Below are 72,089 nucleotides of genomic sequence, written 5' to 3' on the forward strand. Positions count from 1 at the left end.
TGTGTCAATGTATTATCTACGCACATTGTGCTCCATACTTGGCCACTTTGCAGCTAACCAAACTACCTGCCCATTCTTCTTCACATGGGTTTTTTACATTTGAGGCCAGTCAGGATGGACACAAATACAAGAATAATTATGTTTACATTAATGTTTCTGAGACTGGTTGTACTCTGAATTTACAGCTTTAAATAGGTAAAGTCGACGTGATATAATTTGGTCAAGTTTGATGCAGAGATAGACACTGAAAACAGGTTTTAAAATATTTCCAGAAATGTAATCTAGCCCTTTCTTCTGAAGCTAAACAGTATTAACCACTAAAACTGTCTATAGATAAATGCCTTTGTATAATTCACATTTCTTGTGCTGGATTTAAATAAAAAATAGGATAGGGGAAAGAGTCTGATTAGTGATATTCAATGAAAGTAAATCCATCAGTAAACCTCAAATTCTTGACAAAACAAAAATATATACAACATGTTGTTGATGCATTCAGGTAGCTTTATTTTCATTTTCTATCATCTGCTGGAGTGCTCTAAATTGCACTGTGTGTGTGCCACATCCCACCCATGAATTCAGAGATATTTAAACCAAGTGGATCAACTTTAATACGCATGTAATAAAGAACTTCACTGTCGGTCACTTTAGAAAAACTCCAGAGCTAATTCTTAAACTTCCATCAGCCTAACTTTTTTCTCATGTTTTGCCCATGTCCCCCTGCTCTCTCTGCGCCGTGGTAACGCTGATCTGAGAGCTAGATTGGTGACCACATGGCTTTTATCCAAGTCGAGGCGCTTGAGAGTAGACCGCTTGGAGAGCGAGTGGGAGCGCAGTCGCAGGTTATCCATCGCCTGGTGCAAGATCCACCGCCACTCTGCAACGCCCGGGATCTTCCTTTATATAGACGAGAGACGTAACAAAACCACTTCATCTAACGCGGATCCAGATTGTTCTCTTTTGCCCCCTCTCTCCTGTGTTTTTTCACCCCCCTGATCAGGCTAAACCATCCTGCGCTTTGTAAAGGCGATTGTTAGTGCGCATCATCGCGGGAGCCAAGAGGAGGTTTGCCACTGTTCCATAGGAGACTGGTGAGTAGAGTCCATGCTACATGTCTCTGATTTCTGTTTGCGCGCTCATGTCTGTGTCATAGCCTGCTGACAAGAGGTATAGCTGACATCTTATTTCTCTCCTTTTCGATGAACTACTTTTTTGCTGCTTGGTTTTAATTAAGTTCTTATTAGGTCTCTAACTTACAGCAAGTACATGAGGATGATTGGGTTGGAAGATGTCAACAAGTTATTTTTATGTTAAAAGCTGTGTTACAGTAATATTATAGTCAAGCAAGAGTACCACAGTTTTCTCTGAGGTTGATTTAATTGCAGGTTACTTAAAGCATTTTTTTTTATTTGCACTAACAAGCATCTTATTCTGGTTGGACATCAATGCACAGTGTCTTTTCTACTCTGTTTGATGCTATGTTTTTATCTTCCCCCTAAATGAATAGTTAATGAGTTCTCACATTTGTTTCCACACTGCTCCTGTTTTATTTAGACTTATGGCTGTTTGTGGGGCCATGCAGTTACATAATAAGTGAAAATTAACTGGACTGCTTTTGCTTGATTTGAACCTTCACAATTCAATGGGCGTGGTTTTTAATGGCACAGTCCCATTCAGATTCAGACGTCCCTGGAAAAATACAAATTCCAGAAGAAGTCCATTTGAAGTTTTGGTCATGAGGTCACCTTTGTAAAATCTTCTGTCCATCTGTTTTCCGTCTCCAGCGGGCTGCTGGAGCGTCATGACAGCTGAGAAGAGCGGGCCCGTTATAAACGGTAAACCGGAGGATGGCAGGGACCCGGAAGGGTCCAGCTCCAGCTTAGACAACGGGGAGTACAATGAGAGGGGCCACTGGAACAACAAGATCGAGTTTGTCCTGTCTGTGGCTGGAGAGATCATCGGGCTGGGCAACGTCTGGAGGTTTCCGTATCTCTGCTACAAGAACGGAGGAGGTAAAGAAGTTTCTCTTATCTGTGCTAAAAGTATGGACATATAGCAAAGAATCCAGGTGGTGGGAGAGGGGTTTGTGTTAGGAATCTGGTGGACATTAAGATAAGCTCCCTTGCATCATCTCTGATTAGATACATAAAGAGCATATGATTATTAAAATGTAAAAGACACATTCCTGAGCAAAAGAGGAGAGACAAGTTCTTGCAGCGGAGTAGAATTTTGTAGTATTTTAGAATCAAAATATGCTGTCCTTTATTATATCATCCATTATGCACAATCATGTCAATAGAAGAGGTGGGTTCCCTCATTAGACACCATCAGACAGCACAGTATGAAAAGATCATCTAGCAGTATGAGTGCGGCTGCATAGGGAGCGCTTTCATTTGAATAGTGTGAATTGCTCCTTACATTTGAACTCGTTTAAAGCAGGAATTAAGAAGAGTTAGAAGTTTTGTTTTTGGGGGCAAATTTTATCTATTATGCTGTCAAACTTTTTATTCTAGTGTTGCACAAGTGGTACTGATGTTCTGCATGTATTTTCTTCTGTGTGCATAAAGGTGCGTTCTTCGTCCCATATGTCATCTTCTTCGTGTGCTGCGGTATCCCTGTGTTTTTCCTGGAGACCGCCCTGGGTCAGTTCACCAGTGAGGGAGGCATCACCTGCTGGAGGAAAGTCTGCCCGCTTTTTGAGGGTGAGAAAACACTCACTTCATACCTTTTATCAGGGTGCACTTTCAATTTTAATAATTGAATAGAAAATGGGAAACAATGCAGAGACAAAGTAGACTGGCTGATGAAACTTGATTCTTGCACATGCAGAATAAATACTGCTATTTAAATGTTTTCCCCCCATGATGATCTTGAGTCATTTATTGTTTTTTACAGATTTTATCTGCTGTAACACCTACACAATTTGCTGACTTTGCAGTCATCTTACTGACATTGGTCCCTGCAGCTGTGGACTCCTGCAGCAAGATCCAGCCGGCAGTTTTTTCATTTACTTTATCTGTAACATTTCCAGGTATTGGCTATGCAACACAGGTGATTGAAGCTCATCTAAACGTGTATTATGTAGTGATCCTTGCCTGGGCCATCTTCTACCTCTTCAACTGCTTCACTACCGAGCTGCCGTGGGCTGGCTGTGGGCACTACTGGAATACAGGTAGGAGGGCAGAACAGTGGACGAGAAGAAAATCTTCTTGCATGCAAAAATAATCATGCGCATCATTTTTCTGAAGAAAAGAAAACATGTCTTAGCATTTAATGTGCAATGTTATATCTGAAAAATAACATGTCCCTGTGTGTCCACAGAGTACTGTGTTGACTACTACGGAGAAAATGCCACCAACATTACAAACCCCAACGCAACCTCTCCAGTGATTGAGTTCTGGGAGTGAGTAAATGTTTTATTTCTACTTTTTTCCCCTGTTCTGTCATGTTCATCAGACTTCATATAGGACATTACGGTCTGTTTGTGTGTGCAAAGTCCCGTTGGAGAGCATACTTTGATGATGACATTCATCTCTGTGCGTATAAAGTATTAATGCATCACAGTTCGTCTTGTAACACCACGAGGAGGTGCTTTGTCAGTTCAGGCAGTTCATCATTATCTAATGTAATGTTGAAAATCTGAGCTTCTGACAGCTCCAGACTGTTTCAGTGACCCCCCCTAACCTTTCCCCCAATAATTAGTCAGCCTTTTTCATATTTGTGTGTCAACAGGCCCTGGTAGGCCAGCTGTCTCCCAGCTAGAGCCGTGTGTGGCAGCGGATCAGACCTTGTCAGTGTGTAATGCTGACCACACTTCCTGTCTCGCTGCCAGTGGCTATGTTTACACTACTGGGTCACATCTCATTTTTTATAATCATATATTGCAGTTGAATGGTTAAATTACAATTGCTATCTATGTTTTTGTTTCTAAATTAAAATTGAGTGACCTGATTTGTCTAACAGTGATGAAACCATCAGATTTGAGCCAGCAGCATAAACCTAACCAAAAAGAGAGAGACATGGCCAAAGGAAATGGCCAAAGAGCCAACCGCCATGCTGTTGGCAAATATAGCAACTGACCAGGCTTCGTTTAATCTATGCCAAAACACACTGTCATGTTTTGTACTGTACATACAGCATAAACACACATCGGAGCAGTAAGTTAAACAAGCTGTACTTAGCCATCTGTGGATCTTTACGTTAGTGCTCCAGAATAATGTTGCATGGTTTCATCGCTCCGCCTTTGTAATTTCAAATACAAACATTATGTCATTTAAAGAGAGTTTGATGAAAAGTTTTGTACATTTGTGCAACAGCGGGATATTAATGTAGACATAATGCTGGATGCAGGAATTTTAGGACGTTATGGAGTCCTCATCCTCTAGGGGTCACTACCTCGAGGATGCAATAACATTTTTTTAAAAAAGACAAAAGAGTAACAAAAACCTAGACTTGATTCTTTGGTAAAACTGATTTACCCAAATACTCTTAGAAACACTGTATTTATGTGACCAGGTAGAGGATACTTGGCTTCTGGTTCGCTGCTAAAAACTACAAGGTATTATCATTTACTTCAGAAACCGACACATCTACACTATCATACTCACATCTGCTCAAGTCACACTGTATAACTATGCAGCATCCATATACTTGAAAACTAATTTGCATACATTTGAGAACACACACAAGTATATTTACACACATTAGTGTTCACATCTTGCCCTTTCGGCTGACCAGGGAGGGACAGGGGGGCTGTGTTGGACCTAGCCTGTGGCCGGCCACCAAGAACATGTCACCATGATCAATGGCTGGTCAGGAGCTCCGGGGGTGAACTCGGTGGCAAAGATTTGGCAGCACCATGTAGCTCTGTGGCCCTGAATCTCGCTTCTCATCCTCCATCAATGCTGTTGCCTGGCTATGCCTCAACAAACAGGAAACGCACTGTTGATTCACCAGCACTGCCGACAAGCCATGACGTCATAATCATGCCCTGTATCTTGCACCTACGCTCTTACACCTGTAGGCGGATCACAGGAAAGAATGTTGTAGTTGTAGACCTGTAGGAGACCTACAGACCACGAGCCCTCCATTTCCATTGTCTTGGGCTGATAATACTCTACTGCTGTGTGGCACAATAACATTTCGAGATCAAGCTCAACATTGCGATCAAGATGCACTTTATTTGTCCACTTTGGGACTTTTTGGACACTTGTTTTTGGACATAAGAACCCCCAGAACATCTGACACAAGCCTCTCTTTACTGCCGTACCCAGCTGTATGGCTGCCATATGCTTGCTGACATTGGCTTCTCCGATGTTTGAATTTAGTAGATTGGAAGAGGTAATGCCACCGTCTAGTTCACGCCTGTCCTGGCATCTTCTTGACAAAGGCTATCACCGAACAAGGAGGTGAGCTGCAGTAAAAAAAAGGTCTCCATAGATTAATTTTCATTTTAATTCCAGGAGAACCACAGTGGTCACTGGGTATTCTGCTGAACTAAGCTTTGGCTCAAGGTGTTGTGGTTAATTTGTAGCAGTGCTGATCTGACCCTGGACAGTATTTGGCACAAATGCCATGATGGCCTCTCAGATGTGACCACATGTCACCTTTCACATCTCCATAATGTGACATTGTTCTATCAGAGCCTCAATGCCGCTGACTGCCTTCATTATGGTGGTTCATCCCTGTCCCATTAGTCAAATGCTTGGTGTCTTCCTGAAGCCAATCTCAGCATGTTGACCACACTGGTCTAAAGATAGAGTTGAGGTATCAGGAGGATGGTGTGTTCCTCTATGGGAAGTGGAGTCACGGGCCAAGCAGGAGAATCTCAGCTGAAGAGAGGAGGTGTCATAGTTGGATGAACACTATCAGGTGACAAGTGGTGGCATTGGGGCCACAAGATTATTACCATGCCATCATCACACTGTTCAAGGCTGCATTGTGCCACACAGAAGTCATTGTTGCTGCATGCAAATGTAGTCTTACCTCACGTTTTTGAGTGACGGTTTCCAAGTTAGCAGCAGGATGAGGATCAGACATCCCAGAGGATGGATGAAGTTGTTCTATTCTGTTGGTTAGTCCCCTCACTGCCATGTTGCTCTTCGAGTCGCTGACAGGAAGTGGATGTATGGTTTGGTCAGGATGCTACTGTGTGGTAGGAGGCACTCATCCTGAGTGGTAGAGCAGGTACATGTGAATTTGAGTGCACTGCACTGAAGTGGAGAACCAATAAGACGATAAAGACCTTAAATGAACAAAGCCAATGTCAATCAGAGTATAGGTTTGTCTGCACATTACATTTGTACGCTGTAAGGAGTGTGCCAACTAGCGTGACAATGTTTTGAAGTTGAGAGTACAAGTACTATGTGGAATTTGGGAGTGCATTAATGGTTGTTCCTAGGGACTACGGTTAACGAGCGAAAAAGACATGACTATTCATAATGAGCAACCTCAAGCAAATATTCATTTTTCATCTACCCCCCCACATTTTGCACTTTATCACTGAGTAAGACCGACAACTAAATGCCTGAAGAAATCTGCAAAGCCTCTACATTTTGCATTCAACGCTGCTTCACACTTTCCAGAAACTGCCTGCAAAGGGTTCTACATATGTCACACACGAGTATTGAACTAAATCAAATCACAAGTCAATAATCGTCTGTGTTCTCTGTGCCAAATCAGACGCAGGGTACTGAAGATATCAGATGGTATTGAGCACATGGGGGGAATGCGCTGGGAGCTGGCCATGTGTCTGGCCCTGGCCTGGTTCATCTGCTACTTCTGCATCTGGAAGGGACCCAAGTCAACTGGCAAGGTGAGACAGTGTAATGCACGTTTACTATTGTGAGTGCATATGTGTGTGTGTGTGTGTGTGTGTGTGTGTGTGTGTGTGTGTGTGTGAGTGTGTGTGGGCCTGTATTACTTACACTGCGGGGACATAAATCTGTTTACACAGTTATGTTTTAGAAGAAGAAGAAGAAGAATCAGAGGGACAGTCCCCTTTATTTGTCACACATACATACATGCGAACACGCCATGCACTGGTGAAATTTGTCCTCCGCGTTTAACCCATCCTGGTCGTGGCAGTGGCAGACCAGGAGCGGTGGGCTGCCATCTGACCAGCACCCAGGGACCCAGATTCCTTTGTCACCATTGGTCAGGTGGTGATCTTCTTGCATGTTGTGGGGACTCGCTTTCCTTAGGGGGACAAAAATTGTCCCTGTGATTTTAGGGTGCAGACTTGGGTTAAGGTTAGGTTTAGGCAAGTAGCAGTTATGGTTTGGATAGGGTAAGTCTCCAGGCAATAAATGTAAGTCTATGTGTGTGTGTGTGTGTGTGTGTGTGTGTGTGTGTGTGTGTGTGTGTGTGTGTGTGTGTGTGTGTGTGTGTGTGTGTGTGTGTGTGTGTGTGCGTGTGTGTAACTCATGATGGAGCAATCTGTATATGAATTTGGATAAGCAGGAATATGTGTGCATGCTACTTTGCTATCACTGGAAGAGTTATAGTTTCTATCTTACACACTGGCGAGATAAAGCAGCCAACCCATCTTATCCTCAGTACAACTCCCTCACAGGAACCTGCGTCCCCCCTGCAAATAAAGGACAAAGGGGGTTTCTGCAGCACCCACCTCTACCTTTCCTCCCATCACTGTTTCCATTTTAATGTCCTCCTCAAGACTCTTCTAGGAACCTCAAGGGGGGACAGTGAGGACTGTGCACCTTACTTTGGGTGCTCAGCAGTCTTTAAGAAGCTTCTCTCAGATTCAATGAGCCAGAATGAGTGGAGAAATAGAGTGAGAGTGAGAAAAGAAGGAGAGGTGTGTGTGGAAAAATTAATGGGCTCACATTCTACATGACGGGGAAAAAAAACAACTCGGCGGCAATGCCTATATCTCCCCGAAGTGTCTTTTGTCTGGCTGTGAAGTAAGAGGGGAGAAGGCTTCTTCATGGCCGGGCTTTAGCAGCCGGTCCAAGATTGATTCCTGTATTCACTGGAGGAAAGGAGAGCGTTCATGAGGAGCATGCAGAGTATATCCTCAGCCTCCGCCTCTGCTGCCCCTCTCCCTCTCCTGCTATGAGAAATTAACCACAGCTCGCTTGTTGCAAGAGAGAGGTGCTTTCTTCTCCACAGACCCTACAGGCCATTCAGTTCCGACTTTGCTAAGCTGTTTGCTTTTGTTGGCCGTGTTTGCCAGCCATTCTTACATTTAAGCCCTCCCGTTAGATTTACGGCGAGGCAGGGGCAAGTTTGACCAGTAAATTTGTGGTGGCTTAAATGTTTACCCGTGGTGAGCTGGAAAGAGCATGTGGAGCATCAGAAGTTCATGGAGAGATTGAATATTGTCCTTTTCATCTCCGGAGAGATGGAGAGAAAGAGGGAGAGAAGGTTTAGGATGTGTGATCGTTTTATTTGACAAATTAAAGGAGGGATCTGCTGGGCAGGAGACAACTTTTCCCACACTTTCCCTGTCGGCCACGCTGGGATTAGCAGAGCTTGGAGTGGACGGTCTCATTAAATCTCATGGATCCTCACTGTTCAAACATGACCTTAGTTTGGATTTCATTTATTTTTAAAACTTTTGATTCAGGGTTATAAGGTGAAGGATGGTCAGGATATTCAGTAGAGTGGATCTTTATTTTCTGAATGGGTGAGGGTAAAATCAAGCTTTAACTGGCATTTTAAATGTGTCCCACTTGTCCCCACACAGTAACAGTGAACTCAGCTTCTCCTTCCTTGAAAAAGGAGTTTCCATTCATGAAACTGCTGCTTGCAGTTGTACAGTAATGTGACTAGGTGTGTGCGGGTCAGTGGAGTGTGCATGTGTTTATGAGTGTGTACTTAGGCCAGTATGTGTGAATGGTCCACTCTGTCTGCATCTGTAGTACGTGCACACCCATTTGAATGTTGTGAATGAAGTTGTGTGTGTGTGTGTGTGTGTGTGTGTGTGTGTGTGTGTGTGTGTGTGTGTGTGTGTGCGCGTGTGCGCGCGCTCATGCAATGCTCTTCGTGCTTCAAAGAAAAGCACATTTTCCCACACTGCCAGCATCACTCCTCTGGGCTTCTCCTGTTTAAGAGACGGGGCCAGAGGAGCCTTCTTTTCTTTTCAGTCTCCTGGCCTGGCTCTGTTCTGTCCTGTTCTGTCCTCAATTGGACTTTGACTGGATGCCAGCAAGCCAGGGGATGTATGTTGCCCGCCTCTGCCTTCCAAGAGGCCAGGGGCTTTGTTCAGGGGGTTTCTAAGAGTCTTGAGATGTCGAGCACAATTCTGCAAATCCTGAATAGTTCAATAAAAAATGGAGTGTTGGTTTGATGGTTAGCAAGTGCTCGTTACTGTACTGAAGGTATGTCAGATGTTTGCTATTGTGCAGCTGAATCCAGTGCTGTGCATGATACCCTCCGTATGTATGTATGCATGTGTGTGTGTGTGTGTGTGTGTGTGTGTGTGTGTGTGTGTGTGTGTGTGTGTGTGTGTGTGTAACCATGCCCATATATTGATACTGTATATCTATAGCCATCAGCCAATAGATATTAAACTGTGTCATCAGTTGATTCTCAACAGGTGCCTCTGCTCAAATGATTAACAACAGACTTATTATTGTTGTTATCGTTGCTTTATTATTATAAAGCACACTTAAAAGCAACCCATGTTGACCATAAGCCAAAGTTTAGAAGCCTCAAGTCAGCCAACCTGAAGGACTTGGAGGTAGAATGAGGGGTCTGTGATATAGAAGGGGCCAGCCAAATTAAAGCAAACAGGAGAACCTTAAAATCAATTCTGAACCGTACTAGCAGCCAGCGGAGAGAAGCCAGAATAGGGATAATATGATTCTCTCTTCCTTACCTGTCAGGAGCCTGGCTGGTGTTCTGGATCAGTTGCAGGTGGGACAGGGATGATTGACTAATCCCAGGCTATAGAGAGTTGCAGTTGTCTAATCAGGAGAATATAAAGGCGTGCATGATTTTCTCAAGATCTTTGGCGGGGACAAACAATTTGATTTTGGCAAAAGTACGAAGCTGGAAAAAAAGGCTTTTAAAACTGCATTAACTTCTTTGTCAAATGTAACATGGAATACATTATAACACTTTATTTGGGGTTTGACAAGTGTGGACAGGTTGCCAGATTCCAATCACTCTGATGGAGTCACAGGGGTCCAATAGGACAACTTCAGACTTTCCTTCATAAAGCTGTAGGAAGTTTTGTGCCATTGATGAATCAGTTAATACACAAACTGGATTGGACTGTTTGTTTGGCTACAAGAGGAGATAGAGCTGTGTGTCATCGGCATAACAGTGCAAGGAAATGTTGTATGTTTGAGTGATTTAGTGAAATTTGAATGATGATAGAGAAAAGAATGGGGCCAAGGATGGAACCTTGTGGGACCCCACAGGAGACACAAGCTGGGGGAGAGAAAAAATAGTCTATGTTGATGGAGAAGCTTCTTTTTTTGAACCAGTTGAAGTCAGTTTCAATCAACATCAGCTCTGTACTGGAGACTGTTGAGCTGGATGTCAAGATACTCAGATATCTACTGTTGTTGTTGATGATTGTGTTTTGCCAAAGAGCAATTTTTCATTTAGAGAAAGAATTTAAAGAATTTAAGGGGAGATAAAGAGAGGAAACTATGCAGAATTTTACAAAAATGCAAAATTTGGAGGAAAGTCAGAAAAAGATAAAGAACTAAAATAAAATAATAAATCAATATAAATTTGTGTAACATATTAAAGTTAAGACCGACCAAAATCTGTGACTTTAGCCCTTTAGTGGTTCACTAAACTTAAAATGGTTCTGCGGATCTCAACAGCTCTGTTTGTTAAGACTATTAGGTGTTATAGCTGATTTGGTCTTGACACACGTTTTTGTGTGTGTTTGTGCAACAACACAAATTGTCCGTTTTATCCTTTGTCTTCATCTTTCTCACTCATCTTCCCAATCCTCTTTCTCCTCCTGTCTCGACATGTGTAGTGAGATTACTGTCATGACCTTTCACCTTCAGGTCTGGAAAGTGGTTTGTTGTTATTGATCTTTAAGGATGACACAAAACAACCACCTTTGTTCTCTTTGGGATTCTTTCAGTCCAGTTTATCCAATGCCAGTCCTGTAGTTGTGAAGCTTTTTTGAAGTGGGAGCGGATGAGGAGGTGGCCATGTTGGTTAGAGCCCAACATTGTGACTGTTGTTGGCAGAGTTTTTGCTTGGCACAGCTTCACTTTGACTTTGTTTTGTACGCATCATATCAGGTTATGTAAGTAGCTCTGCAAGTTCTGACAGTGACTCACTGTCAGCTGTATTTTTTCTGTAATCTGTGCATAGATTAATATCTCAAATCTGTCCATGTTTATACCTGCAGGTTGTGTATGTGACAGCTACATTTCCTTACGTCATGTTGTTGATCCTGCTGATCAGAGGAGTGACGCTGCCAGGAGCATACGACGGCATCAAGTTCTACCTCTATCCGGACATTTCACGTCTCTCTGACCCTCAGGTAGGCTTGGACCCACTGTATCCCTCTTTTGCAGCAGAGGTAAAAAGACAGTAGAAGTGTCACTGAAATGTTGCCACCTACAGGAAAGAAGAGCAATAGGTCTTTCTGTTTTATCGCCTGCAGGCAATACCTGTTAACAGCAGCAGTTTTATACTGGGCCTGCTGTTGTCTTTATTTGTGTGTTGGGAGTTCACCTCATCACCTTTTCAAAGTAACCAGGACAGTCAACGAGGTCAGAGGACACACACTGGGTCACTCATAGCAGTGTACATTTTCCTTTCTCTCAGTGTTCAGCAGAAAATATGCACATGTTAACAATCCCTGTTTATTCTAAGTTAAAACTGTAAAACCCAAAACATTCACACACACTACAGCTATGAAAAAGAAAATAGAGTTGCAACACTTACTGCCTGCAGGTGGCACGTGTCAGGGATGAAGAAGCCATTAGTTTCGTTGCCTGTAGATGGCATACCTCCACAATATTTCCTCCCTTGTTTATATTGTTCTTGTGTCCTCATATTATGATTCTGGTATTTCTTAAAGGCAGCATAATGTTCATTTGATCAGTTGAATTAGTGTGATTGCATTGTGTATCAATGTCAATAACAATGTGAAGCAAGAAGTGTTTAAGAGACTCGTCTCATGAACTCATGAGATTGAATTTATACCCCTGCCTCATACCCACCTGTCTGGAGCTGACTATCTGCCAGGGGGACAGGTGGTGTTGTTATTACTGTAATGCGATGGGGGATCAGTCCTTTTTTTTTTTTTTTTAACTATTTATGCACACCACAAACACATTCATGTACCGTATACACAAAACAACTGCTTACCATTTTATGCAGAAAGAAGCTGCATACCAAACAGTGAATTGTACCTCTCTTTTTCATATAGTTCTAAACATTTATGTGCATTTATGTGTCCTGCTCTAGTGGCAGTGATGCTACTGTGGTTTATTATAGCAGAGCTGACACTTCATGCTGGTGATGCAACGTCCAGGGTCAGGTAGTGAGCTTTCAGAGGGGTTGAAAGATCAGGATTTGAGGCTAATGGAGGTGGTGAATTAACATAGGACTCATATAGCTGGACAGATGCATACTCACACCGAGCGGACTCCTTGACCTCGTCTGGAAAAGGCGGACAGCTCAGGTCGCTAAGCAACAGTGCACAAGGAAATGACAGTGGATGGGGTGTCATGACAACATGAATTGAGACAGAGGAACAGTTGAGTGAAGATCATAGATAGATAGATAGATGCTGTACATACTTTTACTTATCACTTACAAATGTCTGCTTTCTAAAATCCTCTGTGGACAAAATTGTGTGAAAATGATGTTTCTGTATCAATATTACATATTCATTTCAGCCATCAGGTAAAAAAGGTTCACCAGCTGATAAGGCTTGTATGGCTTAGGTTCAGGATGTCATGGTTGATTAAAAGAACAAATGTGAAATTAGATGGTCATTTACGTTGTAAAACTTTCAGAATCAACCGTTTATTAAACCCTTTCCCCCAAAAAACGATTGTCCATTCACATCTTCGCAACTGTAACGTGGCACGGCAGAACTGTCAAGCTTTGGATTTCTCTGCGTGTTGAAGTGGTGTGCATGGGACTGTAGTAAGAGTCTTTTTCTTAGCCTTGCCAGGGTCAAAATCACAAGTGCAACATTGTAACAGTGTTTATTTGCTCTAACGTAAGCTGCAATCACTAGCATGCCTGGCTAATGACTGCAGGTATTAAGTTAGCCTCAGTCTTCTAGGGAAAATATCATGCAGACTAGACTCTGGAGCTTTCAAGTGCACATTTAAGACACTTTTAAGAAGACTTTTGCCTTGAAAAGAGTTAACAGGAAACATTTAAAAGTCATTGTGAACTTGTGTTTTATAACTAGACCATGGTGCTAATACTGTATAAATAGCTAGCTAACTAGCCACAGCTGATAAAATCTACTGGTGACAGCTGTCATTTCAGCAGGCAGAAGTGATGGTTAGAGGCCAGAAATGACAGCCTGCTGTCCCATTTCAGAACTGACTGAGAACATCCACCAACCACTTCTTAAGTGTGATGATCATAGTGCTTGTTTTCTAACCATGTCTCCTTTGTGTGACCTTTTCATGCTTACAAAAGGGCAGCTCTCTTTCATCTCTTGCATTTGACAACATATCACAGCATTTCAGGAAACGTCATTCTCGAAGTGGATCACCTCCTCCTGCTCAGACTCACAACAAGTCTAAACATCCACACTTGGGATGAAATGTCATGGATGACCAGGAAATGTTATTTTCTCTGGATAAATTTGGTCAGTCTGCAAATGTACAAACAAGCCGGTCTGTTTCACACAACTTGTTGTTGTGGTGAGAAAAGGTGTTAAGAACATACAGATATCTTGCCATAATCCTCTCTTGGATGATATAATGCAGTTATATAAAGACATTATAAAGCCCATAACATTAACTCTTGATAAACTGTTATCAATACAAGAGTTTGATTGAACATTTGTTGATTTAATAGGCCCTCCAGCTGTTGTCCAGTGAGGCGATTGTTGCATCTGTGACTTTAGTAAAGTGAGACAAGAGAAACAGCGATACAGATAGACAATGCGTGAGTGAGAAAAAATAGATGGACAAACAAAGACACAAACAGAAAGGGTGAAGGAGCGTGATAAAGAAGCGCTGCTGTTTGGCAGAGGAAGACATTACTTCTGACACCAATGTTAAATTAGCTTCCTCGGGGACAATCAGGCTTCTGTTCAGTTCACAAGGCGGCGTGGAGTGTGTGTGTGGCTGTCACCCGCTCTTTTCACACCCATGAACTTCATCATGCCTCCCCCATTCTCTTCTTTCCTATACCTTTCTCCCACTGACTGTCTCCCTCCTTCTCACCCTCCACCCTGCATTGTGCATCACCCCTCCTCTCCACACTTCTCACACTCTCATACTCCCTCTCCTTTCTTGTCATGCACTTCTGGTGAAAATACAGGCTATTTGTGTCTTTTCCCCAGCCTCTCCAGTGCCACAGCTATCGTCAAACTAACTTTCATTTCCTTCCAAAGACTTGCAAAAACTGATGTTTTTTTTTTTTACTTGGGAGGAGCTAAAACAGCACCGACTCACTATCTCATAAAGTTGATGATGAACGTGTGAACAAGTTGTTTCCTATGTACACACCCAGCATATATACTGCACAGTAACCTTTATTTAATCATGTAATCTCATTAAGATCAAGTTCATAGCAACAGCAGCATTAGCACATCATTGTGCTTGTGTCAACCTGGTGAAGATAAGTTCAATATTCGCTCTTCTTTTAGCTCTGTTCTTGTTCTTTGTGCTAAATGTTCAGTGGGTTTTTGGAGCATTTTGGAGTCAAATCAAAGTTGTTAGCTGAAAAGCTACATTAAAGCTCTGTTGAGTTCAGGGGAAAAACAGAGCGTTAATCCTCTGTGGATTCATCACTACGAGCAACTCTTTTCACATACAAGTGGTCATGAGATGCACTGTTGCCATTTCATTAAAAGTTTAATCTGCCTGCAGGTTTTCCATTTCTACGTAGGTTTGGTGTAAAAATGCTGAAGTTACTGTCTTTCAATTTGCAGAAAAAATATAACACTTCAATTCAAAACCAAGATGATGCTCAAAAGAATCAGATTATATTAGTTCATACTGGAATAAGAAGGTCGTATCAACGTCAGCTCAGGTAAAGGATTTTCCATAAACAACCAGTGTAATGATTACTCATAGATAAAAAACCTCTATACAGTGAAATCAGAATTCTTAGTAGTTAGGAGGAGTAGTTTAGCTTTTCTAATGAAATATTAAAAATACCAAATTTGAAATTGTAGAATGTTAAAAAAGCAATTCCCTCCAATGTACTGCTGTTGCATTTTCTCTCCATGTTCAAGGCCTTTCCTCCTTAGACATAAAAATCTCTAAGGCACTGTCTTTTTAAACAATTAAAGTTTATTGTCATGACAGGTCACGTTAAACTTAAAACAAACTGTGTTTGAAGGTTTGATGCTGAAATGCTGTTTAAAGAGAAAGTGCCTTGTAATTCTCTTGTGATTTTTATGCATGTTTTTAAATTGAGGCAGCCAGCTGAATTCATCGAATCTGTGCCTGGATGTCATATCTTATCCTGTATAAAATCCTGTACTGGGTAGAAAAAAGATTCAAACACCAGATGGCTGTTTCCTCATCAATTTGCTGAAGGTGTAAGGTTTCCCTGTGCTCACTTTAAATCAGAGTTTAAGTGTACATATGAGTATGATGGACTGTTCTGTGCAGTAGGATGACATCTTGTGTCCACAAATGAAACTTGTGAAATCAGAAAATATTTGCATATTCATAGCTTCTGGATATTTCAGTCAGAGAGAAGTAGATGGAATGTTATTGGGTATTTCTTGTGAAAAAAACAAAAAACAAATAAAAAACATCATCAACATCAAATTCAAATTACTATCGAGAAGAAAGCATCGTCTGAAAACATTCCTGGGAGGGATCTCTAAAATAAACAAAATGACTGTTAAATAACATCCTTCACTGAGTAGTAAAGATAAAAATTAATGGCCCCAAAGTGGGTGAATGAAAGCTAGTTGATTCAGCTAAATGTCCCAATGCACTTCACATATAAATATCTTAAACTTATGAATCTCATTTACAGAAATGATGGGATGTGAGAAGCGCGAAGAGAGAAACATTTACCTTACAAGAACACTATTTTTCAACCAATGGCATCCAGCTTTGACTCAGTGGAAACGTTTCCTGGAGCCACAGTCTCAACATAACCAAACACAAGCCGGCCAAATTAGGCACAACATCAACAAGTGATTCTCTCTGAGCCTGGGCCTTTAAGGTTTCCCTGCGCTGTGCGGCCATCAGCCGAGGGTGAACTAAAGGGAACATTAATGAACATTAGGAGAGAAAGGCCTGTTCTTCCACAGGAACAGTCCTGTGTTTGTGAGGTCACAGAAGTTACCGTGGTTACTCTCAGGAGGGAGCGAAGACCGTGCGTTTGTTAATTGTTTCTCGGTGGGGAAATGAGATTAGTGGCTGAATGGTGATGTGAGAGAGTTTTCAAAGAGCCATGCTGCATTAAGTTTGAATTTGCTAGCACTCCATGTTATCCTGCGGGTTCTACGGTTCTGTGCTGCACTACAAACGAGTTTCATGATGCACATTTTCTGCCTCCTAAATCCTCATGAATCAGAACACTGCGCCTCATTTCCACATGAGATAAAGAAGGTGATACAGCTCCGGCATTGTACTTCACTTGTACTTATCACCAAACATTTACCAACAATGTGACACCTAATTGTTGTGCACTGAAACTGGGACTTATCCAGCATGTTTCCCCTCTGCCCAGTGTATACTGGGATAAGCCGCGACCCTAAAGAGGATTAACCTGTTGAAACTGAGAGAGTTGAGAATGAATGATTTTTAATGGTGTGCATAGGAAATTCCTTTTTTTTCTGCACAGATTGCAAGGTCAGCTATGCAGCAGCACTCCTGCATGGGAGTTTACACAGTCACTGAAGCATAGCAGCTGATTATTCCTCATGTTTAAATAACAAAAGAGGTTCATTGTCCTGAGGGCATTCTCATTTCAGGCAACTTTTTGCGTGCTAACATTTGTTTATTAGCATGAAACACAAAGCAGAGTGGAGGCTTATGGGAATTTGTTTTGCATGTATTTGGTCATTAACCGAAGTATTTAAAAAGTCAGAGGATCACCAAAGTTATTTTACTAAAACCCACAAATGTAAACCTCATGGTGGCGCTAAAGGAAAACTCAAGAATCAACAAAGTCAGCAGGGTTCATCCTCTTGGGACCATGAAAGTACAAAATGTCATGGCAATTATTCCTATAGTTGTTAACATATTTCAGGCTGGAACAAAGTGGCAGACGGACCCACGGTCAGACTGTCGATAGAAAGGTCTAAAAAGCCGACCCAAGTGGGATCTAGGCAGGCGGATAGTTGTATTTGAGATATCTCACCAACTCAATACAATGGATCTCACTTCACTTGAACTATTTTGCATTGAAGAAACAGTCCCCATGAAAACTGTTCACAGTGTGTTCAGCCCTCAGCCTTCTGCAAATGTGATTCATTTTTCAGTGCATTGGCCCACTCACTACTGTCTGCTCTGCCAATAATATGAAGAGTTTGAAAGGTAAAAAAAAAAAAACTTTAATATTTAAGGGAATAATATGCTGCAGAACCCCCCCCCCCCACCACCACCACCACCATAAAATACACAGGAATTGAGTTAGTGAAGCGAAATATGAATGTTTAGGCAGTGGAAGACTTTGTGTCTACTTTTAGGATGTTAATTCATGATTCATACTGCTCCTCTGTGTGCCTCTCGGAGGGGAAAGAAAACAGTTGAGCTGAGCCATAATTTCATTACAAAGTCACTCAAATGAAAATCAGGTAGATGAGGGGTAACAAAAGAAAAGTGGGGTTTAATTAGAAAAGATAAAAAGTCAGCCCTTGACATATCATAGTAATCTCTTGTAACTGTCAGAGCCTGTTCTACTCATTGAAATTCTGTGATTTGATTAATTTAAAGAATCTCACAAGGAATTGATATTATAGGCTGAGAAGCATTGATGAAGTGGAAATTAAAGTGTATCTGGATCAAGACCATGACAAATTATCGGAAAGCTTAAATGTTTCTGAAACTTGGGTCTTTGTGTAATAAGCGCATGCAGACAAATGAAAGGAAAACCTAACATGGTTAAGATGGTTAAGGCACCTTAGGCACCTCCTTTATTGATAAGATATCCTTCATCGATCCCGCCAAAAGGAAATTCAGGGGCGTCGTTATTGCCTTAGTCCAAAGCCAATCCATACGCAGCCGTGAGGGGCATGAGCTCCTCCTTGGGGAAATTTCTGAAATTGTAGTTTTCCTATTGCGTGACTGACATAAAAACAAAGGTAAAACAAAGCAACAGCGCGTAGCCTCATGCCCAAAATTCAACTATGATAAGAAAATATCCGACATATTAGTCTGCTTCCTCTGTCGTCTTCTCCTGCTGGTAACTTTACCGTGTCTGTGTGGTGGTCTGCTGAAACGCTTAGGGGTCTGTGGGAATTCTGGGATTGGGCCTTTCAGGTCAGGTCAGGGACGGAGTGAACATCTGACATAGCGGGCATTTTCCCGGTGGGCCGACGTGCGATTTGGGCCGATAGTCGGCCACTTTATATTTATTTTAAATGTTCGTCTGACCAGCCCATAATACCAGATAGTCGATCAGTGGCCCCATCACATCGTTAAACACCAACCACTTTCGCTTTGGTCTAGCCGGCATAATGCATACGAAAACAACAACAACAACAACAACAACGACAACAACAAAAAACGTAACGTAATCTGTTAGGATTACGTTACTTTCCTCCTTTCTGACGGGATTCACACACTCCGACGCTGACTCTATCTATCTATCTATCTATCTATCTATCTATCTATCTATCTATCTATCTATCTATCTATCTATCTATCTATCTATCTATCGCTGTTATTATTATTATCATTAATATTATTGGTGTGTGTGTGTGTGTGCATGCGTGCGTGTGTGTGTGTGTGTGTGTGTGTGTCAGGTCGGATCCTGGCCCGGATTGTTGTTATTATTAGTGTGTGCTTGTCCCGGTCGGATCCGGATCTGGTCTCGGGTCGGACCTGGGTAATTTACCTGGGACCGACCCGGAAATTTCCCGGGACTTTCCCGGACCGACCCGGAATTTACCTGGGACTGACCTGGAAATTTCCCGGGACTTTACCGGGACCGACCCGGAACTTATCCGGGACCGACCCGGAAATTTCCCGGGACATTGCCGGGTCGGACCCGGGAAAGTTCCGGGTCGGACCCGGTAGGTACCGAGTCGGATCCCAGGTCAGATGCTGAAAAACTGATTCATACCTTAATTCAAGCTGACTCGACCCAGCTGTTACCATCATTATTATCATCAGTGTGTGTCCCGGGTCAAATACCGGGTCGAATCCAGCCCGGGTTGTTGATGCATTATTATAAGTGTGTCTGTGTCCCGGGTCAGATCCCGGGTCGGATCCCGGCCCGGGTTGTTGTTGTTATTATTATTACTATCATCATCATTAGTGTGTGTCTCTCTGTGCGGCCCGGTACCAAATGGCCCACGGACCGGTACCAGTGCTGTACAGTATGTTCTGTGTTTTTTTTTTTTTGTTTTGTTTTTTTTAGTTTTAAAAACATTTGTCAGGGGTGATGATGAAGATACGGGTATGATGTATTGATATAAGGTGTCCTTAAACAGAGTGTCTGACCCTGAAGTGCGCAAAGTGCAGATACCTGTGGGATCTGTCTGCCGGGGACAGGGAACTGCAGCGCGGGGAAGTGCGCCCTGCACTTCTTCTGACAGGACTCTCATCATAATGTACCAGTAGACGCGGAGATCCCGGTTTCCTTCAAAGGACGGTTCTTCATGTGTGCTGCTGCTGCTGCTACTACAGTGCAGCATGCAGTATCTCACGCGGTCCCTAAGAAGCCGGTGCAAGCGCAAACTCAATTCCAAATAATGGATCGATTACGTCCACCTTACCGGCTCGGGTTTCTCAGTGGAGGCCAGGGACGGACTGACCATCTGGCATTTTCCCGGTGGGCCGACGTGCTATTTGGGCCGATAGTCGGCCACTTTTTATTTATTTTAAATATTCGTCTGACCAGCCCATAATACCAGACAGTCGATCAGCGGCCCCATCACATCGTTAAACATCAACCCCTTTCGCTTTGTTCTAGCCGGCATAATGCATTCGGCAAAAAAAAAAGAAAAAAAAAAGCTTGTTTTTTAGCTTGTTCATAACCACCGACCAGCCCTCCACACAACTTGGTCTGTGGCCCATAGGTTATTAAATTCACTGACACTTGATCTTGCCCAATCATATCATGAAACACCTCTCTCTCTCTCTCTCTCTCTCTCTCTCTCTCTCTCTCTCTCTCTCTCTCTCTCTCTCACACACACACACACACACACACACACACACACACACACACACACACACACACACACACACACACACACACACACACACACACACACACACACCCCTTCACTTGTTTGTTATAGGAGTCCTTTAGGGGATGACTTCACTTGCATCCCTTTTCCTTGGTAAGTTCACAGTTAATGTAATGCGAAGACACAGCGGATCCTCTCATTCTCTTTCTATCTGTCACACACATAAAGGATGATGTCTTTTTTTTAAGGATTTGCCCAAGTTCACAGGCCTTCTTTATTCAGCACTGTCTGGAAAACAGTGATAATCAGATCAATCAACCATGTCTGTTATTTCTCTTTCCCTCTCCCTCATTCATGTGTCATCATCCCTCTTCAGTTTTCAGTTTCTACACTGCTATTTTTATCTTGAAGACTGACCAATAATTAAATCTCTCTTGCTTTCTCTCTCAAACATACATACACAGAGTTCAAAGTTCATTCAGGAGTTCAGCTTCATTCATCCTTTTGGACTGGGTTAGTTCACAATTTATTGAGTACTACTCTTGGAAGAGTTAGCATCTGATCCATCATTTCTCATCTCTATTCTTTCTCTTTCTCTTTTCTTCCTCCCTGAAACACATAGGTACACCCAATACGATGAATTCTGCTTAAACATCCATTACTGTGATGGAGTGGTGGAGTGTACTTTTTTTGTAGTGTTAATAAATTAGACTTTTTGGAAATATTTAATGTGTCCACTCTCACTGATTCCTGTTAACTCATTGCATGGCTTAAGGTGCGTGGCTTTAAAGAGCTGCAGAGTTGGTATACACATTCAAGAGACTGAAAAGACTGAAAAGGTGTGCGTTATCGAATGTGGTGGGCTGGTATGGTCCAAAATGCCAGGGCCGACTTTTTGTTCCGGTCTGCCCCTGTTGCCTTCTATATAAATCTCTTCATTAAAGGTGAAAATACAAAGAAAATGACCTAAAGTAAGTGGGTAGATCAGGTGAGTATGAAACTGATGTGAATCATATGCTACAGCCTTCACAGTCATCAGATCTTAACCTGCGGGAGGCACTTCTTATGCTGATGGATTTTACTTGAATTTGTCACTTGTTACCGCATGTTTATGCCCGCTTTGCCTTCAGGTATGGGTGGATGCGGGAACCCAAATCTTCTTCTCCTATGCCATCTGCTTGGGCTGTCTCACTGCTCTGGGAAGTTACAATGCCTACAACAATAACTGCTACAGGTAAGACAAGACAGAACTGATCTCACCTAAAGGGGAGTTGTTGTGCAGCAGCTGCAGGGCAAAAGTAGTACGAAGGGCAAATATGGAAAATTAAAAAAGTGCAAATGTGAAAATATGGCCATGATTAACCATAAAGATCATAAGGTACTCATACTCATTTGAAAGTGAGAATGTGGCTACTGGTAGATGTATTAATGGATGATAATGTATAAACTGTATACTTATTATCATAAAGAATATAAGAATACATGTAAGCTGATGGATGGTGGTTTGGCACATTCTGTATCACTTCACTTTCCGTTCATCACACTTTTCTGTGCATGAGACTGCATGAGGCAGAAAGTCAGTGTTGCCTCCAGTGTTAGGACAACTATTACAGTAAGTGTGATCTCCTTTTCCCTGTCTTGCTCCTCAGAGACTGCATCATGCTGTGCTGTCTGAACAGCGGCACCAGCTTTGTGGCAGGTTTTGCTATCTTCTCCGTGCTCGGCTTCATGGCCTATGAACAAAACGTTCCCATCGAGGCTGTGGCCGAATCTGGTGAGAGAATAACAATCAATAAATACCAACTTAAGGGTATACACTATACCTAAAGCACATGCTAGATCAAAGAGGGCCTGCCTGAATCTTTGTGCCCACATCCACCATATTGTGCTAAAATGGATAAACATAACCAGTTATATAACTCCACACTCTTCACCTAGGCTCTTAGTCCACCGCATTATGATTTATTCAAGTCAGTATGAATGATTTAGTGAATGTGACAGAGCGAGAGATTTGAAATGTTTGTCTGGGTGCATGGCAAGCACGGAGGTGTTTTAAATAATGTGTTTCCAAGGGTCTGTCACCAAATTTCAGTGCTAAATAAGGTAACAGCATGCCACCTCTTATTTTGAACCAATCAATCACAACAGTGTTTCACAGCAGTATCTCATCTCATTCATGCCCCTCTCAGACCACTTCTCTGCACTTACAGTATGTTTATTTGCCTTTAGTTCATATACAGTACTGAATTTTTTGAGAGGGACATTTAAACACCCTTTAAAACTGATGCATTTAGTAAATATCATAAGCTTTCCTGAGTGGAGGTTTACTAGCTTCTTCATTGTTTTATTGATAATGTGTTAAAGAATTAAATAATACTACTTATATGGTCATTTAAACAATAATGAAAAGCAATAATGTCACTTATCATGTATATAGACGGCAAGAAGTCCGCAACGACAATTTGCAAAGGCTTTAACAGAAAAGTGAGAGCTTCTCTCTCTCCAGCTCGGATGTAACACCTGTTTGTGATTTATATATGTATTTATTGTGATGCAGGTCCTGGTCTGGCATTCATTGCATACCCCAAGGCTGTTACTATGATGCCTCTGTCCCCACTTTGGGCCTGTCTCTTCTTCATGATGCTCATCTTCCTCGGTCTGGACAGTCAGGTGAGGACTGACGGTGTGAGAATACTGAGGTTATATGTTTCACTTAATAATGCAATTTAAAGGTTGGACCTTTTGGTGAAAAGGGAAGGTAAAAAAATAAAATGACTCAATGCTTTGGCTCATATGACTCTGTTTGGTCTGTATGTGACAGGTGGAGTTTCGTATCAGTCCTGCAAATGTTCAGTTTTGAAAAATTTGGTTTTATTCTTCAGCATATTGACGTGTTCTTTCACTGTGAATTTAGATCAGCTGTTATGATTATGTGAACCATAATTAAATCTTTGAGCTGGAGGAACAAACAGTCGGCAGATCAAATGTCATCAATACAAATGTGTGTATTTTTATGCATGATATGAGCTCACAATAAGTTTACATTTTTAATATACCACTGTATAGTCTTGTCATCTAATTGATAAATAAATAAGGCTGTGCAACTCCCATTTTATAGAATTTGTGCTTTCATTTTGCAGTTTGTGTGCGTGGAGAGTTTAGTGACAGCCGTGGTGGACATGTACCCAGAGACCTTCAGGAGAGGCTACCGCAGAGAGCTGCTGATCCTGGGCATGTCTGTGGCCTCCTTCTTCATAGGACTCATCATGTGTACGGAGGTAAGACTCAGCTAAAGTTACAGCATTAGAGTTAAAGTTCAAGTTTTTAAATGATGTGCTGCAAGAGTGACCTGTTATGACTGTTTTTTGAATGAAGAAGCAAAAGAAAGTCTACCAAAATACACAAAATGACAAAGTCAAAGTGTAGCTGTAGCAAATGCATTGTGTTTCTACAATCATACATGCAGTATTTTGAGCAATGAAACCAACAAGTTGTAGACAGAAGAGAAAAATGATAGCTTTAGTTACACGTCAGAGTTTCCTCATCTTATTTCTGGTTGTCTACTGCTCATCTCAGCTTTGGAGATTAGACTGTTTTTGTCCTCTCATCATGTTTACGTTTTAACGTAGACATATCATCACCATCATCCTCACCATGAGCACCGTAACCGCCAGTTTATGAAACAACCCAGAAATTTATTCCAGTGGAAAGTTTGTTTTCGGTCCTGAAGGTCAAGCTGTCCATCAAGTGCTGCGTTCATGTTACCAGCCTTGCTTCCATCTTCATGTAAGGAGGAGGATCTGGTTCCCCACACCTCCGAGAGGGTCTTTCATCTGCTAAAAGCTTTTCATGAGTCCATATGCACTGCTCTCCATCCGCCCCCACTGAAAACACTTTTCTCCAGTTGCCCCATAACCACCATGAAACAAGGGAAAACAGCTATAATGGAATATTAAAGTGCAGTCCTTTCCTTTGCCTTTCCAGCCAGCTGCTTTGTCCAGTGACTTGACCTCTGTTTGTCAGCACCGCTACATAAAATCCTCCAGTTTCTCCCTTTGCTTTTACGCATCTCTCAGCACTGCCTGCACTCTAGCTAAAGAGACATGATGAATAAAATGTCACAGGACACTTAGAGTAGGATTAAATCGCAGTTCAGAAGGTCCTCTGGGAGTTTAGTTCAATATCTGGTTGAAGTAGGGGCATGGAGGCAGCCACTGAGACATTTTGATGATTTACTGTTTACATGCAGTTTAGAGCAGTGATGTAACTCCACTCTTACATTCATGTGAGATTTTATTTATGGTGACCCTTTTAGGGGAAGCAGAACGAGGAGATGAGTTGTCTTGAGTGGAGGCAGGGGAGGTGGAGTGGATGGTGAAATGTGAGGAACACCAACGATTCTGTAACAATAGAAAACTTTGAAGGTTCGACTAGCAAAAGCAGCAATACCACAGTAAAGAAATACTCCATTACAAGTAAAAGTCCTGCATTCAAAATTTTACTTATGTTAGCATCAAAATGTCCAGGCCATTCGGCAGATCAAAATGTACCCCATGGCCTAGTTTCAGAATAATAAAGACTGCAAAATTAAAATCATTGATGCGTTCATGTTTAAATATCACTTTAATGTTGCCGGTAAAGGTGGAGTTTAATTACTGGATACACTGCTGGTTAGCTCAGTCATCATAATAATCATCATCATCATGACTCATCACAATTTGTTGATTGTAATATGTATGAATACTGTGAATCTGAAAGTTACTAGAAATGAAAGATGGAAAGTAAATACAGTTTAAAAACAACCTTTCTCTTAGAACTGTAGTGGAGGAGAAGTATAAAGTGGTATAAAAGGGAAATACTTAAGTAATGTACAAACACCTAAAAATTGTACTCAAATGCAATGCTCCGCCTGAGTAAATATTTACTTATTCTCCACCACTGTTATATCTGTCTGCTTGTTACAGCTAGCAGCCACTTAGCTTAGCTTAGCATAGTCTTGGTAGTTGTTGAATTATGCTACTGAATTTTACTAATGAAGCGAGATATCAGTGGGTTTTTTGTGTGTTTTTTTTACTTCTGGCACAGCTAGGCTAGCTGATTCCTCCTGTTCCCAGTCTTTATGCTAAGCTAAGCTAACAAACTAAAGCTAACTCATACAGAACTGACAGATATTAGAGTGATAAAGTGAACGAGCACATTTTCCAATATGTCAAACTACACCTTTAACGTTCAGGGATAGGTCACAGTGCTGTTGGCTGATGTTCTTAATTTTATTACTACCACGTGATGGTACCAGCTTAGTACTGGGAACTTCTTTATGCAATGAACAGAAGCAATTCTGGGACAAAACCTCATTTTCAGTCAGGTATTAGCAATATCAGAGCAGAGTTGCTGTTCCCATTGGAGAACATCGGCCTCTGACAACCAAATCAAGCACACCGGGTTCATTTCATATTTGCTGTGATCTAACCGAGTCTGCTGCTCATACAGAGGCTGTGACAGCAAAATGACACCTGTCTCGTCCTATCAGGGAGGGATGTACGTCTTCCAGCTGTTTGACTCGTACGCTGCCAGCGGGATGTGCTTGCTGTTTGTGGCCATATTTGAGTCCATATGTATCGGCTGGGTGTACGGTAAGATAACCATCCCGACTCAACCAGGGCTCTCAAAGACATGCTCGTCTTTTATGTCTCATCCGTGTTCCCTCAGATAACGGTGAACTGAACAGCTGGGTGTCAGCTCAGAGGAGCAGGCCGTTGCACAAACATTGTGTCATGCTTTTACCCTCCTTGCTGCAATCATATTTCTTCTCTGCCCTCTGCTGGAGAATGGGCTCAAACACACGCATCAGTCACCCAGTGATATACAAGGCACACAAATCTTTTTACTGAGCTATTACAAAATAATATGTGTGGCTTTTATTTCTGGGTTTACCCTATTTAAACTACTGTCTGCCTAATTTACGCAGACAGCAAACCGAATTATATTTATAAAGGTTATTTTTCATGCTTTCATGCAAAATGATTTTGTCTCTCTTAAAAGAAAGTTTCAGACATTTTATCCACATCTAGTCAGCAGCTCTGTGCAGATGGCCATACCCTGTCAAAATACATCAGTCCCATCATTATTTTGATGTTACGTGCAGCAACTGTGAGAGACACTCATCTCATTTCAGGTAGCGACAGATTCTACCTAAATATCGAGGACATGATTGGCTACAAACCTGTCTTCTTCATCAAGTGGTGCTGGATGATCCTGACCCCGGGCATCTGTGCTGTGAGTCTCACTGCAGACACTAAATCAGGAGCAGCAGAAACATCAACAACAGCTAACAACATATCTTTTAGACGAATAGTGATGAAGGACATACACATAGCCGTAGTCAGTTATACCAGAAGTTAGCATTAAAGTAAGTAAGTATGTATGTATGTAAGTAAGCAAGCATTAACAGATTATACATGTCTTCATACAGACTCTGAATTCAAAGTATGTGACTTTTAGGCATCAAAGGAGCACATGCATTTCTGTCTCTGGCTGTAAACATTTAAAACACGTGTCGTTTCTCGTCTGCTGCAGGGAATTTTCCTGTTCTTCCTGATCAAATACAAACCGCTGAAGTACAACAACGTGTACACGTACCCTGACTGGGGCTACGGCATCGGCTGGTTCATGGCCATGTCCTCGATGGTCTGCATCCCTCTGGGGATTATCTGGATGATCTGGAAGACTCCTGGCACCTTCTCAGAGGTAAAAGTACACACAAGGACAAATCTCACTCTTATACTCCAGTATGACACAGGTGGTCACTCAGTGAGAGGGGAGTGTGGAGCAGCATTCCCCTCACTGTTCACATGACATTGTGAACAATACAGTAACAGTAATATTCATGCCATATTGCATTATTACGATCACTAATGAAGCCATGTTCGTGATGACCAGTAACCGTTACTGGAACTTTCAGTCTATCATTTGCTTTCCCCATCAAAACATAAAAAAGGTGGTTTTATCTTTGTTTGCACAGGCAATAGATGGAAACAAAGATCATAGGAAGTTTTATTTCAGTCAGCCTTCTCACTCATTCATTCTCTCATATCGCCATTCATGATGAAACTTTAGTTATGTTTGCACAAGATGAGCAGCAACGTCTCCCAGTCTAACAGGTTAATAGAATTTTCTTTTGCATTTTCAACTCATCTAGCAGATCCATTTAACTCTAATCAGGCCCAGGAGATGCTTTATGCAACTGACATCATCAGTCGGTGTTACTCCCAAGCAAACTATCAGGAAGATAATACAAAGCCGATCTCTAATAAAAGCAGATCTTTCCTAGTTCAAAACAACAGTGGTCATGTGACCAGATGTTATAGTAGAATCAGTCTTGATCAGACTTTCATTTACAGGAGTAAAGACTGGAAAAGCAGAACATTAGTGACTGTTTTTGCACTTGGGAAAGGTTATACCTGTATCACCTGCGGCCCTCGTGATGAAGGAAATGCATGAAAAGAATCCAGCTGTTGTATCTCTCCCATCTGACTTTCACAGAGGGATTGTGACACAGTTGGATGATCTCCCATCGTTGCTCAAGGGAGAAGGATTAAATAAACATGCTGCAGGTTTTTGATGGGAGATGATCAGTCGTGGCCTCTGGCCTTTTGGTCGACCTGAGGAGTGATGAAACGTCAATGAATGATATCAGTGATATTTTGGTCATGTCTTTCACATGGGATCCAAATGTTAGAACAGAGTAGTTCTGTATCTTAGCGCTTAAATAACTGACAGAAATGACAATGAATTACTTGAATTTGGTTAAATGTGTATGTCTTTAAAACCAACCCAGGTGAAAAAATTATCCTCCATGATACTTTTTAAAGAACGTACCAAGTACACTTTTGTCACCTTCGGGTATACTTAAACACGCTCAAGTAGTCCTTGAGTACCACTGGAGTAATACTTGAGTATACTTGAAGTGTAAATTGTTGCTAAATTGGCACAACTTTTTACAAACTTGAAGTGTACTGAGGTACACCAACGGAAATCAAGATTCATGAGCTTTCAAAACACACTTGCAGTACAACTGTATTATATGACCAATGTGTTGGAAATTCACTTAAATACACTTCAAATGGAGTGAAATTTAAGTACACTTTAATTTAGCCTGCTAATAGTGTATTGCAAAGGACTTGGAAATAAGAACACTTGTCGTAATTACACTTTATTACCATTAAAAGTATTTGTAATTTGTAAGTATTAAAACTACACTGAAGTGACAACTTCATATATGTTTATATATGATGGCTATTCAGTTGGTGGCTAGCAAGCTGGCTAGTTATTATATTAGCGTAAAGTTGCTCAAATGCCTGCAGACCATATTCTATTTGATATGATATACACAGTTTACACAGTATGTTGGAACAAAACCTCTATTCGCTTGGTAACTCTAGACCAAATAACAAAGAATGAAACTAAATGATGTAATGGTCAGTTGATGTTACACTGCCACAGACAGCAGATTTACTGTATTTGTCAACAAATTAATTGCTGGCACAGACATTTCAATGCTGGATAAAAGTTTGTTGATGCTTCCTTAGTTCATTCAAACAGCGCGATTATACACATAAGCTCTATCTGCTTAATGCTGCTATTGTTGTGGTGGGAGAATGAGAGATAAGCTCTTGTCTCTCGTTCTGTGCTCTCTGCAGAGAATGAAGAAGCTGACGACTCCCAGCAAGGATCTGAAAATGAGAGGGAAACTCGCCGCCCTCAGTCCTTACGCTGCCAACGATGCAAAACTTAAGGTTGATGGGAAAATATCCACCATCTCAGAGAAGGAGACGCATTTCTAGCTGACCGACCGATCGACCGACCGAGCTGCCTGCCGTCTTCACAATGAGTCCAACAAACGAAAACTACAGCAAACAGCAACATGACCCACCACCACACACAACAGGAAATGACTCGGAGTGTTATTTTTGTTTTGTAAAAAAAAAAACAGAAAAAAGGGGAGAAGTTATCACATGATTATGTAGTCTGCTTCTGTTTTGCACAAACTTTGATAACACATTTGTTGTTTTCAGTTAACATTGTGACTAAAGCAGCTGTTTCTTTCTTTTCTAACCATTAATATTTTGAAGTCTGTTTGATGACATACAAGAAATGGTTAAAACCTGTCCTGGTACCTTGTCAGTACTGGTCACACTTGTGTCTGGGCCTTTAGACCAACACGAGTGCATTGTGTTGTAAAAGGCTTACACTGTACATTTATTGGCAAAGTGCTGTGCCTCTCTATTTGGTACTAGGTACCCAAATGTGACTATCTATGATGTAGCAGCTTGGGGACCATTCTACATAGTTTTGCGTGTTAAGAGAGGATACTGCAGTATGTGTTAGTGCTGAGGCTATAGGAGGGCATAGTCTGAATACTTGCCTACAAAGCGTTTTGCCATTGAACTCTTGGACGTTCTCCGATCCAGCAGTGACTGTGAAACATTGTTTAGGCGTTCAGTGACTCTTATTTACTTGAATTCATTGTTGTCGTTTAGCAACAGATGCAAAAACTCAGCTTACTGGATGTAATTGAATGATATTATTTGGTTACTGATCCTCATGTCAGGATATACTGGGCCCTTCATGGCTTTGCCGATTTCCATGGCACTGCTCTTTCTAAATAGACGTCTCTGCTCGAGAGGTTATACTGAAGGTCCAGAGTTTAAACTCTCTATTAAAGCCCTCAGTTTTAGACATCTTTAACTTTCCATCTGTAGTTTTGAGCTACAGACATGGTTACAAATAGCAGTGAGTGACTCGCAGGCTGAGTCCCAAAACACACCTCTGTCTCCTCTAGCTGCCCTCCTATAAGTCGTGGGTATCTGTCATTTCACAGTAATTATGCTGAGCCTAACACAGAGTGACAGACAGACGTGCTTCCACCCCTGCATTTTTATTTCCTGCTCCGCCTGTAGAGGGGAAGATGGACGCCCATCAGATGAGCATTTCAAAACCCATCTGTCTTCTTATCCCCCTGCTTTTCATTCTTTCCCCTTGTCCCCTCCTCTCATTCCCCCTGTCCTTCCTTCTCATCTTCAGCCTCTGCTTGTCCACTTCTGTCAATTTTTCTTTCACGTCTGTGGTTGGTTTCTGCTCGTCACGTGGAGGGCTTGAGCGGTGACTCGGGCCTTGAATGAAGATGTGATGCTGAATGCTTTGTATTTCGTCAGGGACCTGTGCATCAGCGGTAGTGTTGCTATTGATTAGTGTTTCTGTGACCTTTCCTCTGACATTGTTAAGTGTGAAACGTCACTAAAAAAAAGGAAGAAAAAAAATCTTTTAATGTTGCTGCCTGAGCCGCTGCAGGGGTGAAAGCACAGTCTGTTCCTTTCATCCGTTTAATTGTGGTGAGAGTCAATGAGCTGGTCTCATTGTTCAGATCAATCTCATCCAATCAGCACTCGAATGACTCTGAGTTGTCCTACCTCCCTTCCTTGCTTTGTCCGATTTTCTCACTTCCTTTCCTTTCTTCCCTCTGCCCTCGTTTCCTGGTGAAAATGCAATCAGAGGAATGCATCTGAGGGGATGAAACCCAAATTTCTCTCTTTACAGTTTTTCAGGAGGAGGCAAAGAAAGCAGGGGAAGAAATAAGGAACTGATGAACTGAGGAAGTGTGCGATCGAGTAAGTAATGAGGGAATTCGAGGAAGTGATTAGTGACTGAAGCCCCTCCTGTCAAAGCTGTGACATCCTCTTAAACATGTGATTGGTCCCTCTGGTGTGGTTGCATTATGACATTATCACCTCCTCACTGATGTTTGTGCAAAGCTAATAGTTGTGTGCATCAGAAATTATAGCCTGCTGTTTAACACTGATCATGTTGATGTATATTTTTACATCTCTTTCTAGAAATCTGTGGTCTATTTCTTGAGATGAAAGATGTTTTAAAAGTATTGCTGTATTAAAAAGAACACGTCCTTTGTTTTGACTTTTGATATGCCGCTCAAAAGATCTTGTTATAGAAATATAATGAAAGGTGTTTTACTGTTCTGTACTGTTCTACACGCATTTTGGTATTCACAGGACACATGAACTGTCTGCTTACTCATTTTTAAGAATAAATATTATAAAGGAAATTGGAGAGTTGACTGATCTTTTTATTGAAGGTAATTTCTCAATTCAGCACCGTAGTTATACTGAAAAAGGAAAAAACTGATCTCAGATACTGACATTTCCATCTTGGAGTCCTTTGAAAGGGTTTCAACGCATCTGTTTGTGATGACACTTTATAGATAAAATGATAGGATCAGGTATGATAAGATGGCATTTTCCCAAGTCCAAGATAGTAACTGATCGTTGACTGACACAAACAGTTATATGAAGCAGAAAGATATAAGAATAAAATCCCAACTATTTAAATAATATGTATGTGTGTGTACCCTTGTATTACTCACATTGTGGGGACTTGCCAAACTTGTGGGGAGTTTGAAGACTTGGGTTAAGGTTAGGATTCAGGTTAGGGTTAGGCAAATGGTGGTAAATCTCCAGCAAATGAATTTAAGTCTATGTAATGTCCCCACAAGTGATTAAAATCTAACGTGTGTGTGTGTAAGCAAAATTTGCACCAGAACAAATGAGTGAATTAAATATTTGCAAAATAATGACTTTACATTAACATTGTTGTGCATTTTAATTTGCTTGTGTTTACAATGACTGGTTGACAGGCCATATTGTAGATGTAAATGTAGGCTATATGTAAACTGCGTATTTAAACCCCCACACTGGTATTTTCACTTAATCTGCCTGGATAGACCTCTTCTTGGGACTGAATGTACGAACTGGGCCTCTCTGACATCTTCACTTTCACGTTAGCTTTGTTGCTACTGTCAGAGCCGGACAGCTTTGCTTATTGGTTCATAGAGTTTTGTGACATGACATCATTTCCCTGTATCCTTCTTCCACGTGACCAATCAGCTCCAGCAGCAAGCCTTTTCTTTGACATGTCACAGTAGAAAAAGCACAGCTAATACAGTTAATGATGGCTGAATTCCATTTAGCTGCTTCGGTTCCAGGCTGCTGGTGTTGTGCATGCTGGTCGACTATCGCACTGTCACAGCTTACTGGGAGACTTGAATAAAACGGAGCTATCATTAATGTCATTACAACACTTGTTTTCCTGCTGTGACGAGTCAAAAAGGGCTGAAACAGTTCATGCACAGGCGTAGCTGCATGTGGAGAATTTGCAGATGTCACTTCTGAGACTTTAAATAACGGCCTCAAAAAGGATTTGCAGCACAATGTACTGTATGTACGGACAAAATTCAAATACTTTTGACGGCATCTTGGTTCAGTTCCCACTCTCCATCATTCCTTTTCTTCTTCTCCTCTGTATCTCTCTACTGTTACCATCAAATGAAGGCAAAATGCCAAAAGTGTCTTCAAACAACATCTGTTTTTTTTCTTTCTTTCTATGATCTTGTTTGAGGCACCTCCACATCACTGTAGTCCAGATTTGATGAAATCCCTCACCAGTGAGTTGGTAGGCTTCTGGGTGTGTGTTTCAGCGTGTGTGCGCAGTCATGTGCATACGTCCAACTGTCACACTTCAGAAATCAGCTTTGCTTTCTTTGATTTGGAGGTGACATCTTGACTTGATCCGGTAGATGGTGTGAAGTAAATCTCCTTTTGTTGTGTCACGTTGCTGCCGCAGGAAAACTTTGTGAGCTGAGAAAGTTTCTGGACTCTTCAGCCAAGCAAAAACCCATTCAGAGAGTAATGTGAAGGTTAAATGGCTGTCAGCGGAAAAATCATTCACTCTCAAATGCTGTAAAAATGAATGTGCTTTTCTTTTTTCTTTGTGGAGATAAGCTTTAATCTAAAACCTTTATCTAAAGCACTGCTGTTGGCTGACAGGCCCAGACTGTGTACATTATGAATAAAATTTTCCTAGGCAAGGTTGTTTTATTCCAGCTCTTCTGATGCTTGTTAGAAAAGAAGGCAGGTGGCAGATATCAACGTTAAATGGACATTTTCCTTAAAGCTACAGATTGACAATTAAAGCAGACCAGGCAGAGAGTTCGGCTAATTAGGGAGCCCTTTAATTTAATCTTTAAAATGGAATTCATCAATTTTTGGCCACAAGGGGGCAGAAAAAAATATTAAAACTAGCTGGTAGTTATGGCCACCATATGTATTTCATTTATCATATGGTTTGTATATTTCTTATTACATATTGTGCAACACAGATTGCAAAAAAGTTGGGACGCTGTGTTGAACACAAATAAAACAGAATGTGATCATTTTTGAAAAATACTCAATTGTAAACAGTACAAATACAAAATATTTAATGTTTGACTTCATCAACTTTTGTAAATATATGCCAATTCTGAATTTGATGCAGCAACAAGCATACAAGTTTGGACAGGAGCAACTAAAGGCTGGGAAAGATGTGGAATGCTCCAAAAACACCTGTTTGGAACATTCCACAGGTAAACAGGCTCAATAGTTACAGGTGAGAGTATCATGATTGGGTATGAAAGGGGCATCCTCGAAAGGCTCAGTCGTTCACAAGCGAGGGTCACCTGTTTGTGAACACATGATTGGATAAAGGATATCACTGCATGGGCTCAGGAACACTTTCTAAAACTGTTGTCTGTGTGGCGGGAGAATGAACAACAGCAGTTCAACTGCGAGTGGAAGATCTAGAGAACCTTGACAGCACCGACAATGCCACCTTAGGACCTGCACCTAAAGAGTATACTCGTTTTAACTTTAACTTCTCTGAGAGGGTTTCCCAAAACAGCCCATGCACAGGTAAGTGCACAAATGAATAGAGGCACAGGTAAGCACAGTTCAGCACCCTTTATTTATTAATCACAATAAAATATTTCCTTTAATAAATTAGGTTTAAAAAAAAAATAAATAAAAAAAAGTTGATGTAGTTCCCTTTTGTCCCTGCAGCATATGATGTTCAGCTAGTGCAATAAGCCACTGATTTAGCTCGGAGGAAAGACAGGCCACAGCTAGTTGCGGCAGAGGTCATTGCACACTTAAATAATCACACAAAAAAAGAAATGCAAGAACCCAAATAGAATATATGTACAAATTAACTAGTAACTCAAATCAACCGAAAAAAAAAAAAGAGAAAAAAAAAAAGACACGCACCCATGCAGGAGTTTGGCAGGACCCTACCTACAACGGCTGTAGGTAGGGTCCTAAAACCTAAATCCCGAAACCACGACCTGAATCAGCTGAGCACACTTCAACTACCACACTGCGGTAAAGAGAGACATCTACGTCATCAAGCAGAACGGTAGAGAAACTCGACCACGAGGCAGAGACCAGGGAGGCAACAAAAAAAAAACAAAAAACGAGAAGACAAAAAGGGAAAAGAGGCAAGGCAGGGCAAACAACTTAATGCCAGGCAAGCTTCAAAAGAAACAAAGACAGCTCTTAGCGACCTTAAATGTGCACTGGCAGCTAAACTTAGCACTGAGTTTGCGCCACGGGATACCTGTGTTAGCTGTAACTTGCGCACATCGCTCCGCTAGCTGTTAGCAGCTACGGTGGCTAACCGGAAGAAGACACGCACACACACACCATCCAGGCCCAACACGCCAACCTAAGAACAAAGAGCTGTCAACACGGCATCTTATAGCATTTCCCGAACTTCAGACTGTGCTTCAAACCTGAAGAAGACTGCACATACCACGCCAGGACACGACAGCTCAGCAGAGCTGCACGCCAGCCAGCACCCGCTTCAGACAGTCCGACTACCCGGATGTCGGGTATTTAACAGGTCCGCATTAGCGGCCAATGATACGCGACTGCACTACCGGTGCCGGTAAGGGGTGTGACACACACACCTGCCGCGATCGCCATGCCTGCTAAACAGTAAAACAGATGGGACACAGAAGAGAAATACCATAAAATATCACCATTCGGTTACATCTGTTTTCCTTTATGTTTTAGACTGCGACCCAACTTTTTTTTGGAATTGGAGTTGGAATTGGAGTTGTATTACGCATCTTATGATCAAGTCAGTGGCTGATGAATGCATGACTAATGTGTCAACAGTTGGCAACAAACACAAACAGAAGACATAGAGCAACATTAGCATTCATCTGGCCATCTGAAGAATATGCTCTATATTGCTCGTCTTTTTGTTCACTTTGAGGGGGCCTAACACTTGATATTTGACTTTAATTATCAGCTAGTTGCTAACTGTCTGCCATTTGAAGTTGGGGTAGCACGTGGTACATCTAATGATAAAACCAAAACAGTTAGCCAAAAGAGGCTAACAGGACTGGTAATTCTGGTGCTTTGAGTCACCTTTTCACATCCCACAGATTCATTTTTTTTAGCGTTAATATCAAAAATACTGCTAAATAGTGATCCAAGTCATGATTGTGTGCAAAGAGACAGACAGATAAACACATCACAGCCATTCAGTGACAATATGAAGAGAATCACGTGCAGTAACTAGGCAGTGAGATTGAGACAGGTGACAGGTGAGGCAAACAAGATGAAAGACAAGCAAACACATGCCATTGTACTGATGCAGCAGCAATTATACAGCACAAACAGGCAGCCGAACACACAAAAATTTACAAAGTGATGGAGAGACAGACTGATGCAGATGCCGCACGACAGATGAGGAAATACGAGACAGCAGATAGAGGAACAGCCAGTAAGAGAGGGAAGAGAGAAGCAGCGTTCTCCCCTGCGGTTACAGAGAAGGCATAACAGATTAGTTGACTCACGCACAGTGTTCTGGGGCAGTGCTTCAGGACAGAGCCAAGATAGAAACACAACGCACCATGGCCAAAAGTCAGCCTCGCCTAAAGATCAGAGCAACCTAGATTTTTATCCTGATCTTTTGATAAGGAGCGAGAAAGGAAAATAAATGCGCAAGAAGATCATGTTACTGTAAATGCATAGATGACACAGTTAATATTACACCAAATCCTGTTACCCTGTCATCCATTATGCTGCAGTAGATTTCTTACTGCCACTGACTTCTTGTATTTTTAATATCATTTGATGGTAAAAATGAACCACTCAGGAATTGTGAGACCGATTTACTTGAATTTAGCTTGTTAATCCTGCAGCAATCAAAGCGACTATTAAAATCAGCTCAGTTTATGTATTATTTCATGACATTTGTCATAAGTCTGACCAAAATCCAACCTCCTGCCTTGATACAAGCACAACTGCAAGTCTCCCCTGGCATGATGGCTTTATGAGTATGTGTGTATTGTTCTTGGCTTTAGTCTAATGCAAATGTTACCCTGCCCTGCTGATAAGCACCCAGAGGCAGCACACAGGGTCAGCCAAATGATTATGAGAAGGAAGGAAATACTGAACAGAGAGGCAGAGAGAAAACTGAGAAGGTGGACGGGTCATAGGGCCGAATAAAGAGAGAGAAGAGAAACCAGAAACAGGGATCAGTAAGGACAGACAGCCTTGCAGAAGAGCAGACATAAGTTTGTATGTATAACTTGTGCATATAGTAAGGATATCTTCATAATGACATAAAGTTTGATTAAGATGTAGCCAAATCCAAAATTACAGCTGAATACTCTTCTACTCTGTTTTTTCCCCACCCAAAAGAAAGTGATTAAAAAATTCTTTCAAGACTTGCCAATGCAGCAGTAAATTCTAATAAGGGGTCATTGAATGAGTGAGACCACTATAAGACTACTAAGAGACATTTATGTGTTAAAACTGAATCAAAAGAGTGTGACAATGTGATTAAGAATAGCCTCAAACGTGCAGTAATAAAGCAGGAGTTGATAGAACATCTCATATAATGCGTACAGCTTTTATTAAACTATGGCTCAGAGCCTAAAATCAGCCAGAGGTCGTGTTATTGTTCAGCGCTTTAAAAGACTCTACTTCCACACTAAATTCAATCAGTTTTTGTTCTCTTTTGATCCCCTGCTGGTGTGACATGAGGCTGGAGTTTTTCTTTTAATTTCAGCAGGGGGCAGCGAATTCCAAGCTACCATGACTGAGCAAGCTTCAGCACCAGGTGAAAATACCACAGTGCATGGGTGTATTTCTGAGACTTGTGTGTGTGTTAATGCTTCTGCATGTGGCTGCATATGCTTTTATGAGTGGGCGTGTGAACGTGCATTTCTGTGTGCGTGCACGTCATTTTCCGCTCTCAGCATCATATTCGTGTGCTCAAGCAGCATGTGTGTATCTCTGTGTCATTATCGCTAAATTAATGGTTCGCATGCTCGCAGCGCTTGACATGGCATCATGTAATATCAGGTAAATTTCATCCTTGCACGCTTGATGCTGACAACCTTCTCTCCCCTGCAAAGAAAATGAAATACACACAGCTCAGTGTCATTAGCATGGCTTTGCACATGCATGTCATGAGTGTCTGCACATGAGGAATTTCCTGCATGAATCTCCTTCAGTGAGAATTGGAATCATGGTTATCACACAGAGAGAGCGAGAGAGAGAGAGAGAGAGAGAGAGAGAGAGAGAGAGAGAGAGAGAGAGAGAGAGAGAGAGAGAGAGAGAGAGAGAGAGTGAAATAGATGAGAGGTGGATGACCAATAGTGGGAAATAAACTGGTGAGCTGCCATAAGAGGAAAGAGAAGGATGGGAAAAGGAAATGAAGAGAGGAGGGGCACGAGAGAGAGTAATCTGGTGTGTAATGAAAGAGGGCAACAGAGAGAAAATGGTTTCTATACCTGGTGTGAGAGCGAGCAGAGAAGCTGGACCGGAAACTGGGAGGTCAAAAAGAGTAACAATGGTCATTGTCTGTCGTATGAAATCACCAGACAGTGCTCAAAATACCATCTGGTGAGATTACCTGCTTTCCAGTGTTTTTAGACCAATATTATATATATGATATCCACTTGGGAAAAATAAGCATTCAATGTCTATAAAGGATACAGGATTCAGTCTATATAAATTGCATCATTTGCAATTCACAAGCCTTAAAATCATACTATCAATGGTGTTACGTGTTTGTAGATTTGACGACAAATTAAAGAGGAGCAGAGTGGAACGTGACAGTCCCTCTATCCACTGCGCACCCGAACATCAAAGTGGGCCACGAGAGAATTAAAGTCAGACCCCAAGTCCTTTCAAAGAGTGATTATATTATTACCAGAGCCTTTCTGTATGTCTGCAACATAGAACAGTCTGAATAAAATGAATGCATGCCAGTAGATTAAAGAAGTGGGTCAAAAATGGAATAACCAGAAAGCGTTCCAAAAATCAACATATTACATATAGTTAGTATGACTGAGCTCCTCACTAGCTTCCATAAAGTGGTCTCTAGTCTTCCTGTGAGTGAAATGACTCTACATATGAAACAATAAGCAAAAGTAACCTAGAAATAGCACAGAGACACAGCAGCAAAAAGAAAATAAAAACAATCAAACAGCAATAACAACAATAACATCTATATGAGATTCATTAGTTTTGTTTTAGTGACTTTCTGGAAGAAAATCTACTTTTGCCCTGTCTGATGTTGGTAAGCAGCATATTTCAAGCTGAAGAAGCTCCAGAAAGAACAGTTCACCTCACACAGTTTGTTTGTGGACTCGGCACTGTCAGATGACCACAGCTCACTTACTAGTTTTTCACCAAAGAAGTGTGGTGTATGCTAATATTGATATTTTGTATGAATAAGAGAAAACAAGCTTTTTGTTGTACTTCCAGTTACCCAACACGATTCTTTATTCCAGCTCGTCCTCACCAGAAAAACGACTCTTTAAGTCAACATTGGAAGTAGGTCATTATGACCCCTGTGAATGTTTATTGTTAGGTGGCGACATCTAGTGGCTGTAGCTGTTATGATGGGATCAAAGGGGGATGGCAGGTTATGTATAAAGAGCAAAAAAGTCTGAATATGGAGGAAGGTGGGGTGGATGGATGGGTCAAGCAAACTCAGGACTTTCACTCAGCAGACAGCTGTTCATGTCCTGAGTGAAATCAAAGTTGACTTACTTTAACTTACATAACAGACTTATGTCACCTAGTACGTAACAGTCATGTACTCATTCCAACACAAACAAAGCTTTTCTAAAACTAACCAAGCAGTTTCGTTTCCTAAAACTGTGACTGTTTCACAACTTTAACAACATGACGATGAAGCTGTGGCGTTCCTGTTGATGGGATTCTCCAGTGATGGTACAAGTCGTCTTGGGAGTAATTGGCAATCGACCTACTCAGTCTTTTAGTATGTAAGTATGAGGACTTGTTAGTGCTAGGATCAGACTTCTTTTGTCTTTCGTGATGGTCACTGTGTCAGATCTAATGATCACAGTGCCTTAAACTCTCGCCTTGTCTTGGTCTTGACTGGCAAGACTACACGTATGACCCAGACCAATTACAGCACGACTTATTTTACGAACACGCACGACTTCAGATGTTATTGGGACGGTGGGTGGAGCAACTCGTCTCAAAATGGGGCTAGATTTGTGTAGTCTGATCCAGGTGTTATTCAGTTATTAGGTGCTATTGTGTTATTCCTCAGTGTTCCACTCACATTGACATGTGATACAGAAGTTTTTCTGAAGTACATAAAGGCAATTATCGACTCCATCTCCTCCACAGGTAATGTCTCTGTGGATTGAGACGAGGAACAGCGGCCTGATTCTGGGGACAGTGACCCTTGTGTGGGATCTTGTACAGCAGTGGTACTACATGAAAATATTCAGCTAAGCCAAGGTCGTTAGGTTTTTATAGGAAGGAGAAGAGAATCGCAGTACTGTTTTAACCATTTGCTTGTCTTGTAATCTGATCTAAATTCACAAGAAAGAGAAGAAAATAGGTATCCGTGGCAAGCCCTGCCTTATTATAAAAGGTTTAACCATTTCTCCTCTTTTATATATAACTCTCACTTGGAGGCCATCATAAAACACATGAACCTCCCCTCCAATCTTTCCCGGTATCCAATAATGACCCCAAGAGCATTCCCTAATCTATCAAATCAACAGTCAGAGTCTCATTGTAATTATATATGTTCCTGCTTGGTTGCAACATGATCTTTCCTTGTGTAATCCCGTTTGTTCAACCCACAGTATCTTATCAAAGGCATCTTTCATCCAAGACAGGGTTATCATAGATAGCACCTCTGTGGTGGTCATCAACTTCAAATGCAACTTTATGGTCTTTGGTTGTGCAGTATGTTGCTGTCCAATCATGTCCAAACTCAGCGAAAACTCTTTAAAGAACTTACTAAACTTAACTTCTGTTGCAGTTTCAGTTTGCTGTCGGTTTCTTTCAGAGCTGCAAAGTCGTCTTTGTGACTGTAAAGAGAAAGCCATATTTAACATCCTGGAAAGGAACAAAAAGAGAAAAGCTGAATGTTGCCTCATGTCTAATATATGCATTTAAACGTTGAACAAATAAATATTCAACCAGTGAAACGGCACCATATCATGAAAAGGCACCACGCAATGCACAGGCAGACATACTGACTGTTGAACCATTTAAAATACTCTGGCTTAATGCACTGGATTCATTCAAGCAATTACACCCTTCTCTCATCTGTGTGCTTGTCCTGTGCTGCCTATATTTGTTCCCTAAATGACACATTCATTTCCACTGACAATATAAGCAGTCAATGAAAAGCTATTACACTGCATGGTGAACCTTGACCCACACGTCAACATTTTCTCTGTATAATGACAGTGCAGCACATATTATAGTTATGTGTGTGGGGGGGGTGAAAATAAAAACACACACAGAGAGAGAAGGAGACTGTGTTGCGGGGATAAGGATGTCAAATGGGACCCGACTCGGCACCTTCTTTGAGCTCTCAGTCCATGGGTCAAAGGAGAAGACGCCTTAGGACACACCAGGCATCTTTCTTTCTCTCCATCGCCCTTCCTCTCTTCTTCACTTGGCAGCAAATGAAGTGTGGCCTGAAAAACTGAGTATTACCACCATCTATCATCAGCATTACCAGCATCTTTAATGCAGTGTTTATTAAGTAACCAAAGACGCGATCCAGTGACTAGGATCAGCAAAACCTCATTTAGTGTTTTTTTTTTTTCTATACAGATTTTGCAGGTTTCACTATGATATGTAAGTGGTTTCTGATGGTATTTATGATGCAACCTGTTTTTTCCACTGTTGTGCATTCAATATTCACCTTTTCTTCTGTACATTAATTGTTTTTTGGGAGCTTACTGTTGTCCTACTTTTTCCTATTACCCACTGACAATGTTTTATTGTTGTTTATTGACTAAGCTGAGGCAAATTCGCCTTAATAATGTGTTTTCGTCCCCCCGTTACTTCCCAGGTGTGTTTGCTCATGCATTTGTTGATTAACTCTGGACTGGCTGACTGTTCTGTCTGTGCATGTGTATATGTGCAAGTTCATTATCATTCGTTCGTATGATGCATCTGATGAAAGTTGCCTGACCGAAATGCAGCTTTTAGATAAATTCATGCAGGGGAGCTACATTTTTGTTTCAAACCATGGCTTTATCTTCTTTGCATTCTGTTGTGCAAAAGCCACTTTTTCTGCAAGCCTCGAGTACCACAAAGTGGGTTGAACACTCATGTTTTCATTATCCTTATGTCCTCACCTTAGTGTTAGGTGCTTTGTGCCATCCTCACAATTTAATGGATAACTGTTACAAAAATGGGCCTTGATTTTCTACCTGTGTGCAGTTTGCATGGATGAATGACCGTGAAATGGCTAAGCGACTGCTGTGAAAGGTCAAACTCAGCTCTGTGCGAATGTAAGGATCTAACAGATCTAACTAAGAGCTTTAGGAGCTTTAAATGACAAATAAAGACCCAATATGCTACTAACATGCATACTAATAAGCAACTTAGTTAGGGGTGAATATGTGTGCCCTAATATGAAGTGTGACCGATCATTTGAGGCAAAGCCAGAAGACAAAAGTAAGTTTTTACGAGGACATTTAAAAGAGGACATGAGTTTGCCTGCCTGAGACCCCCCAGACACACATTTACACAATAAACACTTTGTGGCATGAAGAAAATATATTGAGATGATGAGCACAGACATGAGATGTGTTAGCGACCATGCCGGCCTGTTCTAGTGTGTGATAATGAATTTATTCGCTCTCTGTTGTGTGTTGTATTGTCCATTTGTGTATTAAGTACACACACATGCACGCACACACACACACACACACACACACACACACACACACACACACACACATATGTGCATGTGCCCAGATTCATGTGTGTTTGCTCAGTACACCCAATGAGTGGTCTCTGCCCATTGGGTAGGCCCTGTGTTGCACAGTTCTGCCGTAATAGGTTTTGGCAGCTGTGTAATTTCTGTTGATTTATTTCTGACCTTGGAAAACTCTTCTCCTGCAGTGCAGGTGTCATTTGTAAGACACACACACACACACACACACACACACACACACACACACACACACACACACACACACACACACACACACACACACACACTATATACATACACACACAAAAGCCAAACAGGCAAACAGAAACGATTTAATTTACAAAGCTGCTCAGGTTTGCTCACACACCACAGATATTCATACATACACCCACAGTCTGCACATGCACACCCACCAGCTCACATTCATGCATCCACCCCCACCACCCGGCATCCACACACATTCACGTTCACACACACTCTTGGTGTTGATAGGTCTCAATTCAGCCAATGACAACATTTCCACTGGTTAGATGGGACGCCTGCTCTGTGGCACCCCAGTAAAAGCTCAGGAGAACACTGTGTGTTAATCTGAGCCTTAAACTGTAGTTAAGGTGCCTTATTTAAACAAAACATGGAACTGATGAGAAAAGGAAGAAAAAATGACTGCAGTAGTGTTTGATTTAATGTCTTTTGATTTGTAAATATACAGTGTATGTACTTTATAGTATATAAGTATGTACAGTATGCACAGTATGTAGTATCAATGTATATGTTAAAGACATTTTACCATCAGACAAACGATGTCACAAGCAATCAATATGAATGTTGTAAGAAGTGAGCGGTGTTCAGTGTCTATAGGAGCTGATTGCACTGCTCGCCTGGTTTTTCCTCCCACTCTCTTACTGTTGAATCTTACTATCCTTCTTTCCACTCATCACACTTTTCTGTCATTGATCACCAAGACAGTCAATACCCTCTTACTTGTGGCACCACCATTATCCCACCTCTCACAATGGCATCTTTGTGTTTGTCAGCGAGATCTGATCAATAGCAACAGTTGAAGGCAAGAGAAGAGTCAACACGGATGGAGGCAAAAGTTGTGAGGCAAATTCACTGACGTTGTTGTAATAAGGACATGAAGCAAATGATGAATGTAAAGGTGTCATGTAAATGTTTTGTCATGCTTGTTTGGAAGACAGTCTTTTTCATTGCATGTTTGCATAAGACTCACCCTGTGACATCTATGTACACATCTTTGATGATCAGCACCCAGAAATAAAGCAGGAAAAAACAACTCAGTGAAGGAGGAATCTCCAAAGTGCATCTTAATTGATTTTTTACAAAGACTTGAATAGCTTCAGCATCTTTAAAAAAATGTCCTTTTTTGACATTTACATTTTTGTCACATTTACAGTAAAAATATGACCAAATGAAATCAGTTTCTTGAACTATGTTCTGCTCTATATTCATATCAAGACTAAGTCCACTGCTACTGCAAATCAGAATTACAGCCCACCCACCCTTCTTTTCAGCACACTGCCCAGGTCAGGGTGCCATGGTGAGTGCTAAACGGTCACATACAGCACATGCAGTGCATCAGGCACAGGGACAGTTCTGCAGTTTGTTTGCTCTCATTTCCAGGAAAACATGTCAGTCTTTGACCTTTTTTTTTTTTTTTTTTTGCTGATTTTACTGGACCAGACTGGCTTGAATTGGAAACGTGCACGCAAGTTATGTTGCACATGTGTGTGTACGCTTCTTCACATGCTTTTAACAACCCCAACATTTATCACTAACTTCATAAATGTGACAGATTCCCCTCTTGTCAGCCTTTACAGCTTTTTTATGGTGCTGCTCATGTCCATTATACGGCGCCCATAGGAGCATAATGGAGCTGTAACTGTCCATTGGATTTTGAGCATTTAGCCCCAAGTGTCAATAATGCTTTCCAGCAGCACTGGGCTTGTCTTTATGCTTCTGTTAAACTGGGATTTCAGTTCTTTTTGTTTTTCTTATCCTGTTACTACAGAACGCCTTCGGTGGTAAATCTGAACCACTTCCCTGTTGTTGAACAAACTGTAGCACTTTTTCAGCTCTAACAGAATGGTTAAAGTGCCTTGTAAAAGATACAAACTGGGACACTTCTACTAGGTTGCGTACAATATGACTGAGGTGTGCTTGTGTTTTATCTATTAGCTAATCTTTTTGAGATGATGCTCCACCACAACTGAAATGTGTGGAATAATACACCAACCAAGCAGTTTATTATTTAGGACACTTTGGGACATATGTATTTCTCACTCATTTCTTCTATGTACTTCTCAGAGGCTTGGAGACAAATATGCAACATATCAGTTTTGGTGAAATGGCTTGGACCAGATGTTAGATCTAGTTGTGTATCATCTGCATAGAAGAGGTAGCCAGACTGTGCCTATAGAGTAGCACAAAGGGAAAACTAGATAAAGACTATATACTCCACACAGCAAAACTCAAATCTGTGTGAAACTTTTAGTTCTGCTTAGACTGAAAATTAAGCAAATTTTCATCTTGTATTATTTGGATGAAATTGACCTTTTGCCCCAAACACCAAATGCACTAACTGTCCAGGCAATAGTGTAGGCAGCAAGCAGCCAATGCTATACTAACCCAGCCATGTGTGTGTAGAGTGTGCCGGAGGAATTTTGGTGTAATTGCTCAACCTGATGATCTCAACTTACTAAGAACTCCAGCAGGTGTAAACCATGTGTAAACATGGTACACGTACGCAGGTTTCCCAAGTATAAAAATACACGTGAGGTGAGAACGTGTGTACTTGTACACACCCCTAACACCATGCGTACTGTATATGTAATCTTTTGAGTCTGGTCTGTGTGATGTGGGAAGTTGGCTTCCAAATATTAAGCCTTTTCTTCTGTAAGTTCAATCAGTCATTATTTCAAATTTAATGTCAGTAAAATTGCACTTCTTTAGCTGCTTGTTAGTGAGCAGAGTGGGGTTCTATAAGACTGTATGCACGTTTTCTGTTTTGCGTGTACATAGATTTTTACACCTCAGTACACAGTATTTTATACATTTGGCCTCAGGTCTTCATGTTATGTCTCTGTTATGTTTCCTCAATTTGCACCACCTGGAGCAAAATCTGACGTGTTTGCATCCATTCATGTTTTTGCATTGCATTTATATGAAATTGTGCCACCTCAAATTTGCTTTGAACATATCTTGACAGCTAGAGGTGAAAAGCAGGTAATGATTGGGTTATATTGTGCACCAAGTGGTAGTCTGTTTATTTAACAAGGGCTGAACAGAAAAACACTGTGACATTGGGAAATTAAATAAAACAGATGTAATGTATTATGGATGTCCAGCTAAAGCTTTTCACAAGTACATATCAGGCTGTACGCACATTTGGGTTTCCTTTTAAATTCATCTTTAATCACATGACCTTGCAAAACCAATGGCAGCACATAAAAAAGTCTATTTTGGTATGACTGGCAACAAGAAGACAAGTTGGGATTTGTCATTTGTTGTTTCTGAGAAGCGTCAAGAGCTGGTCCCTTTGTAAACACAACACACACATCAGCTGAAGGACTGATCGTGTTCAATCAGTCAGCTTCATTGAGTCTGGTGGTGATGACGGGTAAAGAGAGAAAGAGAGGGCAGAATCAGAGAGAGAGAGAGATGCTATCTGTCCAGAAACACCTCTGGCTATTCTAAAATGAAACTCCTCGTCGCAGCTGTGACCTCTAGCCCCTGTTGTAAAGCACAGCGTAATTGAGGTTAACAGTATAATTTGACCTTTGAAGCTTCTGTGTGGCTTCTGTTGGAATGTTTCCTGCTAAACTGTGCAAATGTAAGAAACAGCCACCTTTTGAATATCCTTATCTACAGCTCCAGAAGGACTGTAATGTGAGGCGGCATATTAAATCCATGCCACAGATAGCAAACATCACACAGAGGGTAGATAAAATGTTTTAGGAAAATAAAATGGACTCTAAACTGAGAGTTATTAACAGAAACTGTTACGATTATGCCCTCTCTCTCTCTCTCTCTCTCTCTCTCTCTCTCTATCGGCCTCACATAAAACGACACAGTGTTTAGTATTAAAATTAGTTTCTCACTGCAAATATTCATATTATCCAATGCGTCACATTTTGTAAGCCTGTCCCCATCAACATTTGCCTCTTTCTGTCTCCCTCCCAAGAGGACACAATAAACGACTCAGTGCACATCCACCTTTCAGATTCTCTGGAGAACTACAGGAGCCTGGAGCGCCATAAAGCATGTGGCACAACACCACACAGAGACACCAGTTCACACACAAAGGACTGTTGACACCTAAATAACAAAAAAAAAAAAAAAAAAATCTGAGAAACACCCAGCCATAAATGCGTGGCACATATGCACACATCAACACACACAGGCACCTTTCAGGGTCCAGGGACTTGAAAACATGCATGTCGATGAGTTCGGCTGCAGGCGGAAACACCTCCTTTGAGTCACTGCTCCTGCCACTCGGTCCCAATGCTCCACACCTACTGCTTAGAAAGGTCACCATGTAGAGCCAGCGGCAAAAAAAAATAAATGAAGCTGTTCCTTGGGGTGACATCTGTCTTGAGGTTTGGGTACAGTATGTGCTGTGGATTGGGGGACTGTGCATGTGTGTGAGTGTGTGTGTGTGTGTAGCTGTTACTGGTAATTGGGTTGTGATAGCAACAGTTAAGTTGATTAATTGTGTTGTAATAGAGACGATGCTTTATGCTAGTATCTGCATTGCTGGCCTTGTGTCTTTAGGGCATTACTGAAGCAGTCATGTAGCATTGGCTACAATATGTTTAGATATGCACGGAGAGGAGGGCTAAAAAAGAGCCTTTTAAATCTACGCATGAGGAGATTTTATACATATACATTTAATGTGGTTGAATCAACAATTATAAAAATGAATTAGTTCGTCTTGATGTTGACAGGATATCGGACGGAATCTGCAAGCCATGCACTTTTCCATCCACTGTGAATATTAGGAGGTGGTGCGTACTCTCCATTCGGTGCCATTAAAATATTGCAGAAGAGGAGGGTGCAGTGACCTAATTAAAGGAGCATCCGTCAAATCTCAAACGGTGGAAGACCACGCAGAAAACATGATGCAAACATGACCTTTCTGTTAGTTTCATGCATTCATTTGAGTGAGACTCCACACAGATCTTCGGATTTTCATCTGAGGTAATTTTTTTTTATCTCTGCAGTGGAGCAAAAGCTTCAATGGATGATTCAGTCACATGTTTAATGTGGGTCATGATTTATCCATTAAGTGTATTTTCATTGCACTTTTGTTTTGCTTTTACAGATGCATCAAAATTTTCACCTCAGCCAAATGTAAAAACTTGATTTCTATTATATTGTTGTTTTTTTTTCTTGATTTTCAGACAGTTAGTTCTTTACGGATATATTGAAAATGCACATAAAGGCCGGTGGATGGAAACACAGCATAAGAGCCTGTCAGCAAACACACATTCTGCTCACTGTAAACACCCATTTGCGATTCTATTACTTGCCAGTGTGAAGGTCACATATATATGTAGATAATGAAGTGTGATAATGTAGAGTCAGACTTCTGATTCTGAGGAACATTATGATGCAGCTGATGGTCTCATTTGAACTCAATGTCAAATTATTTTTCTGTGTGAGAGCTGACGTTGCTCAGAAATCTCATTATAGCTACCTGAAAAGTACATTAATTTCCAGCAATATAGACATCTCCTTGATTAACCCTGCATCGTATATTTAAAACCCTTTTGCAGAGTGGCTTTAGCAATGTGAAAATTTATACAAATATTCATGATCAGCAAAGGTTGAACTGCCCAAAAACTTGATATAAACATTCAAGTCCCTGAGAGGACAAATGTTAATGACACTGGTGATCCCTTGACTTTTAGTCTACCACCCCCAACTGGCCTGAGTTTTCACTGATCCACTAAAGCATTTCAACATCTCCTAAATGGACCGGTCCAGAGCTTTGCAGGCAGTCTTGGTGCCCAGACATTGAATCATATTGGCTTTTGTGATAATCTGAATAGCAACAACTTTGGTGATCTTGTGCCATTATTTCATTTTTTCCAGTATTTTGGTTTACGACCTGCAAAACAATTTCCCATCAGCCTCAGCTGTTCTTTGCTTTTCATGCTAATTAGCCATAAAAAATTTCCTGCTAACCATCAGTGTGTTGTTTTTAGCACTAGCATAATCTGAGCCAAAATAATGAAACACAAAATACATAACAATGAAGCAAAGTGAAGAAAACCTTGGGTCCTCGCTTTGTTTGATGTTACACAATGATTTTTATGAAACATGGCCCCAGTGGATGAGACGCTGGTTTACTGAGGATTCAGATTTCTGGGATCTATCTCACTGTGGGTGAACTTTTTTTTGGTGGCCTGCACTCCCACCTTTACACCCAAAGTCTCTCTTCTACTGTCATTCTCTCCCTTTATTGTCCTTCCCCCCGTTTATCTTTCTGTCCCTCTCTCTTGCTCTCTGTCATCCTATTTTTATCTCTTTTCTCCCTCTTTGTTTCCCTCTATTTATATCTCTCTGTCCCTCTCTCTGAATGAAGTGTGAAGTCAAATTAATATCAAGGATAATAGGTCCTTGAAGCATTTGGCAATCTGAATAAGAAACTGCTCTAATTTTAGGATTTTAAGAAAAATATTTATATCCAATATTCTGTAGTATGTTTAGAGCTGCTCCTCTACAGACCCAATTGGGAGAAACAAAGCAGATATGTGTAAAAATGTCCTTACACATGACCAAAAAACACTTTCAGCTCTTGTTAAAAGGACAAACTTCAGTGGTTGCAATTATTGGACTTGCACACCAAGACATGTCTAGTAAATGAACAAATTAAAAAAAATCCTCCTTGTTGAAGAAATGTAGGATTATTAACGGGCATCAATCCTGTCTTTTGAAAGATGAAACAGAATCCAGCCAGTCTGAGATAGGCGCTCTCTGTCCACCAACAGTGTCTGTGCATAATCCGACTATTAAAAAAAAAAAAAAGAAGACAAGATGGTGTGAGTGTGTTTGCATGAGAGAGAGAGAGAGAGAGAGAGAGAGAGAGAGAGAGAGAGAGAGAGAGAGAGAGAGAGAGAATTGATAGCCTGAAGATGGAGTGCCTCTCACAGTTCTGCTCAGCAGCCATAAAGTCATTATGCATACAGTACGACTATTGTAGTGTATGCATCATTGTATTTATATGTAAAACACTCTGAAGATCACTCACACTGTGTGGTATAGGTTAGAGGGGTGAGAGCTGAGTTTTTCAGGGACAATTGTGAAACATTTCTGATTTTATCTTTACCAGAAACAGAGATTGTATAGCAGGGGGAATTAGCTTTCAGGAGGGACAGGCCAATTTTGGTGACTGACTGCACCAAACAGATAGGGAATGTGTCAAAAAGAAAGTCATGCCGAAGTGACATTTCACTTTAAACCACCTTATTCTCCTCATCAAAGGGGCTAAACTTTTCACTGGATTCTGATTTTAATTCAGAATTATTTTCCAGCGACCCAGAAATCAGTTTAACTTGAGTTATGCGGTTGGAAAAGAAGCGAGCCAAAGGTGCCTCCGGTCTCAGTGTGGGGAACTGTGTGTGTGGAAATGTCTGTCTGCCAGGTCAGAGGAAGCAGACCTGAATGGCAGCATCAAAGCGAGAGAAGCATCTCCTCCTCTAGAGGTTCATTTTACACTTAATCCATTTCTCTTTCTTACTCTGCCTTTCCCCCACTTCATTTCTCCATTTCCCGTCCTCACCCTCCACCGGACCCATCCCCTTTTCTCCTCTCTGTCTGTCTCCAGCTCCCTGTTTTCCTCCATGTTTCTTTCCATTTCTCCCGCTTTTTCTCGTCAGATGGTGAATCACATGGTGCAGCTTTGCTCCATTAGTGGAGCCCTGTCACATCCCAACTCGCTTATCATCATCATATCAGAATAATGAAGGTTATTAGTCATCTTCAACAATGCCTCAACAACATGCTTTCATTAAAGAATGGCATTACGTGTATAGTTCAGTTCTTTATTCCTCATTTTCTCACTGCCTTTCGCGTACGTCCCCTGAGAAAAAGAGGACTCCACAAACAGTGGTATAGCACATTACCCAAATTCCCTATGCCTAATGGTGTGTCAACATGGATAAGCTATTAACGTATAATGATGTGCTTTGTGATAACGAGTGGATTATTTGGTTTACTATGCCATGAGCGGCTGCACGGAAATAACACAGGGGGAGAGAAGAGGAGGCTAATTCGGTCCTAATTCGATGCCCGAGGCGATCTTATCTGTTTTGTTCTTGTATGTATGAAGTGCCTCTCCTCTCCTGTGAGTGCAATATGGTGAAAAGCTATTTTAGACCCCGTGGATGCAGCGCAAGCATCACATCCTTTCACATTCCCTCAGCACAGTTAGTGGACAGGATATTCTTTCTGCTTAATTTTGCTGCACACTATCAGCAAGTCACTTCCTCTCATCATTTCTGCCGTTATGTGATGTTGTACTGTATGTTGCATGTTCATTCATGTACATCCTATGAGACTGAAATGAAAATTACAGCATAGAGTTTAAGATTAACTTTAACTTTAATGTGACTCTTTATGTGTGCTCATCTTCTAAGGTTAATTGCAGTGGCATGTGTATTCCCTCGAAAGATACATTCGATTTTTAAAGACTGGACTTTCAGGGTTCCTGAGAGATTTAGTCAAGCAGCAGTAAAAAGCAAATATCAGGATATTTTGTTGAAAATAATGGTTTGTGGCATTTGGTATACATCGCCATGCTGGTCTGACATCAAACATTTGTCATGAACATGTTTCTGACTTAGAATTATGACTTTAAGAGGTTTTCATAGTGCTTTGTTCCATTTGTCGGCTCCTGGTTACAGACTGCTCACTTCTCGTCATCTATAATTTCTAAAACTTAATTGCAATGATTTGGAAAGAAGTCTCTAGGTGATAGCTTACAGTGTATTCACAAAATAATTCACCTTCATCTTTTAAAGCTAATTGTTAAGACGTGATTTTAGGAGTTTGTGAATCAATTCAGAGCTGTTGATTTCTTATGTCACCTGAAACCAGCACTCATGGTGATTTTGTGATTTGTTGTACATGTATGTGTGAGACATGTTGCCAAAGTTGACCTAAAAAGACCTAAAAATATTGCAGGTCACAATATTCTGATCACCTAGCCCAGCAGATGACGCCAGGAGGATGTTTATCTCTGCCCTCTGGAAAGATTTCATTCATATGTTCAGTAATATGTTACAGTGACTTAACACACTGCGTCAGAGTTAGAGACAGCTATTGTAGTAATCGCTGTCCTCGAGGCTATTCCACATTGGTTACATCAGAGATGCAATAGTGCACAAGAATGTAAAGATGCTTTTATTGCTGACTACTTCGGTCTGCTACTGTATGTCAAGGCTACTCAAACTTTCCTCTCCGTACGGACAAATGGGCTCTCAACTGTGGCACTATTCAGTTGTGCCTTTGGGAAGACCTGGCCTTTATCAATGTATTTAATCAGTAAAAAATTACAGAGATCTAAATACACAGCATATGTACTCCTTTGGGGTTTTGTGGCAAATACAAGAGCAACACCTTTTAGTATAGTATAGTATAGTATAGTATAGTATAGTATAGTATAGTATAGTATAGTATAGTATAGTATAGTATACAACAAAATTATCAAAATAAACACAAATAGATGGAGGGAAGCTGTAAACTTAGCAGAGGGAGTGGATGAGTGAAAATGTGATGTATGCATGCAACAAAGAAACGGAAACAAAAACCAGACCACAGAGACGTGAAGAGATCGACCATGCTGCTCTGGCTTATATGCATGGGGCACACTGGGCCCAGGTGTGTGCCATGATGCTGATTGAGCTCTTAATTGATCAGACAGAAAGCACAGCAACACCAGAGTGAACCAATCACAGGTGCCGTCACACCTGGTTGCCACCAGCATGTTATTAGATATATTTTCTCAATATCTTGTTTAGCCATGCTAATGGTGTGATGCTAAGAATGGCAGTGTTGGTTGGTCTGTTCACCACTTTGGCACAAACTGAAATCTCTCAGTTAACATTTTCACTTCTCCAGAGAAATTTCTCTACGTCTACTTGATGGATTGGCTCATTCATGGTTGCCAGACAAGAATCCTGATGACTTTTATGATCTTCTGACTTTTCCTCAAGCGCCACCATGAGGTTGACGTCTGGGATTTTGAGTAAACTCATGGATTGCCATTAAATTTTGGTGCAGACATTCAGATCCCTTTCAGGATGAATTGTAATAGTATCATTGCATCATCAAGTCAAACTATACTTGGGTTTATGACCAAATACTGACAAACGTTAGCATACCAATATGCTAAGCTAGGAGCAGCTGGCATCGCTGTAGACTCTTTGTCTTGTTATGGAACAGCTCCTTCTCTGTTACACATCTACATTTAACAAATCCACAATTATGCCTTTGTCGTCTCTTGTTTCATTCCACACAGAACCCCCACAGGAAATGGTATTGTATTTAAAATCTAAGATGGAGGAGTTCCCCGGGAGCTCACCTGGTAGAGCGCATATCATGTGTCAAAGCTGGGTCTTTACCACAGCGGCCCATCGCTGCATGTTATCCACCCTCTCTTTCCTGCCGTTCATGTCTCTCTCCAGCTGTCACAATCAAAGAAGAAAGCAGAAATGGAACCACAAGAAAGACATGACTGATAAAACCACATTATAGCACAGAAAACAATTAAGCAAACTTCAACCTCCTTAACTTACAATGTGCAACACAATGGCAAAGCTCGCCATCTTTTTTTTTATTATTTCAGATAATAAAGGTGCCTGAATATGAACCCACTTTGTTTAACAAGCAGTCATGCAGTACAGTAGCTTTGTTTCTTAGTAAAAATCCATGTGAGAGTGCAGATGTCAAACCTTCAATATTCATTTTCGATCACTGTATACATCCCATGACAAACTGAGGCTTAAAATTGATTTTTGATAATTCTATAATTACTTTAAAATTAACTCACAGTCAAAGAGAAAAGAACCGATTCCCAATCTTAAGTTCCAGCTGCTGCAACTCACTGTCAATCACTTAGTGTGAATTACCATTGAGAAATTGATCCACAGTCAAACTGGGAAACATATGAATCGATGGTGATCTTTCATGGCATCAGGGACGCTGCACTGGAGGCCGGAGGCCAACTAAAGTAGAAATCAAATTACACTGTAGCTCCAAGCAGCAATAAGGTAACCAGCCTCCAGTTTAACTTATTATTCACTGATTGAAGAACAGATTCATTTTGAAGTTTTACAGTTTTTTAGGATGAATTATCTGTGCGGAAAAATTTTCAGAAAAACATTTTTCCACTATCAACTGCAGATGATCTGATGCAAATGAAAATATCGAAGCAGCAATGGGAGAATCCCAAATGCTGCACACTTTTTCACTTTTTTCTTTCCATTACCTGATGTGGAGAAACTGGTTGAGTGTTGTCAGTGAAGAATGAGCCAATCATGCATATTGAATGATTTAGCAGATAAAGGTTCAGGGACTACTGGAACACACAGTAGTAAATATGGCACAGTTTGTATCTACCCTCGGTTATCAACCCTGAAGGGTACATTCAACACGCTTTTTAATGTCAGACTCATTGAAAACAAAACGTATCTCTCTCATTTTGTACAGTATTATAGTCCAGTGCAACTATCAGCTGGGCCCACTTTCCTCTTCTTACCCAGGAACTGTGACAAGAGTGGTGACTCCAGGACTAATGACTCAGCATCACGCTGCAGTCAGCTGTGTTCATTTAAGGCCTCCATGTTACCCTCCCCTTACCTCGTTTGACTTTTTTCTCTCTCTTCATCTTTCCATCCCCTCCCCAATGCATCTTTCTCCATCCTTGCCCCTTCTGTATGTTTCCCTTGCTTTCATTTCTCTATTTGTTCTTTATTTCCTCTTCCTCTCTCCTCCTCCTCCCTGTGCTATGAGTAAAATATGCCAGTCAGAGCCTGGTAGGCAGAACTGTCAGTACTGTTCATGGTAACCTTTCAGTGACGAAGACATGCAATAGTTAAGCCAGCAGCAGCGCCTGGCTGTTGTTAATCCTCAACTGATGTTCCCCCTCCGACCCTTCCTCCTATTCTCTGTTTCCCTCTGTTTATCTCCGTTCCTGTATCTCTTCATAAGCCATTTTTGGTCTACCTTGTCTTTCATGCCCCATGCTTTTTCCACCTCAAATTCTCTTTTCATCTCTCCATATTATCCTGCTGTTTTCTCTCTCCTGAACCATCCAGTGCATCTCTGCACTGAGGACCACAGGGGTGAATGTGCACAGATAGCTGCAGCATAAGAGAGATGTCTCTTTCATGTATCTAAAAATTCACATCTCAATAAATAACAACAGAGTAAATGGGAGAAATGGAGAAGAGATCAGGCATCTTTTCTGAAAATGTGCTACTGAGCACTAAAGTCATTAAATCCCCTTTACTGTTAAGGGTCAGAGAAGAAATAATGCAGCATCATGGGCATGCAGGGCTGGTAATGAACCAGTAAACGGGAACATGACCCATGATAATTGTTTTCACAATCACCCTTACCTCTTGCAGTTGGACCAGAAGAAAACATGCCTTGTAGCTGAGCTCAAACAAGAAATGAGTAATACAGACTAATTTTCAAGTAAATGGCATAAGCACAAGCAATGAGCCTTTGCAAAAACACTTATTACACTCATTATTTTTTGTTTATTTGCAAAGAATCTCCAGTGGTGACATTTTAACCTAATCTGCCGTTGAAGTTACATAATTACTAGGGAATAGATTATGAGTTCAGAATATTTTCTGCATGTAAATATTCAACAGGATGGTTACTTATGTATAGTGGATAATAACACTTCACTGTCATTGTTTGTATCACCACTGAAAGGTGTGTTGTGTGCATGTAAAGGACACTATATTTTAGGTCCATAGTTCACACATTTACATTAAGAATTTGCACACAAAAAATCAACCAGAGATCTAGAATTGCCAGTCCAGACTGCCAGACTGTAATGCTCTTTTCTCATGTCCTGCCTGCAACTGGTGCAAAACACTGCAGCCAGGCTGCGAACCAGTACCAACCATAGATCAAACATTCTTGCATCCCTTCATTGTCTCCAGATAAAATATAGAACTGGTTTCAAGATACTGCTTATCACATACAAGGCCCTACACGGTCTTGTCCCTTCATTCATTCCTGTTGCATCCCTGTTCTACCTCTAGGTCAGTCAGATCACCCGACCACGGTCTCTTATTCATACCCTGCCCCCTTCGCAAATCCAAGAGTGATTGTACTTTTGCCATTAGGGCCGCATCTCTCTGGAACAGTCTGTCAGATCAGCTGAGTCTCCTTCTGTGTGCTTTATATCATGTGCACCATTTTGTACCTTTGTTTAAAACATGCTTTATAGATAAAATTCGACTTATTTATTCACATACTTACCGTACAAGTAGAGAATCACAATACTGCTGTTTATACACTATTATATCACAAATTATATGAGAGTTTAAACTTTAAAAGTTAACTTGGCTAGTTTCAGATTAATTTAAGGGACCCAATGTTACAGTATGTCACAATACATTATAATGAATCACCCCTTCATGAGCCTGTAGGTTCTTTAGGCAAGGTTAGCTCGGCCCTCGTGTGCGTTCTGCTCCAGCAGGTGGCTCAGTCACAAAACACCCGCTGGAACCTTTTTACTTGTCATTGTCAGTCTGCATCACCAGTTAGCCAAACAGACAACCATCCTGAGAGCCATGTCACAATACATCTGCTCCTCATACTAAATGTCTATTTAGAAGCACTGATATGGAGAAATGGCTGTCTTTTCGCCAAGACAGCCAAAAGATACAGCAGCAGGAGGGAGCAGATTTCAGCGGCGTTGACAAAAATCCTGCAATTGTCTTCTGGAAGTGATGGTAAGAAAGTGGCACAATGTAACATCCGTTTGCCAAAGGGCTGCGACGCCCCTTAATGCACCCGGTCAACGTTAGGGAAGATCACTGCTCCCTACTGTGGTGATGATGATGATGAAGATGGAGTTACTGGTAACTGTTAGCATTAGCATTTGTGAAATGATTTAGAATGACAGATAGGTTTCCTTTGTCTTGGTTCTGAGTTTAAAAAAAAGCTGTTATTTATGTGCAAGTCTGTGTGTTTTTGTGTGTGTGTGCAGCCTACTGTAGGAAATAACTGTTACAATTTTTTTTTTCCAAAAATAAAAGTCCATGTGGGAAGAAGCAATGTAATATATGAAGAAAACAATCTCAACATAAGTTAATTAACTGAACAGATGAAAAAAAGAACAGCTGATTTTTTTTTTCATTCATCGTTCAATTTCAATTTCCTCTGTAAAATGAATAAATCCAAGACTATGTTGTGTGGTAATGTGTCTTGTGCCTGGTCTATGCTCTGAAGTCATAAATGGATTTTAATATATCCATATCCTAACGACTGAAATAGGGCAGATGTTCAAAGAAACAACCGTCACGCCAGTTATCCTTTATCTGTGCTTGAACTCTCTCGGCTGTGAGGCTATTATACATGATCATCTTTGATCACAGACGCAGAGTAAATCACAGATAAAATTAAAACCCACCTAAAATCCAAGTGCCAGCTTCAGTTTGATCATTTTCTTGAGTTAATGTACAATTTCTCTCACAAATACGAAATGTAAGTAGAAAAGGAGTGCCCATTGCAAAACACTGCATTTGTTTTATTTTTGTAATTAATTTGAAAACTCAGTATATTCCTACCTGCTCCATTAGATCAATATGTTGCTATTTTAGTAGCCACAATATTGTTCAGAAGGGCAGCAATAATCAAAAACTCAAACATCAGGCGGAGATCATGCTACAAAACAACAACAGGGACAACAAAGGCTGGATCATGAGGACTATAAGCACTGGGGGGACTGATTTGATAATTGAGAACAGGTGATGAGTGAAACTGCATAAAACATTGACGGGAAGCAAAATGTAATGTAATGCATAAGAAAAGTTACTACAAAATAAAACAGGAACTGCAAGAGTGCATGCATGCTGTCAGACTGTCTATGTTTTGCTGCTTGCATAAATAGCTGACTGGACGTGTCTGGATATCTTCACTTCAACTTCAAACCTAAACTTTATTTATATTGTGAAGGAAATTTGGTTTGTGGGCAGGCATTAACACACAGGTCAGTGGAATACAAATGAAAGTGATTTGCACATTTTTACCAGGGTAGTTGAGGGTATCAGTGTTAGTGTTATGTTATGTTATCTCATAAGCAGACACTCAACAGTTTCCTTTGATTAAAACAATTAAAACGTGTTTAAATTAAATAAAATGTTTTTTGTACGGAAAAACAGAAAGGCGGTTTGCACTAGGAATCCATTTATCTCCTTGTGACCACTCATATGTCACTAGTAATTGACAAAAGGCTGGCTTACTCCATAACTATAACTCTGTAAAGCTATTGACCTCAGCATTCACACAATGAAAGATCAATACAGTCTTTAACACCCTCATACAGCTCTCTAATTGGCAGGATCGATTGCCATTGAGAGTGGGGCTGGTTTTGTGGACATGTTTTTGCAAATGCTTCACCTACATCTGCACAATAATGTTGATATAGAGCAAAGGCTTAAACAGATTGCACAGTACATTTTTCATTACAGAGTGCAAACCAGCCGCCTTGTGACAGAAGAGGCACTGTATCAAAGAGATCTTGTTGCAATAAAAGGTTTTTTACTTCTTCAGTTGACCACTTCCTAAGAGTTTGGGGTAGAGTGGTCCGTTGATGGATCATGGAGATTGTATGTTTCTGTCTTAATAGACATCCTAACATGGTCATCAGTCATGCATCCGTCTCAAGTCTATACACTCTAATTGTCACATATGCTGACAGAGACAAGATGTCACACTAACGACAGTGATTTTCTCCTGCAAAGCTGTGCAGACCACTACAATCCACTGCCCTAAAAACAAACGTGGTCATCTGTGCACTGTCCTCATATGCATACTGTAGCTCTCTTTCAAAAGACACAGGCATCTTTCTTTCAAGAGCAACTTAACACCCCCTCCACTTCACAAATTCAAAAAGTGCACTCAGACATAGGCACAATCCAGCAAACACTGCAACGTTGCATGAGCGTTGTCTGAACATCCTTCTAAGGCATAATGATTCAAAAGCAGCTCCCAAACAAAGCTGAATCAGTATCCTTGATGTTACCAGAGTGTCTTCTCTGGATGCTCCAGCAACAAAGTGTCAAAATGCATTGTAATTATAATCAGTGGGCCTTTTTAGTGATTCTGTGAAGGTATAGGGATGCAAGACACATTCTTTAAATGTTATTTACCAACTACAAGAGAATGGATTTAGTGGTAAGTTACTCTTTCAGATTTTTACACTGTAGATGAAAAGCAGAATTAAATCCGTTATATTATTGTATATCCATGTTACTTTGCACACAGAGCCCTTCAAAAGTCAAATGACATTAAAATAAACCTTTTAAACATGTGTGATACTTTTAGAAAATTTCTAAATTCTTGTAATAAATTTTACAAACGATTAAGGATACATGATCAAGTCAAGGAGACAGAAAATGACATTATAGGTTATCTCACACACTACATGCTCCACCGGCTGCATCTGACATGACACATACACTGCAATAAGAAAAGCAAGCATTTGCTATTCTGGGCTTCAACAGTAAGTTAGTTCCCACAGGTGGTGGAAAATGAGCAGATGCTTCTAGTATCAGACCAGGAAAAACATAAATGTAAGCCTGAAGTTCCTCACCAAAGACCACCAATTAACATCATAAAATGGCATTAAATACATAAGCAGATGTTCACTTATACACACTAAATGTATGTAAATGTGTCAGTTAAATTTTACATAGCAGCAGGGATGCAATGATACAGCCCCTGTGAATCACTTTCAACTAATTTTGGTTTGTTTCTTTGAAGAATTCTGTTTAAGTGAAGCCTCTTCTGCCCACAGGATGAGCCTACCACCTCTATCAGACCTGATTTACAGCCTACTTACAGCTGTCAGCGAGTCGCACTCTGAAACTCTACACAGCCGACAACACTCGTATCGATCAGCAAAGCACTCATCATAGAGTGTCACACAACAACTTCTTCTGCGGTGCAGACTAAAGTCTAGCATTGAAGAACACTGCACAGGCACACCAAACAAGCACGATTTTGATTTTGAAATTGAAAATGAATTGGACATATTAAGCATTTGTGATTCACGGAGAATCAATTCTCTGCATATGTGTTAAAATGGTGTATGCTGATAAATGAGTGAATGTTTTTGTGCTTGCCCGCTCATCATTTTCCCCACAGCTTTGAGAGAGCAAACATAATTTTGGGCCTGCAACAAAGGATGCTGATGTTTTTGGATGCCTTGGTGTTGTGTGAAGCCCACATCTGTGAAGTGGACACTAAACAGGCCTGCATGGGATTAATCTAACCGCATTCAACATAAAACTTATACTACAGCTTAATATTGATTATGCATATTTTTTTCACCCTTGAACATGTTCGCCTGGGGCTAACTATACAGTAGTCCTGGGTTCATATCATCCTAAAATTATTTTCACCTGTTACAGACTTAATAGTTTCTCTTAGCTAATAGCTAATAGTAAACGCTGGTCATCCTGAGGTGGAGCTGTCCACTTAACTGTGGTGCTGAAAGGCATTCACAAGCAGAAGCTTGAATTCTGTACTCTTAGAGTAAGAATATTTGTTTTAGAAGAAGCTATTGTTTATTCAACCTTAATGGAATTTTGTATAGCATGAATGTGTGTAAGAGATGCAGCAAAAGGTTTTTGCAAGACAACACAGTAGGCATAAATGATATGATGATGATGTCCATGTCCAAATGTCCTTTTCTGGATTAAAATATTAAACATTTACAGTTCACAAAATGAAAGTGCATGCAAATGACTCAAAGTAAACGTTACTGGTTTTGATCATTTCGCTTTTTTTTGCTTTGAAAATGAATTTAAGCTTAAAAAGTGGAGAGAAAAAAAAATCTCGATACCAAGGAGTCTCAAATCCCTCAGTGATGTATTTCGTACATACAAGGCTTTGCTCAGTCTTAATTCACTATTATTTCCCTGAGTATGTGTCCATTATGAGGCCAATGACTGGAGGATTGGCACCAATCATCCATGTCGCAATCCATTCATTCGTTACCATAGAAACAGCCCGGGTGAATAGGGGATAAGTAGGGGAGCATGGAGAGATGGCTGACACCTGCTCTGCTTCATTTCCCATCGCCACTCACACACACATACTGTAAAATTCCTCACAAACATATATACATTATGTAACTGTGCACACACTCACAGTCAGAAAGTGTATTCAAAGCTTCATCAGTCGGGCCATATTCCTTATAAGCAACGTGAAACATCAGCAGATTTTCAATTCTACCAGTTTTGAGGAGGATTTTTTTTTTCTTACTTTTTTTTCTTAACATTTCACTAACTCCAAACTGTGGAGAAGCTCCCACATTCTCAGAGCAAAGCACAGTGATTTACTCTTACATTCATCTTTTCATACAAGATGAGTTGAAAATTCACAGGAAATGAGCGTGCTTAGCCACGGATCTGCTACGTTGTGTTATGCTTCAGACAAACCAGTTTTCTGTATGATACTGTGAGTGACATTTAACGTTTGGTCATTACAAAAACAACCCTAATAAGTCTTATTCCCACACCAATAAGTGAACAGTTAACCTGTTAGCTGCCCTGTATTAAAGTCACACTGCTATGTTACGTTATATTGTCACCAGATGTACACGCTGGGTGTACGTGGTGTCCTACTATGAATCAATATGAGTATACTTCCTAAGGAGAACTGACTTCATGGTGTCACATCCAGGCTAGCTGTTTAGCTTCTGAACCTCAGTGCAATCTCTCACCTAACATTTCTTTCATCATTCTTTCTGAACATTTTCCTGTAGTTTGCTTTACATATTATCAGAATGTAAACAAATCTGCATTCACGACCGCATAATATAAAATCATTGTAGCTATGAACTCTGCTGTCCTGTAACTTCTACACTGTTCAGTCTTCTCTGTCCTGCTGTACAGACAGGTCTGAACTCACCATTGGACTTGCATCTTTACATCTTTGGCGTTTAAAATGCCGTAGTGTCGGGCTTTAGCATGTTTATATACACATATAGAATCACCCACTCTGACATACTGTTGACTACGGCTCTGTTACAAAGCTGCATTTCTAGTTAAATGCATTCAAAATCAGGAGAGATTTTCTTTCCTCTGGAACTGAACCCAGAAATTTCAGTTTCACTTCTCTTTCAACAGACTCCCAGCTGATGTTGTGCTGCTTATTTATTTATTTTACAACAGAGGTTAGTGCAAGTTTATCAGAGGATACTCAGGAATGTTTATAGGGCAGTCTCCAGAGACACCGTCATGGTACCTGACACACTGCTCAGGTGGTGTACACACTGTTGCCAGTCTGTAAAATAATCCACAATTCCGGACAATGTGGTAAATCAACCTCCGTGGATCTGAGCTTATTCTCAAGCAGGTGTAGCAAGGTGAAAGTAAGCACAAGCACCACCAAAAATCACCCAAAAAAATGTTTAAACTTGATGTGACCTCAGCATACACGTCATTGTCTAATGGAGTAATCCTGCAGGAGAGCTCTCAGTCCTCCCTGGAGGAGTTAGTGGGGTGTAGGAGGTGTGTGATTGGATCATTACACGGCCAATTATGCTGAACTAACCTGCACTTGGCTGGACAACTTCTGGTCCTGCTAGGTTAACAAGATGAATGATAAGTGGTGCGGGGCTCTGTGCAAGAGGACATCAAAAGCTAAAAATGTTTTAGAATCTAAAAGGTTATATTTGCTATTTGCATTCACATTTTTGTAGAAATGCTTTTTCAATGATGCCATTTTGAAAAGAGCAAAACTGATGGATGCAAAATATCCAATGAGAGGGAAACCTTCAGCACAGAGTATGTAAATACATGCATGCAGTGATTTATAAGCATGCATGTTTTTTTAGTAAAAGTATAAATGCATTTTTAGCAGGCACCAGTGGGAGTTAAATGCCAAACCCCAGTAACATTGGTACTTGCACGGGATGCCAACAAGCATCACTTTGAATTGGACAGATTCAGTACAGTAAAAGATCTGAGCTATTCAGGATAAGAAGAGAAGTCAAATATGAGACATGTTCCAGCTCTGCATGAAAAAGATGTTCTCGTGTCTCCTTCAAGTGCTGTTCCTTCCTGCACTTGGGAGCATTTTAAAAGCTTGTCCTTGAAATGTCAAACATAAATGGCAGCAGGGGAAGACTTGGATGAGGAAATGGTTACTTAACAAAAATCAAAGCTCAGTTTTACTGTAAATTCTCTGCAGCAGTAATCATTTTATGAACCCTTTCCATATGAAAACAGGGAAATAAAATGTACAATTAACTATATATGAATGTACATTCTGGCATTGCAGACACATTTAACATGTGATGTCTAACCTCTAAATATTATCACAAAATCTAATTGAACCAAACTAAAGTAGGTGTACAAATATCAATATAGGCAGCTGCAATCAGTAAACATCCAGTGAATAATTACATCATAACAACTAAAATCAAAGCAATCACTCCTGATCAATATCTCTCTTCTGGAGGTCTGATGAGTTAAATATTGTTGATTTCTATTCATCACATTTCATAGTGGTGTCGTTAAAGTTGTATTGTACTGTTATAAAGCACTTAGATTTTACTTATAATGTACCCGAACTGGGGCTGCACGGTGGCGCAGCAGGTAGTGCGTGTGCCTCACAGCAAGAAGGTTGCCGGTTCGATCCCCGGGTCAGGCGGGGCCTTTCTGTGTGAAGTTTGCATGTTCTTCCCGTGCATGCGTGGGTTCTCTCCGGGTACTCCGGCTTCCTCCCACAGACCAAAAACATGCTCATTAGGTTAATTGATGACTCTAAATTGTCCGTAGGTGTGAATGTGAGTGTAAATGGTTGTTTGTCCTTACATGTTGCCCTGCAATCGGCTGGCGACCGGCTCAGGGTGTACCCCGCCTCTCGCCCATTGTAGCTGGGATAGGCTCCAGCCCCCCGCAACCCCGAAAGGGATAGGCGGTATAGATAATGGATGGATGGATGGATGTACCCGAACTGCAGAAAAGTTATACTTACACACTGGACACAATACATGAGAATTGTGTATCATTTGTTTTTCTTTATTTGCTTTTGGAAATTCAGATGTATGGACATTAAATCTCCAAAATAATATTGTCTAAAAATTAAACAACGTGGTTAAGAATAAAAATATAATGCTGTGCTACTTCACATGCAAGTAACATTTGCTTGAATGACTGTTAGATTAGTTTGATTGTATGCAGTGCTGCTGGTTTTGCCATCATGACACCATGAAAGCCTCCAGGCACGAAGCTGCAAAACAACATAAAGCATTTGATGGAGCAAACCAAATTCAAATTAACCCCAGAAACCTCATTTGATGACCCATTATTCTATAAAGCCCACTGAGAGGCCACCTCCATTGAAAGTCAAGTTTTTAGCATTGTTAAAGTGGCCATACAGTATTGTGTTTTTTCATATGCTACAAGACATTTCATGAGCAAAACAAGTCAACACCATGTCCGAGTGGACCCATGACAGTGTCAAAAACATGGAATCACATAGCAGGGGCTTCAAATGTCAAACCAACAAAACATAAAATACATTCATGATGCAGAGATTATTCAGAATCAGTTTCAAGTTCAAACATGCATGGCTGACTTACTCTGTATTACCCCTTGCCTTCGTGTGGCGCACAGTAGCTAGCAAAACAGAAAACAAGCAGAGTTTTGTGTGATTGGTTTGCAGAGCTGAAAGTGAGCAGGTATGCTGGAGCTGCAGGTGAGAGGTGGAGGGGTGGGTGGAGATCGAGGCAGGGACTAATTGCTTATTCACAGACCCTCACATGCTAAGTGAAGGCAAAGCTGCAGCTAAGCCATTTTAAGGCATGAAGGGATTTTTTTCATTGACAAAAAACTTCTAAATATGCAATTATGATGAACAGAGATGGGTTTCTTAGGGTTTAATCAATGCCGGGAGAGAGAACTTTATTGATAGAGCAAACCAAATTCAAATTAACCTCTAGAAACCTCATTTGAGCCCCCATGATAGGGATGCTCTAAAGCTTATTGAAGCCTGTTTCAGCAGCTGCTGTAGCAGCAGCAGGAGCCCACAGGAGCTGGAGGAGTACACCAGAGAGCAGCAGTAGACTCAGCCTCTGGTCTTCTGTTTCAGTCCTCTCACCCTTCATAACAGGTGAACGGTCCCTTTGCCTGTCTGCTCAAACTCCGCCACAGAATTCAGATTTGGCCTCTCAATCCAAACATGGTCTTAAATTGTCTCCTTCAATCTAGCGGCCTATCTTTAACTTTGATGTCGGCCTTTTTCACCCAGCCTTCATGCTCCTGGCTGCAGCATTAATTGATACTTCACCTCAGAGAGCCTCAGCTCTTCTGTATGCTGCCCATCCTCCCAAGTGGCAGTCAGTGCTCTTCAGTCCAAGACCGGTCTCTAACCTCAGGATACCTGCGACCGCAGCTTGACTAAATGCGAAACTTTTCCACTGCGGTGGTCTTTATTAAACTTTGGTTAACCATTAAAGGAATTGTCCCTCAATCCCAGCTCCACAGTTTCAGACCCACCTTGCTTCTTAAGTGAACACAGATGTGGTCATACTAAACTATATGAAGACCGACCAACCAACCAGACCATAGCTTTGTTGCCTAGCAACACACGAGTGAATATTTCATTTATCACGGCAGAGATTTGCATTTAAACGGTCACGTAAATTGAACTGATTTAAGTTTCCTCTTCTGTTTGCTTTTCAAAATATTCGCACGATATTTTTGAGCCCCAAAACCTTTTCCCCATTAACAAAATTAATCTTGTATAGAGTATAGGGACAGTGAATATCCCCGATGAGTATCTTGCATTAAAATTACTGAATTACTCTAAACCCAGGAGGGACAAACGACAAAGGATATAAGTGCAATCACACCCTCCACTCTTCCTCTCTCCATCCTTCCCTCTGCTCTGTGGCGACAACATTAGCCAGCCATGTGTTGAGGGTGCAGGTGGCGGCGGATGCAGATTCTCTGAAAGCCATTAAGTCTAAATATCAGTCCTGACTCGCGGATCACAATCTGTCTGCCTCAATTACTTTGACTCGGGGTAACAACCCATAGAAATGCTTTTGGAGACAGAGCTGAAAAAGATAGAAAGGCATCCTGTTTCATGGCAGTGTAGGCTGATATAACAAAGGCGCCACAATATTACAGCCACTGTTTAAATATGTGATAGCTCAGAGCAGACACTGTCCTCTTAGCCCAAATTTAAACAGGGGAATGATAGTTTGAGCTTTCATTTCCCAAGCGGAGCCTCTTTATTACATATACATGAGAGTCAACACAAACCAGTTGAGTGGAACATCCCAGTTATATCTCCAAATGGTCCTCTCTGCGTCCAGCAAGCTTGTCCATCCTATGATTCATATTTCTGTATCTGCTACAGCCCAATCAAACTCAGTCATCCAGCATCTAAAGCCCCCCCACTCTGTTCTGCACTGTACGAACCAGAAGATTGATGCAGAACATTAAAACAAGTGTACAAGCAAGAAAAATGTCCTCTGCTGTAGATGATAGTATAACCAGAGGCCAAAGTGTATTGATATCCCCATAACACAACCCAGTGGCCCCCTGGACAGAAGGAACACCATTTTACTTTGATTTTTAATAGCACGTCAATAATTCCTCTGGTGCTTTCATCCAAAACTGATGCAAATCAATAGTTTGACATTGAACTGTGTCCTTTCCCTAAGCAAAATACGAAATGCTGCAGTATTTATATTTTTGTTTACTTATCTATTCTCTGCGCTTCTTGTGTTGATTCATATCTGTGATGTATTTTTGTTATATCAGTTCCACTATGTCTCTGTCAAAATCTCTACTCAGAATAGTCAAAATGTAGATTTCAGTATAGTAACTGATGATTTTCAGCCCTCCAGCAGCAGAACAAGCCTCTAAGTTAGAGGTGCTTGAATGTCTCCATGATGATTATACTGCAGTAATTAAATCATAATGTAACGACGTGGACTGTGGGGCAAAGGGCACAACTGTCCAGTCCCATGAACTGCACTGACGCGCGTGTGTGTGTGTGTGTGTGTGTGTGTGTGTGTGTGTGTGTGTGTGTGTGTGTGTGTGTGTGTGTGTGTGTGTGGTAAAATGCCTGTCAAAAGCTGTACATGTTAGCAGATCATAAACAACATACAGTACTGAACTGCCATGCTATGTTGTACCTACAATACCTGCTGTCATCATTCTACAAGACACAGCTGACTGTCAGACTTACAGCAAATACAGCAGGAGGAATGCTGATGCAGCACTTTCCTGGAGAGGTTTCACAACATATTAAATGTTACAGTCTACTGTTTGTACAGTTCAGCTAAATCTGACTTTTAATACCATAGAATAATTTATTTTTTCCATAAAGACGAAAGTGAACAAACGAATAGACATTTGTAAAGAGTATCTCACTTTGGTTTGTGTACAAAGTGTTTCAGGCCATTCACTTTACAGAGGAAGACCAATATTAAACCTGTTTTGAATGTTTACTAGCCAGTTTAATCTTACAGCATCTATGATTTAAGACCAAATGAGCAGGTGAAAATTGTGCAGAGTGCTGTGCAAAATAAAGAGCTGAGTATAATCATGCAAAGAAGCTAACTAGAAAGCAAGCAACTAGGTCCAGGTTAGTATATTGATTTTATACCCTGGTGTCCTCACCTAGTCTGATATTTTCACGCTTGAGATTTTCAGATTCCCATTAAGATCAGAGAGTGAGATGACATATCTCCAATTCACAGATGCACAAAATTAACTTTCCTACCATTGTTGTAAACAGTAAAATCGACCCCACCATCATGCTAATGATGGATGACGTGGATAACTTCTCTCTGTTGTCAATGCCAGAATCCCATTGGGTGCACACTGTGGAGGGACAGTAAGCGCATTTGGGTTAAAGTTCAATTTGGTGTAAGCAGCTCTTTCCATTGGAAAGACAGGGCTCACTCTGACCAATAAGGACTTTAAATATTTGGTGTGAAAATCGTTGAAGTTGTTATTAGGCAATGGCTACATGTTTGCCTGGTAAAGTAGCGTTTATTTGAAGACTGACAGTAATAAAACCAGCACTTATTGCATACGTAATAATACTTGTATTTTAATCAGTGGAAATTGGATGTATAGACTGTAAAAAGCTGGATATAGTGTATGATATAGGGGTGCAAGTGGTTCTCTTTATACTGGAGTGCTCAGATTTGTCAGCAAGTACAGAAAATTGAGTCCGATCCATGAGAAATGACTCAAAGTGATTAGTGCCTTATGCACAACTATAAAACTTGCTTTCTAAAAGCCATTTGTAATTCACTATTGAAAGCGAAGAAGACATTCAATCTTCCCAAAAGTTTGGATAATCTCCTTCTATGAACAACCGATGAGGATTTACACATTTCAGTATTTGGGAAATCTTCAGAGCAGTGGTATTTATTTCATCTGTGGAAGTGAAACAAAGGTGCCTCCTATGTTTCTAAAAGCAGTACAAACCGCACACACTGCACTGAGGCTAGTTATGTAAATCCATACATTTCAAGCTAAAATGGCTACATCCTACTCAAACTGCAGTGCTCTTAAGGTAACACACAAAACCGCTTTTAGAAGTGAGCCAAAGGTCATCGGTTAAATCTCTCGCTGGGCAGGCTAAATTTGTGTGGGAAAGTGAAGGCAGCACTTGTCCTTCCCTCATTACCACGTCTGAGGTGCCTTTGAGCAAGGCCCACAACCCCTGTGTCCTGCAGATCAGAGTGTGGTTGTACTGATCAACTTCCAGGTCTGAATGTGTTACAACTGTGTGGATGTGACCAGCCCTCAGTGACACTCTGCTGAATAAATAAAGGTTTAAAAAAATACAAAATTTCAACATCCAAGTTTGATCCACAGTCTTTGTTTGCCTCCGTGTCTCTGAGCAGAGGCAAGTGAGAGCTGAGGATGAAGCAACAAATATGTTAATCTAGTTCAATTAGCATTTTAATGCCTCATTTATGCATTCATAAACTCTTTCATTAGTGAGCAAATAAAAGCATGTGAGTGGCATAGACATGTTCTCAGACTGAGCCTGTGTAAGTCGGTTTTTAAATATTTTTGCCATGAAATATGTCAACAACTACTGCATAGATGGTCATAATCTTACACACGTATTTATGGTCCCCGGAGGACACAGTGTATTGATTTTGTTGATCCCCTGATGTTTCCTCTCGTGAAACCACGCTGCTGATTTGGCTCAGGTGGAAATGATTATCAGCCCATTTCTTAAACTATTTAAAGGAAAGGCAGCATTTTCTTGGCACAATTCTATACACACTTTTTTCCACGTGTCAGTTTTACTAATACGCCTTTTTAACCTGTCAGGTTTGGCACTTCAGCTTTAAAGACAGCATTCACTGCCACATAATTTACTCCCATATTTGCTCATAATGACACCATGTATTTAATGTGACATATGGCAGCTCTATCATCAGTCATGGAAAACAAGCGTTTCTTTCTTAATTGACCTTTTACCCTGTACACTCAGAATGACATGCCACATATTCATCTGCTGCACTTTGGTAACCTTTCGCAGCCTGTGTCACTGATGTTATAATAAATCATGACGGGAGTGAAGACAATGTCACGGCACATTTACAGACAAAGCATTGCTCATCACGTGTCTGTACACATCTCCGCTGGCTTGATGCTTCTCTGACACGTGAACCATGACAGCTCCTTAACAGGTAATTGATTCAGGGGAAAACTTTGCATGAATTTACAGCCATCAAGATGAAACCGATCCATCATCCTATTAATGCCTTTTGATTTAGAGTCATCCCTCATTCTGGCATTTCTCCAAACATGATGCACAAGTTTTAATTCCGTCAAACAAATCAAATTTCCGAGTCGGTGAGTATTTTAATCTTCATTTCTATTATGATGCAGTTGCTAAAGATGGTGCAACATTTGAGGATAAGCTGGCTTGGCAGGAAGGTTTTGGCGCTCATCGGCTTCTACATTCCTGCCTGGCTGTGAGAAGAGTGAGGGAGGCGGGGATGGAGGCCAGTATTTGTTTTACTTTGCTGCTGTGTTTCCACCCTCCCCTTTTTTTAGAAATGCACCCTGGGTTCTTTTTGTGAATCACCCGGCAACAGACACATCACTTTGTCTGCATCTTTTCACTGCGAGCGGAAACGTCGCACCAAGGCTCTTCTGGAGAGGCCTAACAGCGTCCTACCTGACTGACTTACCAATGAAGAGCCAGACACATTCTATGGGCCTGCAGTGTTACACATAACTGGTCCTGACAACAATCCCTCCCTCTCCCCACCGCCCGAAAAGAACAGAGGCTTTTAGGATTAAGAGACATGGAAAAGCTACAGTACAGGGCTCCGTCTGTCTGTCTGTCCGTCTGTCTGTTTGTTTGTCAGTGTGTCTTTCTGTTTACCTCTCAGTCTTTATCTCTCTTTCATATGCCCAAACACACACATTGATTTCCATAAGCTCTGAAGTGCTAAGCCAACATACAACAATGTTAAAAAAATGTTGGTTCAAACTCGGTGTTTGAGATGCTAATGTACACTTTGCATTGAGTGGCAAACATTGAAACTAACATGGAAAGTGACTGCAGATGATTCATGAACTTCGCACGGGTTCAGAGCGAACATCTTCCAGCGTGATAATATCATACGACTGTAATGTCATGCAGTTGTGTTGATGAGGAGACAGACGTCTTTTTGCCTGGTTTTGAACCTGTTTGGAGTGGGTGTGGGTTTGCCAATGTGAAAGAGGCGTTTGCCACCAAGAATAGTATGGATTCATTTTTCAGTCATATGCTTTCACTTATTCATTTTCTGTGGAAGTCACTGAGTCTGTTATTACTGATATTGATATTATCAAGATTTTATTCAGGTCTATTTTTTTGGATATGTTTTCATTTTTTCTTGTGAAAGCAGTCAGTCAGACTTGGTCCAGAGTAAAAAACTGACATTCATGGTCCCCAGAGGATGAATCTTAATGACTTTGGCGATCCCGGGACTTTTTCCCTGGAAACTTCCTTTGACCGAAATGTCTGAATAACTATTAGGCGGATTGCCATGAAATTTGGTACAAACATTGATTCATTGTAAACACTTTGTTGACCCCTTAACTTTTCATATAGCACCATCATCAGGCCAAAATTCTAACATCCCCAATACTTTGGTTTGGTTTGGACAGTCACATCATCAGATGTGCTTTGTGTTTATAGCTAATTAGCAAATGTTAGCATGCTCACACAGTAAACAAAGATGGTGAACATGGTACAAATTACACTTGCTAAATATCAGTATGCTAGCATTGTTATTTTGCGAATGTTAGCATTCCAACATTCGCATTTTGCTCAAAGGAAAGCTGTGCACAGCCTCACAGAGCTGCTGGCATGGCTTTAAACTTTCTTCATAGCAAAAATCCTCATGTAGTCATTGCAGTTTATCAAGTTGCAAAATTCACTGCTTCAGTAGGAGTTTTCTAAGAGGTACACGTGGGATGCTGTATTCATGGTATTTATGTCCTGCATAAATACTTACCATGTATGCAAAGCCTCATAGAAATACTGAAAGTGAGAGGCAACATATTTTCCAAAAGGCTCTGTAAACATGCCTGAATTATAAAATGCATCTGTCATCATTATCTCTGCCATCATATTCCATATCACCATTTTGTCTTTCTCACATGAGCGATAATCTGCTCTGCAGTTTTAGAGCATCACTTTTGTCCCCTGTGTCTGAGCAGCGAAACTGACAGGGGGCCAGCTGTCTGCTTGTGTGTTTGCCTGTATTCTACTCTCTATTACTACCACCTCCTTCTGTAATTACAAGCTCCACTGCACACAGGCTCACCATCAGGTGGGGCCAGGGCCACAAGCACAGCACCACCAGCTCTCATCACTATGGCATTTTGAATTCCTCCCGTGTGAGAGCTGCAGGCCAACAGGAGGCTTTTTGCACATCTGAGGTGCCACAGCCTCCAGGCCAATCAGCCAGTTGGGATTAGAAATGCTAAATTTTGTTTCGTATCATTAGAAGGTTAGCTCCCCCCTCATTGGTTCACCATCTGGGCATTCTTTCCTTGCCTCTCAGTGGCGAGGCTTTTCAGTTGCGCTGTATCAGCACTGCACAGCCGACAGTATGGCGGGTGGAGACAAAAAAGAACCAAAGATGGGAGGGAAAGATTTGGGCAGATGAACACAGGGGGATAGCAAAGGAAGCGAGCCGTGAGAGAAACAG

At 41.0% G+C, this 72,089-nt stretch overlaps 1 protein-coding gene across 2 annotated transcripts; it reads left to right on the forward strand.

Moving 5' to 3' along the window:
• The first annotated feature begins 803 nt into the window (after positions 1-803).
• slc6a11b (solute carrier family 6 member 11b) lies at positions 804-31,591 on the forward strand. Of its 2 annotated transcripts, none has more exons than XM_070958801.1 (15): positions 804-1,088; positions 1,782-2,009; positions 2,565-2,699; positions 3,029-3,169; positions 3,319-3,400; positions 6,679-6,811; positions 11,345-11,479; positions 21,598-21,701; positions 22,117-22,241; positions 23,025-23,137; positions 23,608-23,745; positions 25,998-26,100; positions 26,643-26,743; positions 27,044-27,214; positions 29,167-31,591. In XM_070958801.1, the coding sequence occupies exons 2-15, from the start codon at positions 1,799-1,801 to the stop codon at positions 29,308-29,310; spliced, it is 1,836 nt and encodes a 611-aa protein (XP_070814902.1). In that variant the 5' UTR covers positions 804-1,088; positions 1,782-1,798; the 3' UTR covers positions 29,311-31,591. The 2 variants fall into 2 exon arrangements, with proteins under 2 accessions (XP_070814902.1, XP_070814903.1); XM_070958802.1 differs by lacking the exon at positions 804-1,088 and adding an exon at positions 1,105-1,164.
• Positions 31,592-72,089: the final 40,498 nt, after the last annotated feature.

The sequence above is a fragment of the Chaetodon trifascialis genome, chromosome 3, assembly GCF_039877785.1.
Source record: "Chaetodon trifascialis isolate fChaTrf1 chromosome 3, fChaTrf1.hap1, whole genome shotgun sequence".
Classification (NCBI taxonomy): domain Eukaryota; kingdom Metazoa; phylum Chordata; class Actinopteri; order Chaetodontiformes; family Chaetodontidae; genus Chaetodon; species Chaetodon trifascialis.

Excerpts from the sequence above, each read along its gene's own strand:
- slc6a11b (XM_070958801.1), top strand. The coding sequence starts at position 1,799 with ATGACAGCTGAGAAGAGCGGGCCCGTTATAAACGGTAAACCGGAGGAT. Across the intron at positions 2,010-2,564 it reads CTGCTACAAGAACGGAGGAG|GTGCGTTCTTCGTCCCATAT; the intron begins GTAAAGAAGTTT and ends GTGTGCATAAAG. Across the intron at positions 23,746-25,997 it reads GACTCATCATGTGTACGGAG|GGAGGGATGTACGTCTTCCA; the intron begins GTAAGACTCAGC and ends TCGTCCTATCAG.